The sequence below is a fragment of the Taudactylus pleione genome, unplaced genomic scaffold (genome assembly GCF_031769625.1).
Source record: "Taudactylus pleione unplaced genomic scaffold, aTauple2 ptg000259l, whole genome shotgun sequence".
In the NCBI taxonomy this organism is placed as follows: Eukaryota; Metazoa; Chordata; class Amphibia; order Anura; family Myobatrachidae; genus Taudactylus; species Taudactylus pleione.
In genome coordinates this window covers 1,342,432-1,414,520 of record NW_028284661.1, presented here as the reverse complement: position 1 = coordinate 1,414,520, position 72,089 = coordinate 1,342,432, and the positions used below count along the sequence as shown (strand labels likewise).

Here is a 72,089-nt window from a genome sequence, read left to right as displayed (position 1 = left end):
GGTCCCGATCAAGGACCGCTGCAAAAATACTCAGCATAGCATCTAATACAATTATTAAAAGGAGCAATGGGGTAGTGGTAGAATTCTCCAGCTTAGGGAAGTCTGCCTGGACCATCATGAACAGAGTCGGCGCGAGCCGAAATTTATAAACAAAATCCCTAGAATACAAAGATAATATACCTGTGTCATAATAATAGAAGGGAAATAAGGGGAAGGCGGAAAAAGGGGGGGTGTGGAAGGAAAAGAGGATGAGGGGGGAGGAAGGGCAGAGGAAGGAGGGATAAATAGAAAAGCGGGGAGGGTAGAGAAGAGAAGAACAACATGTCAAAGCATAACTATTATGCAGAAACATATAATTGCTGAACCTTACAGCATTTGCTATTGGTAATATCAATTGTCATAAAAAAACAAAAACAAAGAGGACTGATCCTCCTGATATATATAAAAAAATACTAAGTGGGGAGTAGAACCCCAATATAAGGAACATGAAGATACAGCAAGTTAACTTATAGTTCAATAAGGGGTCACAGTCCTCAGCGTGATGTCGGGACACCCTGGTCCAGTCTGGTGAAGGGGGCTTAGAATGTTGTGGTTTGGGAGAAAGTGTAGAAGTCACCGGAGCGGGAAGTGGTGTCGGGAGAAGGCTAAGCTTGTTTAGTAACTCCTGACCTTAGATGAGGGTTTTAACATTGTGTACAGAGTCATTCGCTGAAATTTGAAGCATAAAGGGGATCCCCGTCTGGGAGGCAATCGGGAAGCCGACTGCCTAAATACTGGCAGCCGGATTCCCGACTGTCTTATCCCGGCAAGGGTGAAATGCCGGGTGTCTAGATGTAGATGCATGCATTTCCCTGACGCCGGGAGATCGGCGCCCGGCATCACGATCGTAGTGATGCCAGGCGCCGTGAGCGGACAGCCGTGGGGGGGAGGGTTAGGTTTAAGGCTCCTGGGGGGACTTAGGGTTAGGCACCCCCCCGGGAGGGTTAGGGTTAGGCTAGGGGGAGGGAGGGTTAGGTCTAGGCACCCCCGGGGGGGACTTAGGGTTAGGCAGTGGGGAAGGGGGTGGTTAGGGTTAGGCACTTAGAGGGGGGATTAGGGTTAGGCACTTGGGTGGGAAGTTAGGGTTAGGCACCCCTAAGGAGGGTTAGGGTTAGGGGAGTTAGGTTAGTGGATACTTACCTATCCACGATCGGGATTTCCAGTGCTGTCGGGCTTCCGCTGCGTCGCACTCTGCTTTTGTCGGGCTGCTGCTGACGGGAATCGAACCGCCGGCCATGCGGCCAACGGTATTTCATACCAATTCCCCCCATCTGTACCGAATATGATGCTGACGCAGAGTCGTAGTGACTGGCTGAAGGTCCCACCATTTTTGGATGGTTGAAGGAGCCAAGTCTTGAAAACCTTGTAACTGCATGTCTTGGATATTAATCACTGGAAAATCAGGAATGGCTGACAGAATCCGTTCTTTTGATCGAAAATAGTACAGACTATGACATCCCTAGGTGGTTGAGAAGAGAGTGGATTTGAATGAAGCGCCCAGTGGGGTCTGTCACATAAATAGTCCTCATCCATAAGAGCTGGTACCAAATGTTGGAAAAAATCTTTTAGGAATGATGGTAGAGAGGGACCAAGAATCGACTCTGCTATATTATGAATACATTGGTTATTGCGATGGGAATGGTTTACCTGGTCTTCCTGTCTTTCCTTAAGAGTCTCCATCTCATCATGAAGTCTAGAGAGTTCTTTATCTAAACATTGTTGGGAGTGACATAAATTGTCAGATTTGAATTCCAATGCATCCGTTCTGTTGCCGAGAGATGTTAGTTCTGATTTAAAATCCATTATAACTTTAGATAAGTCTTGTTTAAATGCCAACTACAAGGGGGGGATTCTGAGGGTACTGCCTGATTCTGAGAGCCCTTGGATTTAGGCCCAAAAAAATGTGCAGAAGTCTGGGTAGGTTTTTTATTTATTTGTGACATGTTGAGATAGTAAACAGAGAAAAAAAAACAGCGATGAAGCCAAATAATTTGGTTAAGACACAATGATCCAGACAGGCTGAATGGCGGTGTTATATGGACATCCCTAGCTCCAAGGATGTGGAAAACAAAACCCTGTGCATCTCCAGAAAGTTTTCAGATTCAGAAAGATGTCAAATAGTATATGCATGTCACTTACAGAAGCTGGAGACAATGGTATATATGAAACATTGTCGTGCATAGAGCACTAGTAGAAAGCAGGTGGACACTGTAAAACAACGTGAGGGTCTAGATGAGAAGCCCTTTACTGCTATAGCTTTGTAGTAACACACTGTGATCATAGCCAGATAATTACAATATAGGAAGCTAACAAAAAAAAAACACAAGAGGGAGCCACAATCAATCAAAAATAGCAGATATCTTCCAGGGCTATAGAAAAAGTTTCAGTAGAAAAAAAATAAAAACAATTAGCCATATGAATTAGGGTATATAATGAGAAATATAAAAGTCTGCTACAGCCTTAGTTGGGGAAAAGCAGGTCTCAGTGCTACAATTCTTGACTCAGGCCTTGAAGGGCATGAGAAATGCAGGTTGTGTTGGGTAAAGATGTATGGACACTGGCTGCAGGGACCCACTAACCACCCTCTTGATCCATCTGGCACTCCAACTTGTCATATAGGTGGGGGTGGGTGCCGACCACGGTCCTGCTAGTGACCAAGATGCCACCACTGACCACCTGGCTGTATAATGAGTAGTCGCAGCAGCAGAGGACTGGAGGAAGGAGGAGCAAGATGGCAGCCACCAGCATTGAGGATGGCCAGAGTGTCTCCCACAGGATATCAGTCACAGCTCCCAGCAGTTAAGGTGTGTAGGGGAGTCCAGCAGGGTCCAGCCATCTGGGTCTCGGAGGGAGCAGTAGAGAGGGCTCCATGAATCTCCACAGGACCATCTTGCCGAGCAGGCACCCCCAGCAGTCAGCGCCGGCAGCCCGCTGAAATCGAGGCCCCAACTTAAGAACGGGCGGACAGGCTGCAACATGCAGAATTGCTGGGAGCGCTTCCTGGCTCCGTGAACCATGCCCGCCAGTATTACACCAGGTGCAGGGGTAAGGGAAATGTCCAAAATGCATTTGCAACCCAGGGAGAGCACACAGCGTGCTAATTAACACCGGGCAGAGTAAGATCTTAGAGAATGCATAACTGCCTCCATAGCTAGCTAGACCACGCCCCCGGAAAAGTTATTTTTTTTAAGGGGACCAAAAGCTACTTTGAAGCCAATGTCTCAATTGCAAGTACTTATAAATGTCCATTTTGGGAATATTATAGTGTTGTTGAAGACATGTAAAGGAGGCTAACCCATTCTCAAATAAAATATCGCCAACTGTACGGAGACTGCTTCCAGCCCATGAATCATGATGAAGGGGCAGGAAGTGACCACTCTTCCATCAGAGCAACCATTTTATGCCTGGCTGCAACTGTCGTATGAATAGCCTCAGAAGCACCAGACCCTAAAAGCTTCAATTTGCTAGATACTGTATTATTAATACATGTACTGTAATGGTGGAGCTTGCGAAACTCTGTTGTGCAGTATAATGTATGTTATACAGTATGGATAAAGAATATATAAATCTGGTGGTGTCAGAAGAAATGCTGGGATCGGTAGTGCACATGTAACTAATTTAACATTGCCTACATTTTTTTTCCACCATGCACTGCATTTGTGGAACAACTGAACTGAGTATTGTACTGTACATACTGTACTGCTTGTTGGGCCAGAGGAGGACAAACTATAGGTGTTTATTGCTATATTCAATAACGTACAGTAACTTTGTGATTCAGTACTTACAATACTGATGGGTATAAATATTATTGTAAAATTAATACATTTGTGCTTTTGCACTGTATGTTCATATCATAGTAAAATAATTTCATAATTAAAAAAATACTGAATCTAAAAACCTTCAATACCTTCAATACTGTACTTGTAACAAACACTGTAATCCTTTGTCTTTGTCTTTGTAATTTATACCCCACCATGCACTGAAAAACTTTGAAACATGTGGATGGAGTACATACTGTACTGCTGTCGCTGCTTAGTACTAAATTACAAAAATATTAAGTTTGTTATAGTAACTACAGTAGCAATCCTGTAGGTGGTGGGTACTGTACAGTATAAGATACTGTAAAGCGGTAACGCTGAATATTTTACCATACAACAATTATAATTTTAATTGCCATACAGTATCGATAGAAAACAACAGTAATTATAATTTGTGTTGTACTGACAGTGTGGAAGCCAGCCATCCCTCTACAACTGACATGCACTAAAGATACTGTAACATGTAAGTGGTAGAGTGAATGATTGATTGAGTACTGAACATGTAGAATAAATTGTGTTGTCTGACCTAGGGGTATATTTACTAAAGTTAGAGTTTTTAGAAGTGGAGATGTTGCCCATAGCAACAAATCTTTCCCACGTGAAAATAGTTACTTTTAATTGATACCTAATTTCAATGATGTACAGTACTAGGGCTATTTTGTTAGTATCAGTAATAGACATTCTTAAAAGGAAGAGAAGTACAGTATAGTAGTAGAACGCTCTGTGCTGTACAGTACAGTACTTACATGGTTGTGGAGGGGGACTTTGCTCTGCCTCCTCCTGTGGTGGCAGAGCATTCTGTGAAAAAAAAATCCAACTACAGTATATTTATAATTAATACTTTTAAAAGGTATAGAAAAATAATTGCTCATTTTGAAGTAAACAAATTATTCAACAGAAGGGAAACATAGAAATCTCAAACACATTTGTCACCAACAGGATAAAAATAAACACATAAAAGCCCCTGCATAAAAGAAAAAAACACATTGTCCCTGACAGGGTAAAAACAAGCCACACAATGGCCCTGCTCGCAGGGTCTGATGGGTGTCTTTTTTTTTGTTCTCAGGCAGCTCGCTAAGCTGTGGGAGACCACCCAAAGCTTGTGTGAGCGACCAGGAGGCCGTCGCAATTATCGCGACCATCGGCCTTGCGATGAGACCCTGTGGTAGGGTCTCGGCTATCGCAAAGGCTGAGTGGACTTCCTGCTCTAGTAGAGCAGGAAGTCCACTACTGACATCAGTAATGATGTCAGTAGGGTCTCTCACAAACGCCAGGCATTCCTAAGGGAACACCTGCATTTGTGCAGCCACCCCCCCTCCCCGCCTACAAAACGGGACGAGCTGTCACTCACCATCGACAGCCGCCCTGTCTTGTAGCGAGCCCCGCAGCGACTGAAGTTCAGTCGCTCGGCGGAGCTCGTGCATGCGCACGCCGGATGCAGCACATGAGCAGGGGGGAAACATCGAGCCCATTATGGAAAAAACACACAATTTGCCACCAACAAGACAACAGGAGCGTCTGCTTCCGTGGCTTCTGCTGGCTGCTCTGCTGTTCCTCCCACTCCCCCCTCAGCAATTAGCAGTGCTGTGGGGTTCCCGGGCTGCACACTCACTGGCCCCATCAATGCAGGTGGTCCTGGTGGCCCTGCTTTTGTGGCGGGCCCAGTGGTCATTTCCTCCTCGGTAGGCCATTTTGGGCAGTGCTGCACCAGTGCTGTCTAGTCAGGGTAGTCATGCTCCCATCCCCATCTTTCCTCAAACTCCCTCTGTGCTTGGGTGCATGCCCCAGTATTATTGTGCCCAGTAGTGTAATGCCCCCTGCTGCTCCGCAGGTTCCCTGGTGTCCTGCTGCCAGCACGACAACCCCCTTATATAATCCTGCCCAGGTGGTTTCGGTTGCAGGCCCTTCCTGGGGTCAGGCATCCTGGAGCTCTGGGTTTTCCCCCCCAGTTTACCCTTCCGCTTCTGTGGCCATTTCCTCTCCCATCTATCCTCCTTTTACCCCATTTCCTTTTGTTCCTTACCCCTCCCCCTTTTTCTCAACCCTGCTCCATTATCCTTATATTCTACCTTGGCAGTGTGCCCCCCCTTCATTCGCCACAATCTAACAGTGCCGTACTGAATTTTGCCCGGTGTTCCCTCCACCTCCTGCGGCACCTGTCAACCCTGGTTTCACGAGTGGTTCACCCACGCTGTCCGGGTCTGGTCTTCCACCATTGCAACCCGTCTATCACCCTCCCACCCCTCCTGCCCACGCAGCAATGTCCTCTATGCTTGGCCTTCCACCACCGCCACCCATTCCCCACCCACCCCTCCGGCCCCGAAGCAGTGTCTCCTATTCTTTTTTCCTCACACGTCTCCTGTAGATACAAGTTCTGTGGACGCGGGCTGACTTTCCAGCAAAGACTTAGTGGCTTGTACGACTGTTGATCCTGTGTGCATCAAGGTGGCCCCAGCGATTGAGCGGCAGCTCCTCTGCATGAAAGCATTGAAGAGGCAGGTCCGGGGCCCTCTGGTTCTGGTGAGTATGTATTGTCTCATTCTTCTTGCTCTGACTCTAGTTCTTCCTCTCATTCTTCCAGTTCCCCTGGGAGCCCACATAAGATATCCAGGATGGTTGCATGACGTTTAGCCAAGAAGTCAGGTGATAGTGGTAGGAAGGCTGATGACACAGGTCATAGGGATCAGGAGACAGGTTCTGATACTGGGCATTATGCAAATACTGCGGTACTCAGAAATTTGCGCAAAAGTGTTCGGGTAAAAATCCGCAGTGGTAAATTTGTGGATTTTTTCTCACTCACTGATGAGATGAAGAAAGGTTTGAGTCAGGCTAAAAAGGCAGGTGGTATGGGTGAAAAAGCCTTTTGTAACTATAACACTTGGCTGTAGGGCATGCTCATCTTCTGACACGATTGCAGGTTGTTGTCATTTGCCACAGGACAAGGTATGTAAGTTGATGGATCAAATTGCATATTGCTTAGTGGTCGACACTGTTAGATTGTGCTTGGTCTTTGCTAGGTTCTTTTAACTTCGCTTGCCGTATCTTTCCTATGGGGCAGGTTTTCTGCAGGAAGTTGGAGCAGGCCACCGATGGTGCAAACCAGCCTCATCATCATGTTCATTTGTCGGTGGAGATTAAGGATCCTTAATCTCCGAATTTGGGCCAGATTTTTGGTTCAATTTAATGGTGAATGCATTTGGCCTTCACCTCCAGTGGCTAATGAGTCGCAGCAGCTTTTCAAATTTTTGGGGCAGAATGACGTGATCTGGCTAAGCATGCTGGTTTGTTACTTGGTGGGTGACAGGTGTGTTGGATTGGTGTGCGAGGTTTGCGTGTCGAGTCTGTGCTTGCTTTGCTTGTGTTCTCTGCAGCTAAATGGGGTGTGCCTGATTGGTTTTTGTTACATGTCGGTGGGAACGACATTGGGCATTTGAAAGGTGTGGAGTTAATTGTTCATTTGCGAGAGGTTTTTAATGAGGTTAGGTTATCATGGCCGAATGTGAAGATTGTTTGGTCCCTCGTTTGACTTGGCATGGGGAGCATAAACATACTGCTTTAGACAGGGTGAGGAAGAAGGTGAATGTGGCAGTGCCCATACATGTTGTGTTGCTGGGTGGCTTGTTGATTAGTCATGGTTTTTTGGTTGCAGATTTATCTAGGTTTTTCTGACCTGATGGGGTGCATCTTAATGCCCTTGGTCTTGGTTCGTTCATTAAGGATTTGTTGTCATTTTTAGGCTAGTTTGTCATGGGTGGTGGGCCAGTTTCCTTTGGAGTCTGGCTGCGGCGGGAGCTCTGCAGCTCAGTGGCTTTATGTGGAACAAGAAAACATTGTGGGGGCAGTTGCCCTTGATTTCCATGGGGGATTTGTCTTTCTCTGTGCGGGGAGACCTGGTAGCTTTTGTATGGAAGCATTTTGGATTGGCCCAGGAGGGGAGTGAGGCCTTTGCACCGTAAGTGTTTCTAGAGGGGGGACATTTGAGTCATCCCCCGAGTTATTGGGTTATTTGAAAGCCAGAACTGAGCATGCAGCATCTCTTAGCCACCCTGGTTAGGTTAATTAATTCATTTATTAGTTACAAATAAAAAGCTGTGACCTTTTTAGCCAAGCTAAATGTGAAACCAGGCTAGTTTAGCATTTATTTTTAATGATATTTTAAAAGTTGGGCAAAGCTACCAATGACTGGCGGCTTTGAAAAGCCGCTCTTTAGTAAAACCCCTAGCAGGTACTGTTTGTAAACAATGTGGCGTCTTAATAATTATTTTCTGTTTTTTTTCTGGTGATTATTGAAAACTATATCTTACAGTACATTATAGAACTTAAGAAGTCCAGAGATGGGGAGTTCTAAAGCCCAGAGTCACCCCATCTTGGCATCAATAAATGTAGGAGTCCAGTCATTTGATGTGGTAGTAATTTTTTCAAAATGTTTTGTAGCATATTATTCTTTTTCTTTCAAACATATAAGAAAAAAATACATTACCATTTTCAATACAGCATTTACTATTAAAATCTACATGTAGCATAGACATTATTGCTGCTTTAGATAGTTGGATTGAAGCTGACGAAATAACACAAAGAGTCAAATGTAATGGGGTCCGAGTTTTCACTGCTGGATAAACTCAGACCCTCTCGCATATTTAAAGGTCTGAGTTTGTCCCTCAACTCGCCGAATGTAATAGCCTGTGTACTTGTGAGTTTGACACTATGTGAATCTGTGCGAGTATTTCCCTCCATAAACTCAGACCTTTTAATGCACCTAGCATTAAAATGTCTGAGTTATACAGAAGCCTTCACAGATCAGTTATATCCGTGAAGGCTTCTGTGTGTAATAAAAAATAGTTATAGTAAAAATTGACGTGTCCCCCACCTCCACAATTAAATCCAGCCCCGGGCTCTGTTGAGCCTGTCCCAGTTCTTACAATACTGGGTAAAACATGCGTAGGGGTCCCCTGTATTTTAAAACCAGCACCGGGCTTTGTTGAGCTGGTGTTGGTACTTAAAATTCTTTGGAAAGAATGTGTAGGGCTCCCCTGCATTTTATGAGCCAGCAAAAGACACTGCTGAGCCAGTCCTCATTGGTGGAAATACAAGGGACAAAATGAGTAGGAGTCCCCTGTATTTTCTATAACCATCACTGGACTTTCTAATGAGGGTGTAATGTTGATAGCTTGGGGCTATCTTCGGCACCCCTGGCCAGTGGGTGCCGGGTTGATTGTGTTAAAGTGTATGTAGAAAATAGATTTATAATATTGTTTTTGCTGGAGAATTACAGGTCCCAGCAAGCTTCCCCCACATGCTGGTACTTGGAGATCCACAAGTACCAGCATTTTGAACATTAAGGAGCTTCTGGTACCTATAGTTTACCTGCAAATTAAATATTACAGCAACCATAAAACACAAACACCGTAAAAGTAAAATTCAATTAAAGCATACATGCACACACACATTCACACTCACATTCAAAAATACTGAACTATAATTCCTTTATCCATTCACATCCCCTTGTCCAGTAGAATCCATGAAATCTGTAAAAACAAATTCTATATTCCTAGCGTAGATCACATCCTTTTTGTTCCATGTAGGCATCCACAGGGTTTAAAAGAAAAATGCCACTCAAAAACCAGCTTGGACAGGATGACGGGTATGTGTTTAAACATACCCTTCCTCCGCACAAATGACCAGGACTCACATGAGTCCTGTCATTGCAGGAGGGCAGGAGCCGCCAGCCAATCAGCTGGCACATCCATGGAAAAGCTCCATTGAAGTCTATGTTGGGAACCACTACATTGTAGCCTAAGATGGTATCTGCAAGGTTAATTGAGGTACACCTTGCAGGTACCATCAAAGGCCTTTTTTAAGACCAACCTGTACAATTTAAGATTATGTCATCTATATATCTTTGCTATATAATGAATCATTTGGCAAGATATAAGATAAAATGTATCACTGAAAAGGTTGTTATTCAAATATTATTGCTTTCCCAGTAACTCATAAAGATGTTATCATAATTAAGTGTACCACTTATACCCATTGATGTCTCTTGGATTTGTATAAAGGATTATCAAACCACTAAACAATTTTAAGGTTCAAAAAGTATTTTATTTTCTTGCTGATCAAATATACTCCAGAGATAATCATTAGGGTCTATCAGGGGAATTCAATATGGAGCGATAAGTCAGTTTCTGCGAGGTTAACGCTGGAATGACGTCATTTTCGGCGATTTGACTTTTACACCATATTAAATTTGGAGCTTATGCAAACAAAATATGCGTAAACTTTTCGGCGCTATGGCTTTTCGTCGGGCGATACGTATCCTATTGAAATTAATTGGTTAACGCTGTTTCCGTATTCAATATGAAAAATGCGAAAAAGTATCGGAGTTTTGAAGTGACTTTTTGCCGTTTTTTTAACGCCAATCGGAGGGTGGTGAAAAGTCCGAAAAAAAATTGGGGGGGTATTTTCACCTGTGGTATTGAGGTGGTAGAGGAATTTCAGTAATGGCTGTACTTTTTTTTCACCAAAACGAGTTTTTGGGACTCTTAAATCAGCGTTTTTAATATTACCTCACCACACTTCCTGGTTTTACCTCAGGAGTATTTCCTGTCACTGACAGGAAGTCAATCACTCCTGGGTAGGGACATTCAGGGAGAAGCAGCATCTTTGCAGTCAGCTGTATAAACTTTGCGTTTTCCAACACTTTTGAGGTATTTTACTTACGTAAAGTAAATTTTTTTACACTAGCTACAAAGATGGAGCAGCATACTGACACCATTTGGATGTTCATGGTCCGTGCATCAGTGGGGTCTCGTCTGGCCATGGACGAAGGTGGTGATCAGGAGGCAGCTCCATCAGGTGAGTTGGTCCGTGAGTCAATTCCACACCCGCGTCAGTTTCGCACTAGACGTGAGCTGGATGGTCTCCCCGAGGTAGAAGTGATAAGGATTTATAGCTTATCTAGCTCGTTAATCTATGCACTATATGATCAAATGGAGCCGGACCTGCAACCATGGAAGCGCTCAAACAAGGCAGTCAGTGGCATGTCAAAGCTCCTGGCTGCCTTGCATTTTTTGCGTCAGGCACTTTCCAGCCGACCCTGTCCCAAGTCGCCGGTGTTTCCCAACCAACATTTTCGCGTATTTTAACGCAGGTCCTCAAGGCATTCCTAAAATTGACGACCCAGTACATAAAATTTCCTGATCACGATAGTGAATGGAGGGAGACCAAATTTGTTTTTTTTTCAAATTGCTCAGTTCCCGAACATTCTGGGCACGATAGACTGCACCCATGTAGCTGTCCAACCATGCAGACATTCGGAGGAATGTTTTCGAAACCAAAAACATTTCCATTCCCTGAATGTCCAAATGGTTTGTGATGCCGACTTAAGAATAACCGATCTTTTGGTGGGCTTTCCTTGGTCGGCCCACGACTCCTTCGTCCTAAGCCAGTCGACATTAGCTCGGGACTTTGAGAGCAGCAAATTCCAGAACGGCTGGCTGTTGGGTGAGTAGCATTTATTTGATTTTTATTGAAAAATGTGTTAAACATTGTGAGGAAAATAATAAAAAACTGATGTTTGTGATTTGTATTTGGCACCAAATAATTGATGTTGGTACTTGTTTTTTTTTATTTTTCAAATCATGTTATGTCATTGATTACTCTAACTTCATTTATTTTATTTTTTTTGTCTTTTAGGTGATGCGGGTTACCCCAATAAAAGCTGGTTGTTGACCCCATTATCCAATCCCCAAAGTGATGCTGAGAAAAGGTATGAGGCAGCACACATAGCATCGAGGGGTGTAATAGAAAGGACCTTCGGTGTACTTAAAAGCCGCTTTCGGTGCTTAGACCGCAGTGGCGGTGTGTTGCTTTATTCACTGGAAAAGGTTTGCAGCATTGTTAATGCATGTTGCATTTTACACAACATTTGTGTTGCAAACCGTTTTCCGGTGCATATTGGTGCACATTGATCCTGAGGTTTGCCAGGATGCTGGCCTTTCCTCAGCCAAGCACTGATCGAGGATTTTTATAATTGTAAGTATGAAATTTTTTTTAAATAAGTAAATGCTATGTATTTTCCAAAATGGGTTAATTTCAAATACTAATATTGTTGTTCACATTTTGTTTTGGTTGGTGATTAGCTTGATGGCCCTTTCGGATTATTTGTTTTTGAATTCTTGCCGCTCATTTTTTTTTCATGTTGAAGATTTGTTTTTTTTTCCGCCAGTTGTGGAAGTTGTGTTATGTTAAGGTACGTTTTGATTTTGAAAAGAAACAAAAAATGAAATGTCAAGTACAATGTGTCATTTTAAAATTTGTCAAATTTTTCTATTTTGTAGTTCTGTTCCTGTTTCAAATTATTATTTTGGGATGGTTGGTTGATGTCTTTGTGCTATTGGAGAAAGTATCCTGAAGCCTCTACAGTCCCCCAAGCAACCTTATCCACTCGGCTTCCATGACTATTTGTCAATGCCTCCAAAATGAGGGTCTTCAGCCTGCACAGTTGTTTCCAAGGCTCGTTGCTAAGAAGAAAAAAGATGCAGCACTTTGAACATGGTGAGTTGCAGTGTTGTTTTTTGTCTTTTTTTACTTGGTGCAAATGTAAATGCTTTTTTTAAAAAGTTTACCAGCCTTTTTATTTTGTATTTTGTTTTTCCCTGCTACTCCTATGTTCATCTATTTCAGTTAATCGTGCTGTCGTTCGAGGACCTACCCATGGAGAGTGCTTGGCACCTGAGTCCAACAATGCCCTGCCTGGCATTAGTGCGATTGGAGAAAGTATCCTGAGGCCTCTGCAGTCCCCCAAGCTAACCTTATCCACTTGGCTTCCGTGACATCCTCTTGTCTGACCATCCCAAATGAAGGTCTTCAGTCTGCACGGTTGTTTCCAAGGCTCGGTGCTAAGAAGAACAAAGACGCAGCACTTTGAACATGGTGAGTTGCAGTGTTTTTAATTTTTTTTTTATTTTACTTGGTGCAAATGTAAATATTTTTTTCAAAAAAAGTTTACCAGCCTTTTTATTGTGCGTTTTGCTTTTCCCTGCTACTCCTATGTTCATCTATTTCAGTAAATCATGCTGTCGTTCGAGGACCTACCCATGGAGAGTGCATGGCACCTGAGTCCAACAATGCCCTGCCTGGCTTGAGTGCGATTTGAGAAAGTATCCTGAGGCAAGAGGTAAGAGCAGATTTAAAAATAATTAAAGTCTTTATTTAACATTTCTGCAAATATGCATCCTGCCACTAATAGCCTATTTGCAAAAACACCAGCCGCATACTTGCAGAATAGGTCTGAACCTATTTCCCTATTTGTAAACACTTTTTTCAGCCAAAATTGTTTGAACATTTTTTTGGTGGTGTCCCTATGTTTTAACAAACTTTAATTCACACTGTTTATTTAAAAATGACATTCTGAGTAATGCAGCCTATTTGTTTAAAGTTTACAGGCCAAAGTGGTATTCAATATGGGAGGGGAAAGTCCGTGCTGGACTTTTCGCTCTACTTAATATTGCACCTATGACGTCATTATCGCAGATTTTAGTTTTACACTGTATTCAATTTCAAAGACTTTTCGCAGGTTAAAAAAAGTCTTAAAAAACGGAAATCACTTTTCAACACTGAATAGGTGGGGAAAAAAAGTGCAGAATTGGGGTTTAGGGGTACAGGCTTTAAAAAATTAGCCTGCACCCCTGGGAATGACATTTAAAAAAAACTCTATTAAAAAAAAAATATATAGGGACAACCCAAAAAATTCATTTAAAATTTGGGGCGAATAAAAAAAAAAAAAGGAAATAAGTCTTTCAAAACAGGCAAATAGGTACAGGGCTATTCTGCAAGTATGTGGCAAGTGTATTCTAGAATAGGCTATTAGCGACAGGTGCATAGTTGCAGAATTTTTTAAAACTTACTTTAGTGATATAAAATTATGCTAGTAGCCATTTTCATGTACCCCAAATTTGATGGGACCACTTAAAAAAACAAAAACAATTACCTAAGTGCTCTTCTGCAACACTTCTTCAATGCGGGGAAAAAACACCTGCTGCAGCTATTTAAATCCCCGATTTTCATTTGCAGGCCAAAACCGGGCTACCCATAGTGATTCCCCATGTGATTACAACTTTACTAAATTATCTCTTATAGCTTCCACTTATTTAATCTTCTGCATCTCCTGGCCACCCATATCTCTTCCCTGACCCTTCCCCATGAGGCCATGCTCCTTTGTACTTTGTGTATTATGTCCCTTTCAAAATTGAGGGGTGCCATACCTCTACATTTTGGTAGCCTGTGCCAGATAAAAACATAGACGCACCCCACAATTTTCAAATGGACTTAATGCACAAAGAAAAAAGAAGAATGGCCTCATGGGGAAGGGTCAGGGAAGACATATGGGAGGCCAAGAGATGCAGAACCTCAAATAAGTGGAAGCTATAAGAGAGAATGATAATAAACTGAAATTGCACAGGCCCAAACAGCACCCCCTTACCTCTGGTGCCCTGTGTGATGGCCACAAAAAAATTTGGCTAACTTAACTCTACATTATAACATTTAATACCATTAAAAAAAAAAACAACATCAGTGCATTATAAACATTTTACATACTGAAAGTGTACATAATGTTTGGAGGAAATAGGGCATTATAGATGTACTTCACTGCAAGAGTGCATGAGTGCATGAGTGAATGGGCCAGGTGACAGATTGGTATTGCAGTGCATGTGCTTACAGGGGACAAGGCTCTATAGGCTTAATAATATGGCTTGAGTACATGGATCAAAGTTGATGTTAGTGTACATGTGTTTACAAGTGACAAGGGCACTGCTGTTCAATATAAAATATTACAGTTAATGGGTCGGGATGGACTTACAGGCAAGATGTTAGTATTTATTAACGTTTATTATAACAGTGCCAGGGTCAGGGTGCTGATAGTGTGCATGACTTTAGAATACAAAACACTTATGGCCCTCCAGCTACTGTAAAACTACACATCACAGCATGCCCTGCAAACATTTTTAACATAACACTATGCTAAAATTATGGCAGGACATCCTGGGATCTGTAGTCCTACAACAACTGGAGGGCCATAGGTTAAAGATCCCTGCCATACATGGTGGGGTCTAGCTCGTGGGGGGGAGGGGGGGTGCTGGCTAGGGGTGGGTGGGAGAGGAGAGGGGTGATTTTCTAAAACTGGAAAAATAATAAAAAAAGGGTCAAGGAGTGGCTAAGGTATGCACTATAGGTTATAGGGACAGATTGCACTTACCTAAAACAAATAGAAATAGGACAGATCTCTTCCTTCACGGGCTGGCTCCTCTGCTCCCAGTCACTGTCTTCTCTCCTCTGGATCCTGGATTGCTGGTCACTGCTGCTGCTGTCTCTCTTGCAAACTTTGTTCACCAACATACTGCAGGCTGATTAAAATGGTGGCTCACCAACAGCCAATCAGAGCCTTATATACCCTGGGGAAAAGGGCGCCAGGCCACCGTTAAGTTACCCGCCCCCTTGCAAATCCCGCCTGACATAGAAGTCCCCGTCGAAAAGTCTCCACCTCCCGATTCGCGGCATTGGCTAGTTTCCGCATCTTTGGGCGTTTCAACTTTTTCAAATTAAATACAGGGATAAGCGACGGCGCGCACGTAACTTTTTCGCAATTTAAAACTGCGATGTGCGGCGATAACTTCACCCGTAAAAACAGCGAAGTTTACGATTTTATATTGAATACGGCTGTAAATGTTTTATTCATAGTGAGATGTAAACAAGATTTGCGGTAAGTTTGGCAATATTTTTTTCATGTGTATGTATGACCTAAAAATGTGTATGACAAAGGGTACCATGAACTGGGATGGGAAGAGTGTGCAAATAAAGGGAAAAGCTGTGTGTTCACGGGCACATATAACTCAGAGGGGTCTGCGTTATGTGTGCTATCACCCTGGTGTATTTGTATCACTGATGATGATAATGATGGCTGCATGTATTTGGTCACACACAGTAAAACACATCCATTTTTGCAACAAAAAGACTAAAACTATTGCAACTGTATTTAAACAGTGATGTTACACTACAGTACACACTTATTTACGCAATTATATAATGATTTAGACACAGTTGGTTAAGTGGAAGCCTGCACAAATGCATCTCTTTCATTTTACATTTTACATGATCCAAGTCACTTAGGTACTTCTCATAGCCAGCCATATATATTGTAAACTGTGATTTTTAAGAATTTCAGACCTCACAGTGAAACTTTGCCTCCTGGCATCTTCCAACAGCATCAGACCTAGGAACATCAGAGAAAGGGAGCTTCAGTCATGCAGAGGAGACTGCAGCAATAGATTTGCTCATACAACCAACTCTGAACAGGTCACAAGGATAAAAATATTTTTGTGGATGCGTTTTGCAATTACATTTTCTTGCAACTCTGAATAAAGCCCTGTGTGTCTGGAGCTAATTGGGAAGGTCTTCTCTTTCCATTGGCTGCCATTTTGGATCACCATTACCTGATGCTGTAACTGACTATTTTTTGTCTATCTTCTGTCTTTTCTTAAAGCTTCTGGTTCTGTTTCCACAACTTTTGAGGAATCCTCAGCACCTCCTGTTCTAGATTCACAGTTCATTGTACCTGTATTTACAATATGTTACAGAGCTGATTCGTCTTCCTGTGACCAAGCCGCAGCATGGCAAAACACATGTCTTACTTTATGGAGTGATAAGTGTATGCACTGTTGACACCCACACCTCCACTGTCTGACCCAAAATCCTTGTATTCTAGAAAGTATTGTATCTGCTCATTTGTTTATGAAAACAGAGTAAGTGATCAGTCACTTTTAGCCATTTGAGACTGCTTTTACAGTAATTTAGGGAGACAGTGTGAAAATGTTCTGCAGACACATCAACCTTGATTTGTATTGTATTGTTTACAAACAGAACCCCCAATAATTTACATTATATGTGTCAAACATAAGAGATCTCATGTATACCTATATGATTAATGATAGAAAACAGTTATGATATGTATATTTTTATAAGAAAGCAATTATCTTTCATGTTCAATATGGCAATGTAAAAAATTGAATATTGTTTCACAGAAATGTGAGAATACTACTGATACACAAAAAATGATTTTCTGATTTAATGAACAATTTCATCTGTTGAAATCAGTGATTCAATTATTTTTCCACAGACTTAATCATTAGGATAAAAGTTGTGACACTAACAGCAAATGTATTTTCTTCCTTCAGGTCTGTGTACACTGGTGAATATTTCTCTCTCATCTGCCATTCACTGCCTTATTTGGCACACAGTGGACAGCAGAAAAGACATTACTCTGCACTTTTAGCAACATTTAATCTCCTCAATTGTTTATACAATTAATTAAATTGGACATCTGTTGCACAATCATCACTAATATCAGGATATTCCATATAAAGCATCTGTATTTAACAGCAAGAAAGGATTTATATCGCAAATTAATAATATATAAGAGCAATTTTAAGTGTGTTTAATTTCGTTTTTGATTACCATCTGAAATGTATGCTGACCTTTATAACTAATAATCTGTAACACAAATTAGAGGTGTTACTTAAAACATAACCATTGGCCTTCATATTTTATGCATAAGGATAGTATTTAAGAGAATATGTGGTGATTAAATAATTATTCTCAATAATGCTTTGATCTGTATACCCATACAAGTGACAAGAAGCATTAAATGTACATTATGCTGTTGACAAGCTCAATTTTAACTTGTTTGTTTTATACTTTTTCTAATCTTATTTTGTTTATATTTCATCTTTTCTTTCACAGAGGGCCCTTGCAGCCCACACAGCATGTACTACTTGTATCATTATTATTATAAGCCTGCCACTATTCTTCCCAAAATATTCTGAATTAAAAAAATAACCATTATGTTTTAAATACAAAAATATACCCCACTCTTTTGTCTATTCTACTGAACAATCCTATTCCAGGCAGCACTGCCAGCCCACCATTTCTGAATAGGGAACAACATCCTCTACATTTTTGGAGAATTCTGACTTTATAACACAAATTCAAAAACAAAACCGATTGCTGGGATCTCTTCCCCTTCCCACTTTAATGCTACAATAAGATATAACAAGATGTTACATAGACACAATCTATGTCCAGTGTCAATCTAACCAATTATGAAGTTCTTTTAGTCACTTCTGAAAACATCACTCTCACCATATTCCAGTGATAACCGATGCTTTTATTTTACCTTTAAGAGAGAGCTGATAATGTATGCATGGTAATAACAGTACAACTTTTTACACCATTGCATTAACCCAGTGGTTCTCAACTCGGTCCTCAGGACCCCACACAGGTCACATTTACGAGGTCACCCAGCAGGAGCACAGGTGTAATTCATTACTCACTGACACATTTTAAAAGATCCACAGGTGGAGCTAATTATTTCACATGTGTATCTGTGAGGAGAGCTGGAAAACATGCACTGTTTGGGGTCCTGAAGACCGAGTTTGAGAACCTGTGCATTGACCTGATCTTATACTTTATGTACATGGGTCTTGCATTAGTTATGACAAAGGAACCCTAGTGAAAGTGACCATTTCCCCTTTGAATACTCAGGTTAAGCTGCTGAGATAGTGTCCCTTGTAAGACCATCACCTGCTAAGGAAAAATCTGCAAACATTTACACTAATTATCGATATTCATTTGGTGTAGTATATGATCACGGACAATTATGAAAACAACGTGGTCTCTTCACTTCAGTTGGGCTACAAATCAAAAATGACCATGTCCAATGGCAATCTAACCATCTTGTAGATTCATTATCTTCTGCTGTTGCTAATATTAAATGCTCTGCACACCTGGGCACAGAACAATTGTCTTTCATTGCTCCTCTGCTTATAATGTGTAATATAAAACCAGATAATCAATAAATGATTTTAGCAACAACCATTCTTTTGACACTCTAGAAGATTTTGTTGGGTTGAAAATGGAGCCTCTGATTTTAAAATTTTAAATAGTTTATTTGGGCTGTATACTACAGTCTCAGCACACTCCTATGTGTTTCTTTTTTTAAGTAATGGAAACTTTTGCAATATTAGATTGTTGTTAACTTGGTATTTGTCATTTAAGAAGTAACGCAGGAAAAATAGTAATTTTGTTTACATTTTTAAATGTTTCATTAATAGACAGATCATAAGTATTGTAGCAAATTGTCTTCAAATACACAGTCATGAATAAACTACAGCTTAATGAGCTATCATGATATAGAGTAGTAAGATACATTTTGCATCAGATATTTGTAATGGATTATTCAATTTTCTTCAGCAATATCCCAGGTAAAATTTATGGATAAATCTCTGATTTTCTCCTGAAATATTTTGTCAACTGCTTCACTCTGTGCCACAGTAAATATATTTTTCCAGTCTCCGATTGTACCTGCAGAGACATTCATACACTTAAATAAATTGATTATAACCATATATCATTAAACAGCCATATACAACAAAAATATGTGATGTACAGGGCCTGTGCTACCATTAGGAAGCTTTAGGCAGCCGCCTAAGGCCGCCAGCCACTGGAGGGTGCCACTGAGTCCACAAAAAAATCAAAATAAATGACGCATCCTTTTTTTTCTGTCTTGCCATCTGCAGGTAACGGACTACAAGTCTCAGACTTTTGCTATACTGAATATATATTAGCCAGCCTGAGAACTTAGGTAACGGACTACAATTCTCAGACTTTTGCTATACTGAATATATATTGGCCAGCCTGAGAACTTAGGTAATGGACTACAAGTCTCAGACTTTGCTATACTGAATATATATTGGCCAGCCTGAGAACTTAGATAATGGACTACAAGTCTCAGACTTTTGCTACACTGGATATATATTGGCCAGCCTGAGAACTTAGGTAACGGACTACAAGTCTCAGACTTTTGATATACTGAATATATATTGGCCAGCCTGAGAACTTAGGTAACTGACTACAAGTCTCAGACTTTTGCTATACTGAATATATATTTACCAGCCTGAGAACTTAGGTAACGAACTACAAGTCTCAGACTTTTGCTGATAAGCAATGTTATTTAGCATATCACTGCCTAGTATATTAGTTTGATGTTTTAGTTTCTTTGTTAGTTAGCTCATTGAGCCTGTTATTAGCCTAGTGATATGTGCTGTGTGTTTGTTTTACTCAATTTATTGCTAGCCATATTAGTGGAGGGTGCTGGGCTTGTAAACAAACAGTAATTTAACATGCCAGGTCTCCTACATATTGGTCATTAGTAGGCTGGAATAGCCTGGCTGGAAGTGCCCCATTCAGAAGTGCACTATTCAAAAGTGCATTTTAAGATTAATACTGGCGTTAGACCAGCGTTGAACTGAAGTGGAACAGAAGGGAAATAACTGCTCTACACTTCTAAAAACCTAATCTAGATTTGGAGAAAAACTGTCAAAAAGGTGATTTAAAAATTTCACTGCTACAAATTCCTGCTGACTGCATAACCGGGACTTTCAACGCTGAACTCTGGTTGCTACAAAAACTCTGGCCATCACTTGCTACTATTTGTGCTGCCACTGTGCTTAACAGACAATCTTACTGAATACTGTTAATATCAACTTAACTCTCTAATGTCTTTTTAACTTAGCTCTTTGGCCTAGTCTTACATGATCTAGCTACTATAGCTACTACTACTCTCTACTCTAATATTCAATTTCTGTTCCCATCTTATCTCCACTTTTTCAAAACTCTATAATATATTTTTGTTGTGCTGACACTTTACCTCATCCTTACCATGACCATCTTGTCTTCAACTCCTCCCTTCACTCAGTTTCTAACTAATCTTTTGTTCTGCCCTCTGACTCCACCTCTATCCGTTTCCCCTGGTTTCCTCCACCTCCTCCTATCTCCCCTTCTCTATCTGCCTTCCTCCCCCTCTTATCCCATTACTCCATTTTCTTTCTCTTATACCCCCCAAGGATCCTACTACGCCACTGGTAATCTTACCTCCCTTACATATCTCCCTGTCACTTCGCCCCACTTTCTTTCACGTCTCCTTAACTTCCCTCCCTGCCCACTTCCTACAGGGTCCCCTCCTAGCACAGGAGCATGCATGATCCCTACACTCTATTCATCTCTGTCTTCCAAAGTATTTTCATCTCCATGCTATTGCAACCCTGATAATCACATTCACATCTCTCCTATCAACTCTGTCACTCTATCCTGTGCCCTCTGGAACGCCAGATCAGTCTGTAACAAACTGGTCCCCACCCATAACCTTTTCATCTCCAACTCCCTAAATCTCCTTGCCATTACTGAAACCTGGATTTTACCCTCTGACACCACTTCTCCTGCAGCTCTCTGTTATGGGGGCCTCACCTTCTCCCACACTCCCAGCCCTGGGGGTCACCATGGCGGTGGTGTTGGGGTCCTTCTATACCCTGGTTACTCATACCAACATATACCATCAGAACCATCCCTTACATTCGCCACATTTGAAGTTCAGCTATATGCCTCTTCCAACCAGTACAGCTCAGAGTAGCTGTCATCTACCATCACCCTAGCCCGCCCACCAAGTTCCTTGACAACTTTGCTTCCTGGCTCACTCACTTTCTCTCCTCAGACCTTCCCTCTATTATCCTTGGTGACTTCAATATTCCTATTGATATCCCCACAGAATCTGCTGCCTCCAAACTACTCACCCTCACTTCCTCACTTGGACTCTCCCAATGGACCTCCTCACCCTCCCATGCGAGTGAGAATTTGCTTGATCTGGTATTCACTCACCGTTGTGATATTTCTGCCTACTCCAATTCCCCATTCCCCCTCTCTGACCATCACCTCCTCTCTTTTAACCTATCCCTCTCTCCTTCCTCTCCACTACCTCCAAAAGCCACCATCACTAAGCGTAACATTAAAGCTATCGACACTGCTTTCTTTTCTTCCCTACTTGACTCACTTCTCTCCCCTATCCTCTCTTTCTCCTGCGTTGAACAAACTCTTTCCCTATACAATGCCTCCCTTACTTCTGCTCTTGACTCTGTTGCTCCGACGATCGCTACTCACCCTCGCAAATCCACAACTCAACCCTGGCATTTCAAATGCACCAGATACCTGCAAAAATGTTCACGAACCGCCGAGCGACAGTGGAGAAGATCACGCTCTCAGGCAGATTTTCTCCATTTCAAATTCATGCTGTCATCCTACAGTGCTGCCCTTTCCCTCTCTAAACAGTCATATTTCAAGAATCTCATCTCCTTCCTGTCCTCAAATCCCCAGTGTCTCTTTTCCACCTTCAACTCCCTCCTCTGCCCACCCCCTCCTCGTCTCCCCTCCTTGCTCTCTGCCACTGACTTTGCTACCTATTTCACATCTAAAATTGATTCCATACATCAGGACATCATATCCAACCAGTCCCCCAGCTCTCCACCTCCTCCTTTCCTGAATCACCCCTCCCCATCCATTTTACCAACTCTGACATCCTTCTCCCCTGTGACTGGAGAGGAAGTTATATCCAGTCCTCCCCCCTTCCACCTCTCCCCTCGACCCTATCCCCTCCCACCTCCTCCACTACCTCTCTCCTTCTGCCTGCTCCCATCTTGCCCACCTCCTTAAACTCCCCATCTTGCCCACCTCCTTAAACTCTCCCTCTCTTCTGGCACTGTTCCTTCTGCATTCAAGCATGCCCATGTACCCTCCATTCTTAAAAAACCTAACCTTGATCCTAACATTCTCTCTAACTACCGACCAATCTCTCTCCTCCTTTTTGCACCAAACTCATTGAGCGTGTTGTTTACAACTGCCTCACCACATTTCTTTCCTCCCACTCCCTCCTTGACCCTTTTCTGTCTGGCTTCCATTCTCTCCACTCCACTGAAAGTGCCCTCACAAAAGTCTGCAATGACCTCCTTGCTGCCAAATCCAAGGGCCACTACTCCCTGCTCATTCTCCTTGACCTCTCTGCTGCTTTTGACACTGTGGACCACCCTCTACTGCTGCATATCCTTCACTCCCTTGGTCTACGTGACACTGCTCTCTCCTGGCTGTCCTCCTACCTCTCTGACCTTTCCTTCTCTGTTTACTCTCATGGCGTCTCCTCCCCCCCACAACCTCTTACAGTAGGTGTTCCTCAAGGTTCTGTTCTTGGACCTTTCCTATTCTCTGTCTATACATCTTCTCTAGGTAAACTCATCAGCTCTTTTAACCTCCATTATCATCTCTATGCTGATGATACTCAGATCTACCTTTCCTCACCTGATCTTTCCCCCTCTCTACTGACTCGTATCTCTAACTGTCTCTCTGCTATCTCTTCCTGGATGTCCCAGCGATTTCTCAAACTTAATATGTCTAAGACTGAGCTGATAGTCTTCCCACCCTCCCATCATGTCCCACTATTTCTTTATTAAAAGATGGCATTACTATCTCATCTAGTCCCAAAGTACGTTGTCTTGGAGTCATCCTGGACTCTTCCCTCTCCTTCAAACCACACATTCAGAACCTCTCGCAGTCCTGTCATTTCCATCTCAAGAATATTTCCAAGATCAAACCCTTTCTCACCGAGGATGCTACCAAAACCCTTGTACATTGACTGGTCATGTCCAGATTGGACTACTGTAACCTTCTCCTAGCTGGCCTCACCAAATCCCATCTCTCTCCTCTCCAGCCTGTGCTCTACATCTGCCTCCCCTCTTTTGCAACCCCTCCACTGGCTCCCATTCCATTTCAGAACCCAATTCAAGGCTCTCACACTCACTTAAAAAGCCCTCACCCATTCCTCTCCCATTTACATCTCTGATCTCATCTCCCTTCACTCTTCTGTCCACCCTCTTCATTCACTTAATACACGCCGCCTTTCATGCCAATTGATTACTTCCTCCCACTCCCGCCTCCAAGATTTTGCCCATTGTGCTCCACACCTTTGGAACTCCCTCCCTCTCCCTATCAGACTCTGCACCTCTCTACAATCTTTCAAACAAGCTCTTAATACCCACTACTTCATTAAAGCCTTCCAGCACTCATCCTAACTTGCTGCTACATCTTCCTTTCTCCCCGCCCACCCCATTCTATGTCACTCCTGTTTGTCTTCCCCTCCCTTAAAGAATGTAAGTTCTTTCGAGCAGGGCCCTCGACCCTCTTGTGCTTCTCCCTACTGTAATTTAATTTATCTCTTACTCCCCACAAGGGCAACTAACACTTGGCTGCTTATGCGGGCGTTAAGGTCGCTAATATAGCAATGTTTATCCATGTCCTGTATTGTATTGTATTGTATTGTACTGTATTGTAATCAATGGTTACTTTTTAGTCTATGTACTTTGTAAGGTGCTGCGAGACACTTGTGGCGCCATATAAATAAATGATAATAATAATAATAATAATAATTTATTGCTGAGGGCATATAATGAATTTATGGCACAGCTGTGTGGCATATTATGAATTTGCACCAGTGTTATGCGGTACATTATGATTTTGGTGCTCTGCTGTGTACAATATTCTATATAGTATATTATGTATTTGGTACACTGCTATGTGGCATATTTTTTAGCTGTGCAGCCTAATCGTGGAATATTATGAATTGGAGGGAGCAGGGGCGGTTGGGGAAATGTTGCCTAGGGCGCCCGGAAACCTTGCACTGGTCCTGGTGATGTGACCATTTGTTCTTTGACATACAGCTTCCTAATTAATAATATATCTCACAATATTCCCAAGCAGAAATTTGTGACAATAAAGGCTACACCCACAAATATAAAAAGTTGACCTTAGCAAAAGTGAGTAAAGTATCTTAAGACAGCAACAGACCTTTTTGAACCTACCAGATGCTGTGAATTAGAGAAATAAAGGAGAAATGAGGCTCTCTATACAATCTTAAAATAATAAACTTTATTATTGTTTGATTAAAACTTTGGGAGTCTTTATTGTCCTAAGTTGTGAAATATTAAACACAGTGTTTCCTGACTCTAGTCATCAGTGGCCCCTGATAGTACACATTTTTAATATTTCCTAATGGTGCACAGGTGCATGTATTATTGGCTGACACATTTTAAAATATCCTTAGGTGGGAATAATTATTTCACTTGTGATACTGAGGAATTATGTAAAACATGCACTGTAAGTTAGGAAACACTGTATTAGAGGATAGTTTGGTAGATGTACTAAGCCTTGGAGAGAGATTAAGTAGATAGATAAAGTACCAACCAATCAGCTTCTGACTGTCATTTTTCAATGACAGTTAGGAGATGAGTGGTTGGTACTTTATCTCTCTCCAAGGCTTAGTACATCTCCGCCAGTATGAGATATATCTCAACTTAATAAAGTTGAGTATCTTATACATGGTATTTATGAGATATGATCTTTGGTCACTAATGTTGTGTTTTATCATGCAAATACTATATATAACACACACAACTGATTAAGTATTGAGGTAGTGGGTTTGAGTCCCACCAGGGTCTTAACACCATATTCTACCTATGCTTGCATGTGTTTCCTCCATGTACTCCAGTATTCTCCCACAATCCAATAATTTGCTGCTAGATTAATTGGCATCCACCAGAAAATAATTAACCAAAGTGTTTATGTGAGAATATGTATGCAACCAAACATAATTCATCCTGGTCGAATGTAATAAATACATATTTTATATGCTATATAGGGATTGCTAAAAAATATTCTGGTGTATACAAATTAACCAATAGAGTTCAATAGTTCAATAGATTTATACTTTAAGCCATATTATGTACATCTATCATTGTCATCAATATTGTTTTACCTTTACGCATAAATTTCCCAAGTTTCAGATTAAAAAATTCTTCTGGTTCATTTTCTTTATTTGCAAGGTGATCCATTTGCATGTTATTGAATGTTGCTCTCTTTACCACAATATCCAAAGACTCATCATCTAACTCTTTCCCTAAAAATGTACAGATTTGTTTGACAACAGACCTTAGATCCTGGAAAATATAAAATATATACACAAATTAAATTAGACATTAGTTGCAACACAATATTTAATAGTAAACAGTTATGGGCGCTTTGAATAGTAATCTGCAAATACATATTCCAGGCTATTTATCAGCCTTGTTTTAAAGGGATGTCATCTGGAACAACTGATCCTGGCTTTACAAATGGTTTTATAATTTGTTGAGGAGTTTATGGTGTTGCCATACAAATCTTAACCTTGTCTTAAACCTATGGACTTAAATAATTGTTTGTAGTTTTATGTAAATAATTTTTTTGTCTACATATGCTATATGTAAGTTTATTTAACAAAGTCTTTAAGTCTGTACTTATTAAAGCAAAACAATTGTGAAGTCCGATAAGCTTACTTGGAGTTCCAAAGTCCAAAAGATTTATTCGCACATAGTAATACAAACAGTACAGCCCATACAATGTGCGTGCGTGGTAGGCACCAACAAAATGCTTCAATTCTGAACGTACTGACTTCCAAAGGTCACTGCAGTACAATTTATAGGTTAACATTCAAATAGTCCTTACGAAATAAAATCATTAGGTACAGGCAGAGATCTGTGTATACTCGACGTTAGATAGGTCAGGATCTTCTCCTTTGTGTGAGTTGCCGGATATTCATAAAGCCTGAGGGCCCCGCTGGTGAGTATCCCATGCTGGATTTCCTTTGTTTTACAATATCATGGGTGGATTGAGTTTCAGGGGCAGCACATTATATTGCTTAACTGCTCATAAATGGATCTGGAAACATTACATCTATAATATTACATTTTTATGTACAGCGGAATGCAGTATTTATCTATGAAATAATACATATCAAATGCTGATAAATAAGTCTAAACATCAATATACAGTTATCCAAATTCAATAGAAATTGAAAATTATGCCTATAATCAAAATAATATTTATAATAACGTAAAGAAAGTGTTGTATTTTATTGTACTTCATTCAGTTTTGATATTTGACTTGACATACATGCAAATATAGTACAAGTCAAATAAAGACAGTATTTGTGAAGGTTTCATAATGAGCCTCTATAAATTACAGTACAAGGTGGCATCCCCTCTGACTGTAAGAAGGACAGTTCTCACCAGTACAATAGAAAAGTAATGATATGAAATTCTCTACTTAAGAAGGTCTTTGTGGCACATTTACTAAAAGCAAGAAAGACATTTGTCATTATTTGTCATATAATTAATGTGATTAATATGTAAAAATTATATTTAAAAAAATAATTTGCAATCAAATACGAGTATAAATTAAATCAATTATGACCCTTAATTATGTATAATGTGCAATTTTTCCTCATTAAATAAACCATTTAAGTTTAAAATCTGTGTTTAAGTTGTATTATTTAAATGCTTTCTAATTGTGTACCCATCTCATTTTTAGCTGTAATGAAGACTTCTGCTACATTGTTACTTCTCAAATGACCTTTCACTTTTTTCAGTGGCTCTCAATAATTCACTTCCTGGGTAGACATTGGCATACCATTTACACTATTTGTTCCCCCTGCATTTGCAAAGCAAAACATTTGTAATTCTCTCTCCAAAGCTTAGTACATCTCCTCCATTCTTTTCCGCACATCCCTGATTAATACACACCAAATTTTTAGCACTCTATACTGCTGCACCTTTGTATAAGCCCACATGAACCCTTGGGTTCATATATATATCTGTACATCTGGCTTTGATACTAGCCGGTGCTCCCCAGCCATTTACCTCACCACATATCACTGATTATATGTTATAAACTGTTTAATACTGTAATGGAGCGTACACACGGTCAGATTTGTCAGACTTGTCAGATTTGTCAGATGAACGATTTGAACGATTGAACGATTTGAACGATTTTACCAAAGTTTTGAACGATTTGAACGATTGAACGATTTTTGACTGCATTAAAATGAATGGAATCGTCCAAGTCTGACTGCAAACCCATCAGATGTCAGATATCGTTACCTGACAAACGGGAACGCGCATCGTTGATCGTCCATCGTTCAGGCATATCAGATATGTCAGATTTTCCTTCAGATATGAACGACTGAACGATTTTTAAATCGTTATCATTCATATCTGAAGGAAGAATCTGACCGTGTGTATTCACCATAAGTTTGATTTTTAGAAGTCAATAAAAATTATTTTTCTTTTCTTTTTTTTCTCTCCCCCTTCATAAAATACACTTTTATTTGCAAATTTGTTCTAAAATTATCCATACTTCAGGATATTTTGGGGCTCTCATTATCCCTGACAACCTCCATAGACAATACAGCTTTTTTTTTAAAGCATTCTAACAATTATTATCAATCATCAACCCTATTCTGGTATAATTGTTAATAGCACTGATCTTAATACTGTATTTGTACTTTACCACAATAGAAAATATATAGGATTTCATTTATAGTAATAAGTGATAAAACTCATTGTGTATGATAAATAGTGCTCAGCCAATCAGCTCCCAACTGATATTTTTCAAACAGATGACCATTAAGAGCTGATTGGCTGAAGCAGCATTTATCATATGCAATAAGTTTTATTACTCATTGTGAGTGATAAAACTTGTTGATAAATGAGGCCCATAGAAGTCAAAATCCCTAACAAATATAAAAATATATTTAAGTTTACCTTTATCATATCTTCATATTTTAGGGAAAGGATATTGAAATCATCCTTATGAGTGTACCATCCACAAACGTGATCAAACCAACTTCCACCAAAAACTGTGGAATGCAAATTACAGATTGTAGTTTGATTTTCATTTGGACTATATGATGTGATTTTACTCAGTGTTAAAAAATAGACCACAATAGGGTAAACACACACACATACAATCACACTCACAAACAAACACCTTTAGAAGACTTAAGCTGGCCACACATCTAAAGATTATCTGTCCAACCAGCCAACTAGTTGATTGGTTGGAATGAAAATCTGGTAAGGTATGAAAGCAAATGACAATCAGCAATTTGCTCCCAAATGCCAGAAAATGTAAAAAAAACTGTTGTTTGAACAAATTGTTTAGATCAAACATTTAACAAACTCGTCTGAACGTCCATTTTCATCTGTTTTCTGGCATTTAGGAGCAAATTGCTGATTGTCAGTTACTCGAATACGTTACCAGATTTTCATCCCAACCAAACAACTAGTTGGCTGGTTGGACAGATAATCTTTAGATGTGGCCAGCTTTACCTTCAGGATCTCTTATGCTTTTATACAGCTATCACTCAGGTACAATATTTTTGCTATGCACTTCACACCAATACCAAATAGCAGCCTCTGGAACAGGGATACATATTCCTATCCCTAGCATTGATGTTTTTGTTCTTATATTAAAATAGATAAAAGCTGGTGAAGTCAAAGTGGCTATAAGGTTGTAGACATGTCAACAATTGTTCTTGCAATATCCATGTCCGAAGTGTAAATACAGAGGAAATACAGTATTTACCATCGCCAGCTAAAAACTTCTCAAAGAAGTGGGCAAAATCTGGTGACTTCTCAGCATAAAGTGCAATGGCTTCAAAATGGTATAAGGATTTCATGACATCCTTTGGATTTCTCATCACATAGATGACCTTAATGTAAAAAAAAAAACAACTTAATTTATTAGTACCACCTTCCATTCTTAATGGCTGGTTTGATTACATGTTCAATATTAGTATTATGTTAAAGAGCAATTATTTGTGTGATCTCACTCTTGCATTTTAATGAAAACATAAAAGAAAGAATTACTATAGTGCTTTGAGCAACTTCTAACATTAAATACAGCCATTATAGTTGCAATAGAAGTACTTTTAGGAGTAAATCCTCTCACATGGTCACGTTTGTTATTCTTACTTTTGCTTTCTTACTTCTTAGTCCTTGTGGAACAAATAAATATGGTAAGTGGGATGCAAATAAACGTGGTGATGGCCGACTCTCATGTTCATGCATAATGTGAACTTTGTCTATAGGAAATTCAATCCATGGTACTCTCAGAGAAGTTTCAATTTGTTCTGTGCCATTTCGGTGTCCTTCACTACAGATTAAGCTTAAAATTTGTTGCATCCAAATGGTTCCTTTAATATTAAAGGAAATAAAGTAAAAGGTTAAACAGTACTTTTTAATTTTGAATCAAGTGTATTTTATTGGTTTTTCAATAAAGAAACAACTTTTTTTTTTAATTACTTTTTAATTTAATAAAAATTAGATATGTGTGGGTTTCCTCATTCCTGATATCTGAACACACCAGAATTTAAGGGTTCCGAGTCAAGGTTCGGATTCACATTGTGACCCGGTTTGAACCGAGTCCCGGTTTGGATCTGTTGCCAGTTCGGAACTCAGATTTAAAAACCAAACTCTGATTTTGGATTTAGACATTTTAGTTGTTTTTATCGATATTTTTTAAATTTTATCCGAATCCAAAACCAAGACCAAAACCTTAACCAAAACACTTGAGGACAGTTTTGCAAAACCAAAACACGATGATGAATACAGATTCAAAACCAAAACACGAGGTTCCGCACACATCGCTAATAAAAATGGGCAATGCACTATTATAAAATATACATTTTTAACAAAAGAAATCATTTACTCAGATGACTTGCCTATATATATTTATTCAGATATATTAGCATAATATAATGCTTAGGTAAACTTTAAATGGACAACCCATTATACAGTATATCATTGAAAAGAAGGAACATGATTAGAAAAATGTCAGTTATTGCTACAGCTGTATGCTGTATGCTATATCATATACTAAGTCCTGGGCTACTTTACAGTAATCTATGGAATGCTATTGTGCCATTGGATGGTTCTTGTTACAGTTAAGTCAATATTGTGAAAACTGTTGTACAGTTCAAAATTCTAGGAATGCCCTGTATCACCTTAATAAAGCCGATGTTTTTATACATTTACAATAGTAATCACTTTTTAATTGACTTGCTGAATTTTGACTTCTGTAAACTAAAATTAGGCATTAGGACTTGCATCTTTCACATACTAAACTTAGAAAGGCGCAATGGTAAAGGGAAGACGACTGCAGGGAAAGTACAGTAAGGGTGTGTACACACCAGAGCTAGCCTGTAACTAGGGCTCTGGGAGCGCTGCCTTATGACATGTACATTTGGCTTGCAGGGTGTATAGAACGACACAGCCAGTCCTTGCATGCATCTTGCAGAGTCACCGAGAGCATCCTTAGGATGCTCCAGGCAGTGATATTCTTCCTGATACCAGTGGCCAGGCCCCTCTCTGTGACATCATGACATCACATGTTTGGGGGGCGGGGTTGGCTCAGGGAGATACAAGGCCCTGTTACAGTGCAGGTACACACAACTCAGTATATGCAGAGGGAAAAGATGATGCAGATAAGGCTGTCAGGAGGGTTATATGTTCTGTATAATTAACACATGAAGCAAGGTCAATGCCTGCAGAAAAACTAAAAAGTAAAGAATTCGATATCTTCTCTACACCATATGCCTGATGGGTGTCACTACCGGCTCCAATAAAACGCAGTAGCCATAAATAGCTTGTATATATTATTGCTTATGTATTTAAGGTGTAAGCATATAACTACAAGCAGCTGCATGCCTTGGTATCCAGTGTCTGCTAGGACCTATAGTACTGAATGGCAAGAGACTCTAAAAAAATCACCAACACTGTTAAGTAAATAACTTTTATTAACTTTAATTTTTATTTTTTTTACCCCACCCAATCGCTTTTTCATGGATTTTGTTACTCAGCTAAATCAATGAGGGTCCACTTTTTTTGAGGTTTATATACCATAAATATTAAACATTAAAACATACATGTATGCATGACAAACATCAGCGAATGACAAGCTGGGAGGCCTACACTGTATCTATCAGGTACTAGCCACTATTGTCCAGTCAGACAGGCTTTCTCACATTCTGACCAATGACAGCTGACCATTCTGACCAATCACATCACAAAATCACAGCTTAATGGTCGCATGATTTTAGTTGATTTGAAGTTGTCAAATTAATCAAAAGCAAAACAACTGTAAAATTGCCACAACTGCAATATTTAAACCCAACTCACCACAACTTGACTTCCCAATATTTTGTGTTAACAAATACATAGAACTTAAAAAAAAGAGTCCCAATCTTCTAGGATGTTCGAAAGCCTGCAACTGAAGATTTCCGGGTCAGTGCATTGGCCTCCTCCTGATACCCCTGTCTGGTAGGTACAAGGGTGAAAGAAAAGAAATGTTGTCTCCAATAGTTTATTAAAACTGATATGTACTGTACACTTAAAAAAAAAAAAACGTGCTTGCCCTTTTATTTATTCAAAAATAAAGTATATGTATTTGTTCCCTGATTGAATATAGGCGTCCACTTATTTTTATAAATAGTATATAATCTTCCAAGACGGGAAATCTGTATGCAATATAATATGTATTTTAATATACTTATTTAATATTTATATTTAACAAAGCAATTTAAACTTTCATCACTAAAGTACCACTATGAAAAGTATATTTAATATACTGTAATTATTTATGCTCCCCAGCTCTGAGCACTGAAGGTCATCTGTAAGATAACAGTTAACTATCTCTGTTTCTAATTTTGACTATCCTTTCCTTCTTAAAATGAACTATTCTCCATGACACTATTGGATTTCCTTTTATTTTATTAACTATTCCTTCTCTGTCTCTACTTCCAATCTCGTTACTCCTCTTTCCCTATCTCTTGCTGGTGGTTTTCCCCAAGCCTATGTCCTTGGTCCCCTTCTCTTCTCTCTCTACACCTTGTCCCTTGGTGAACTCATCAGCTTATTTGGTCTGCTATAATACCTGTATACTGATGATGCTCAAATATACCTCTCTTCTACCCTGTCATCCTCTCTCTCATCTCTTCATGTGTCGCTATTTTTAGAGGTTCCAGCACTTTCTTAAGTTTAACATGTCTAAGAATGAGTTTATTGTCTTCCGCCCCCCAGGATGGATTTTTCTTCTCTCTTCTCTCTTACTGTTGCTAACACTATCCTCACTCCTGCCATTAACAACCTATCCTTCACCTCCCTTTCATCTACCATTCTTGCCTCGTTCATCTCCGCAACATATCTAGAATATCTACCTTCCTCATCTGTAGGTCTTCCAAATCTTTTATTTATCCTTCTGTCATTTCCCGATTGGCCTATTATAAACACTTACTCTCTGGTCTTCCTCTCCCATCTGTCCCCTCTTACATCTATCCTCAATACTGCAGCTCATCTTAATTTCCTATACTGTCACTTTGATTCAACCTCTCAAGTCATTCAAATCCTTCACTGTCTCATCTTTCCTTTTATAATGCAGTTTAAGATCAACATGTAAAGCACTTCATCACTCCTCTACATTTCTATACCTCTGACCTCTCATCCCACTCTCCCCTTCACTCTCTATTTTCTTCCTGTGACTGTTGCCTTGCCTCTGCATTGATTACCTCCTCCCATTCCTGCATTCCAAGACTTCTCCTGTGCTGCTTTCCTCTTATGGAACTCAATCCCTCCCACCCTATCCCACTACCTGAATTGCTTCAAATGTTTTTTGAGTATGCCCCTATTCTTCAAAGCTTATAAGTGCTCCTCACCGTCTGCTCTTATCTCCCTACCCAGATGCCTCATTTGTTTCTAGTTCTCCTCACAGTTATACTGTGATTTAAGTGACCATGAGCAGTGTACTCTCACTCCTGGTCTATGTCTATCACCTGAGGGCACAGAGTAATTCAGTAATACTGTTTTAATACACATACTGTATATATTATAGGAAACAACCCTTTTTTACAACATGCATGTAAAAGTGACATATAAAGTTTTTCCTGGAAAACCGCATATCTTCTCTGTTATTATAAAGATAAATAGATATGTATGATTCAAGTGTTGAATTCATCTTGTACAGTAATGAATTGGATGAGTATAAGCAAAATTACACTCACCTGATTTTGGAAAAGTAATCATGAATACATCATCATCTCTTATTTTAAAATCTTGCAATGAGTCTATGAACTCTTTTGGCATCAGTTCCTTAAAAAAGCAACATCCTTTATATCTATAAAGATTTGAGTCATGCAGCACTGGAGTAATTGTGGCCATGGTTAGTCAGTGCTCCCTGTGATTAAAGACAAAAGTAAAAGGGGGGGTGCTTTATGTATATATAAAACAAAAAACATGCCACGTAATCTCCAATAAACTGTATGATGAAAGTCAAAGAAGAAAGTAGACATTAGCATTAATCAAGTACAGTCAGGTTCATAAATATTGGGACATTGACAGAATTTTCATATTTTGGCCTCTATTCACCACCACAATGGCTTTGAAATGAAACAAACAAGATGTGCTCTAACTGCAGACTTTCAGATTTAATTTGAGGGTAATTACATCCAAATCAGGTGAACGGTAGGAATTACAACGGTTTCTATATGTGCTTCCCACTTTTTAAGGGGCCAAAAGTAATGGGACAAACTAAACAATCCTAAATCTAACTTTCACTTTTTAATACTTTGTTGCAAATCCGTTGCAGGCAATTACAGCATGAAGTCTGGAACGCATAGACATCACCAGACGCTGGGTTTCATCCCTGGTGATGCTCTGCCAGGCCTCTACTGCAAATGTCTTCAGTTCCTGCTTGTTCTTGGGGCATTTTCCCTTCAGTTTTGTCTTCATCAAGTGAAATGAATGCTCAATCGGATTCAGGTCAGGGGATTGACTTGGCCATTGCATAACATTCCACTTTTTAGCCTTAAAAAACTCTTTGGTTGCTTTTGCGGTATGCTTCGGGTCATTGTTTCTTCTGCACTGTGAAGCGCCATCCAATGAGTTCTGAAGCATTTCACTAAATATAAGCATATATTATTGCCCGAAACACTTCAGAATTCATTCTGCTGCTTTTGTCAGCAGGCACATCATCAATAAATACAAAGGAACCAGTTCCATTGGCAGCCATACATGTCCACGCCATAACACTACCACCACCATGCTTCACTGATGAGGTGGTATGTTTTGGATCATGAGCAGTTCCTTTCCTTCTCCCTACTCTTCTCTTCCCATCACTCTGGTACAAGTTGATCTTTGTCTCATCTGTCCATAGGATGTTGTTACTGGACTGTAATGGCTTTTTTAGATGTTGTTTGGCAAACTCTAATCTGGTCTTCCTGTTTTTGTGGCTCACCAATGGTTTACATCTTGTTGTGAACCCTCTATATTTACTCTTGTGAAGTCTTCTCTTGATTGTTGACTTTGACACATATACACCTACCTCCTGGAGAGTGTTCTTGATTTGGCCAACTGTTGTGAAGGGGTTTTTCTTCACCAGGGAAATAATTCTTCTGTCATCCACCACAGTTGTTTTCCATGGTCTTCCAGGTCTTTTGGTGTTGCTGAGCTCTCTGATGCGTTCTTTCTTTTTAAGAATGTTCCAAACAGTTGATTTGGCCAAACCTAATGTTTTTGCTATCTCTCTGATGGGTTTGTTTTGATTTTTCAGCCTAATGATGGCTTGCTTCACTGATAGTGACAGCTCTTTGGATCTCATATTGAGAGTCGACAGCAACTGATTCCAAATGCAAATGTCACACCTAGAATCAACTCCAGACCTTTTACCTGCTTAATTGATAATGAAATAGCAAGGGAATAGCCCACACCTGTCCATGAAATAGCTTTTGAGTTGATAGTCCCATTACTTTTGGCCCCTTAAAAAGTGGGAGGCACATATAGAAACTGTTGTAATTCCTACACCGTTCACCTGATTTGGATGTAATTACCCTCAAATTAAATCTGAAAGTCTGCAGTTAAAGCACATCTTGTTTGTTTCATTTCAAAGCCATTGTGGTGGTGAATAGAGGCCTAAATATGAAAATTCTGTCAATGTCCCTATATTTATGCACCTGACTGTATATTGGATATGATACGATATGATAACATAATATATAACTCAATAATGCCCGAATTATAGGAGGGATTCTTCTTCTGTACTGCTGCTAGAAACATCCCCTTTTTCTCTCTGTGACATTTTTGAATTCACAAGTCTCAGTTTTTAAATTTTACAGTGATTACCTGCCCATGTGTCCATGGAGTTATTAGGAGTTGACCATTTTTCTTATACATGGTAAAGTTATTATGAATAAAAATCTCTAAACACATACCTCAAATACTATACAACAACTAATTTAGACCAAGGGGTAAGTTTACTAAACGAGAGTCTTTAGAAGTGAGTTTTAAAAGTGATGTTGCCCATAGCAACCAATCAGATTCTACTTAGCATTTAATTAGCACCTTCTAGAAGCTAATAGCTAGAATCTGATTGGTTGCTATGGGCAACATCACTTTTAAATCTCACTTCTAAAAACTCTCACTTTAGTAAATTTACCCCCTATAGTTAACACTAATAATGAAAAGAATTAAAAAAACTGCACTCTTTTTTATAAAGCATAACAATTGGATCACTGAATCTCAAGAAAAGTAATATTAAACAATTATCAATCATCACTAATATAACATTATCCCTACACCACCAACATTATCATCATCATCATCATCATTGCTATAGAGCAATTTTTTCTTTTTTAAATACTCAAAGCAATATCACTTAGTTCTAAGAAGGTATATCCAGGGAATCCTTTAAATATTCTAATAAAGATTCAATATGGTGAATCATTTATTATTTTATTATTTTTCCTATGCTGATCTCAATAACATTGATATTGGTTGGGGGGCGTGGCCTGGCTGTCAATGGAGGCAGTCGTGTCTTATCAGAGCTCCAGCCCTGTATAAAGACTCCTAGCCTCTTTAGCTCCTATCTTGCCCCCTACACGCCTTCCCTCACCCCCGTGCTTAATACTGACCAAGCAGGTACGGTCTGCAGAATCAGAGAGTGCGCTAGGCACTCTCGAGGGTTTTGGTCTACCTGCTACCTCCTGAGCCAGGGTGTGGAGTTTAGAGACCAGCCGTGGTGGACATCCAGCAGTGTCTGGTCGGGGACGCCTGATTTGCGGGCGCTCAATGGAGCCCTCCCCGCCGCTCCTCACAAGAAGCCACTTTGGCCCTTCAACCCCTACATCCTTGCAACTGCATAGGAGCCTGTGTTCCTGCTCCTGGGGACTCCCAGGAAACAACTTCGAGCAGACGTCTCAGCTTCTGGTGGCCATCTTGAAAGCTGTTGCTGCTCGTATTTCAGCCTGACTGTCAGCTGTGGAACCTTGATCACTGACAGGAGTGCCCATTGCCTAGGTGCTGAAATTGTGGTCTTGAGACCTGTTGGCCCTCTCCCTGTAACTAGAAACCTGTACAGGTAACAGTACATACCCCTTTACACATGCCTAATAGGGTTAATATTTCTTATATATTTTGTTCTCTTTTTCCCTAATATTTCCACCTTGGTACTAGTGGTTATTTGTGATTTATTTTTAACTGGCCCCCTCTTGTGGTCCTTTGTGATAACTACATCAAGCACTGACTGTAGCCTCAATAAGTGACTTTCCATTTGCTATTATATTTTTCCCTATTTCCACCGATCCCTCCGTACATCTATGGAGTTAAAGATGTCCACTAAACATTATCACTCAGCCTGCCTGGATCAATATTGTAGAACCCTGTGTCTCATTTCTCATCTCGTAGTCTTTTTTATTTTTTATTTATCTATATTTTCTACTTCACTATGTCTCAAAGAGGTAAAAAACCTCCACCATCCTCTGCAAATTTCTTTGGATCTAATTCCAAGGGCTCTCGGAATTCATAGTTACATCCAGAATCCCCCTCCTCCCCATGCTGGTCTGACGCAGGCATTGATCCCCAAATTCAAGTGGTTATGACGGGTTTGTTGGAGGGAGTCCAATCTGCATTTAAGCAGGAATTGTCAAAAGCTATAACCAATGTTAAATTGGAATTGACGCCTCTCAGCAACAGAACTCTGGAATCCAAATCGGATGACTAATGCCGTTCCCAACAACGTCTTGATAAAGAACTCTTTAAACTACATGATGAAGTGGAGGTGCTCAAAGAACGACAGGAAGACCAAGAGAATCGTTCTCATCGCAACAACTTACATATCAATAACAAAGCAGAATCAGTCCTTGGTTCTTCCCTATCATTGTTTCTGAAAGACTTTTTTCTACACATAGTGCCAGCCCTCACAGATCTAGATTGCCTATGTTCGAAGCCCTCTCCTACTCAACCATCTAGGGACGTCATAGTCCATTTGCACTATTTTCGTTCAAATGAATGGATCTTATCAGCTATTCGAGACTCTTCAGTGTTTCCCTACCAAGACATGCAGTTGCAAGTTTTTCAGAACCTGGCCCCCTCCACTATTCAAAAATTGCGAGACCTTCAAACAGTTACTAAGATTCTGCGACAACATCAAGTCCGATATCACTGGGGATTACCCTTTATGCTTCAGGTTTCAGCAAATAATTCTGTGCATAGTGTCAAGACCCTCACACAAGGTCAAGAACTATTAGCCAAGTTTAATCTTCTTCCGATGCCTACTTCTGCCATCGGTGACTACTACACTTCTTCCCAAACCACATCGCTCCCAACCTCCTTCACCGGACTGGACAAGAAAGTCTCTTCACTGAACTAAGGACTGTAACCCCACTTGAACTGTGTGGTTACTCTCTGGTTGTTCACTTTCTTTATAATAGAGTTTAATCTCCCTACACTGTACTTTTTTATGTTAGCTGGGAGGAACAGTCCTAATTTTTTTTTTGTTTTTTGCGACATGTATTTTATGCATATTGTGAGGTTTAAATGCTGTGTTTTCTTTTTCCCCACCTTCCTGTCCTCAACTATCCCTCCCTACTTCCTTTTCCCCCACTTCTCCTCCCTATTCCCCCCCATTTATTTTGACACAGGTTTATGATCCCTGTTTTATAGGGATTTTTGTTTGATTTGGTTATTGCCAATTTTATATGCAAGGGTCCAGGCAGCCCTGACTATATCACACAGTCCTTCCACTAGCCCCATGCTCCCTTCAATATTTCTAATAAATGCTATGTTGATTAATTTTGTTGCGGTCCTTGATTGGGACCCAATTTGCCTGGGTTTTTACCCATATGGGTTATCTGTTTCTTGTTGTTCTTTTTTGTTTTTGTTTTTTCTGTGGCTCTCCCATGTCTTTTCCCCTTATTATTTTCCTTTCTGTCCCCAAGGGTGGCTCAATTTAGACCCAATTACCAACTCATCATATTTTTATGCTATGTATGTAGCATATTTTTACATATTTTTCTATGACTCTTAAATTGCTATCTATTAATGTGATTGGACTTAACTCTCCTAGGAAGCATACTGTCTTCTTGAGGGCTTGTAGGAGGGAAAAAGCCGATATTGCATTCATACAGGAGACACACCTTACAGGCCTGCACTCCCAGCTCCGAGCTAGGTGGCTTTCCCAGACCTTTTTTGCTTCTGTGACCTGCAAAAAACGTGGGGTGGCCATTTTAATTTGTCATAATGTCCCTTTTGTTCACATTAAAACTGTAATAGATGCAGAAGGTCGATCCCTCATGGTGATTGTTACCCTCCGCACTGAGATTCTCACCTTGGAGTCAGTCTACACTCCTAATCAAGCAAGACCAACCCCAATTTTTTGATTCTTTGTTTCGGCATATTAGCAGAGAGGCAGAGGGCTATATTATCATGGGTGGGGACTTTGATACCATTATCGATCCCCTGTTAGATATGACTAATTCCCCTTCCAACGTCTCTGAGGTGTCTCTTCACAGAGCTTCTCGTACTCTCCTCGCTTCCCTAAAACATTATGGCCTTCGCGATTCCTGGCGTCTTAAACATCCCCATGCCAAGGATTACATTAATTTTTCGGCTCCACATCAACATTATTCTAGGATCGATATGATCCATATTTCTTCCTCTATCACCTCTTTGGATGCAGAGGCCAGCATTACCCCCTTTACTTAGACAGACCACACAGGCATTTATATTCTTTTAGATGTATATTGCTCTCCTCATGGGAAGCATAATTGGTGCCTAGATAACTCCCTTATACAACACCCCCATGCTTTGCAAGAAATAAAATTGGTGGTGACACGCTATTTTGAGGAGAATGCCTCTCCTGATATTACCTGCACAGGAGATTCATCTCTTTGAGTCACAAATCTTCACACTACCAGCCCAAGATAAGATATCAAAAGTATACAGAAAAACTAAGCGCCACGAGGGGGTGTAGATCAGTAATGAAGAGAAATAACAAATGTGTAAAAAGCTGCCCTCCACCTGGGAGTAAGCCACCACTCCCAATTGGCACAATACAATGCCAAAAAACTGTAAGAAGAGGATGTAGGTGGAATGGCGCTAAATACACATATCAGAATGAAAACAATTTAATAATGATGAAATAGTTTTATAGAATGCAAAATTTTTTGTTGAACAGTGCTGTTAGGCAAACAATGTATTGTAACAATAAAAACTGATACAAGTAAAACAATGTCTCTACGACAGTGAGTAAATCAAGGAAAAAATATCCTAAAACAACTGCAACAATATGGACACAATATTATAACTGTATGAATGTCCATGCGAATAGAGAATGTCTCCGAAAATTATTTTTGTTTATGGATATTGATACCGGTAGACAGTCATGAATGGACCAAAAGGAATTGGGAGCACCCTAAAATGACAACTGTCAACGACCTGAATGGTGAATAAGCTGCTCAAAAAAATATATAATGTCTCACGTAGAGTGTGCTCACCTCTCGGTCACAGTATGTAGTTTTTCCAGGAGTGGATGCGGCACCAGTCTGGAGGGAGAAACAGACTGGCTCGCGGCTGGAGGTGCCGAGGGCTTGATGGAAGTGCTGATGCACATGCGAGAGCACTGGAATGTGCTGTGACGATCCCAAGATGCGGCAGTGAGTGTTCGCCGGTGGTGAACAACTGGAATCGGCATTGAGGAGACTCTCTCCAGCGAGGTACAGCCGGGCTCCCCGCAATCTGTAGCTCTCTCCAGAGAGATGTGAGCGGCGTGTATGATGAGCTCACAATCCTGAGCCACAGTGAGTGGTCCAATCCAGTGTAGGCTCAATCAGAACTGGAGGTGTGGAGAAATCCGGGCGGCGTGTATGATCACTGGCTGGATGTGTCGAGTATTAATAAAATATTGAAGCAGTTGGATAAAAAAGAAGTGGTCTCTGTATCCTTAACGCGTTTCACTGCATTAAGCAGCTTTTTCAAAAAGGCAGAATAAATGATTGTACCATGGGCGGCTATATATAGCCATTTTCATTAATGAACCACCTGTAATTAACACCTGTCAGGCATCAGTAACTAGTAGATGTATATAGGAATTGATCTAATTACTCACAATACAGATACTATATAGAAAAGCCATACATATCTAATAAAGATGCAAATATATACGTAACAATATATAGAAATAACACAACAGCACTGTATACAATCGCACTGTACACAATCAATAATAAAAATTAATATATAATAGTAAATATAAATATAAATAACATAAAATGTTTTGAAAACATAAGATCTTTATGGCGTATTACAATAGATAGACATATTGAATTAGTTAATATTAGACACATCAACTTATACCCATGAAAAATCATCGTCATGAGAACCAGAGAACAGCGGCAAACTCATAACTATAACATGACATAAACAACTGACATACAACATATACATACAAACACAAAACGAGCTATTCTTACGGGGCACATATAGATAAACAAATAATAATTCAACATTAAAAGAAAGTACAATAATGGAATCGGTTAAATCATATTATATGTCATTTCAAAGGAAAAGCTGTTAGCTGCTACAGCGAAACGCGTTAGGTGACCACCAAGGAGACCACTGAATTATCTCCTTATTTGCCAAGTGTCTACACACATACAACGATTGGATTGCACGACTTGGATCCATCTTCCTGGAACATTTTGCATGCCTGGGGACATTTTCTGCACCTTTGTCCAGCTTCAAAGATCAGGATTTCTCAACAGACCCTACCGTACATTTTGGAGAAATCCAAGTGCAGCATACCATTGTATGTCAATAGGAGCATCCTCCTATCGGTTATAGGATCTGGTAACTATACCCTGGACACCCGAATACACACTAATTTGGTGTGGCACGATTTCACCCAGTGTCCTTGCTTTTGGACTTTATACATTCCCTAATCATCCAAGTGACATTATTGTGCATTTTCCCCTAATATTTGGCATTATTAACAGGAAGTGTGTTGATGTGGTCTGTATCTCATGTATACATTGGCTTTTTCCATAGTCTACATTGATTTTAGTGTATAACTTTTTTATTAAAGTGACCTATATGGTCTCTATAATTTTATATCAATTGTGACAGTGTTTGTGTCAAGTTCATCAAAAAGCGCCACTTCATTTTGTTTATTACTATGATTCGAGATGGTCCCGATTTTCAAGGAGATTAATCTCGCTGGAACTCGCCAAAATTCGGGTGATTTAATCCTTTTTTTTTTTACCAAATTTACCAACAGGCGATTTGAGGCTAAACGAGTTGGCCGATGGTGAAGCAGAATGAGATATCTCTCACGAGTATCTCGTTTTGCAGGAGATTACTCACCCGAGATTGCAGTGTTTTCTCTCTGCAAATCTCTCCCGAGCTAGCAGCCTGCACATATCAGTGAGATATATGCTGGCTGCTTGTGTGTTAAGACTTGTAAAAAAGGGTTAAATATTATTTAAAAAAATGACGTGAGGTTCCACGTATATTTAAAACCAGCCCTGGACCCTTTCTAGCGGGGGGCTAATGTAAGCTGCCGCTGATTGGCTGACATCCCGGCAATAATGAGAGCTCAAGCCCAGAGTTCTCATTATTGTTACTGTATCAACATGCTGATGTGTGTTGATACAGAGTAGCCGGGCCCCTCTTAGTCGTAACAAGGGTTCCGTAGGTGAACCTGATCCTTCCGCAGGTTCACCTACGGAACCCTTGTTACGACTTTTACTTCCTCTAGATAGTCAAGTTTGATCGTCTTCTCGGCGAACATCGAGGGACAAAAGGGTATTGGCTTTTTTTCAGGTATTTCGAACGAATACTTTACGTTGAGAAGGGGACATGAACATCTGCAAGCAGGTAAGTATGTGTGTGTACTGTATGTATGTATGTATGTAATAAAACTTTTTTCTCATGGTGTGTGTTGTGTTTTTTTACACATTTCTTTACAGGTGAACTACAGGTCCCAGTGGGCCCTTAATGCCCCACATGCTGGTATACTTGTGGTTCTCCAAGTACCACCATGCAGGGGAGGCTTGCTGGGACCTGTAGTTCGACTGTAAAGATGGTATGCAGTCACGAAGCTAGCGAACGTAATCCCGACGGCCGGCTTCCAGACTGCTTTATCCCAGCCAGGGTTAAATGACAGGCGTCTAAACCTAGATGCCTGTCATTTTACTGACGTCGGGAGACGGCGCCCAGCATCCCGATCGAAGTAATGCTGGGTACACACTGAACAGATATATCTGCAGATGATGGTTGTTCATATACACTGAACGACCATCATTAGTCTCTGGCCGCGAGTCCCGCTGGCCAGGGGGCATTTTCTGCCACCGCCCATACACACTGCCAGATGGACAGATATATCTGCCATTGGCTGTGCAACACAGCCGAAGTGATATGTCTGTGAACGATGTCATTCACAGACAAATATGCCGGTACACACTGGCCGACAGGTACCAGATATATTGGCCGATCAATTGATCGGCCAATATATCTGTCAGTGTATACTCAGCTTAAGAAAGAGCAAGTTACTGTGCCTCTTGGTAAAACCATGCTGCACTGCAGGTGGGGCAGATGTCAAATGTGCAGAGAGAGTTAGATTTGGGAGGGGTGACTCCAAATGGAATTGGTATGAAATACCATCGGCCGCATGGCCGGCTGTTCGATTCCTGTCTGCGGCAGCCCGACAGAAGCAGAGTGCGATGCAGCGGAAACCCGCAGCGCTAGAAATCCCGATCGTGGATAGGTAAGTATCCACTAACTTAACCTAACCCCCCTAACCCTAACCCTCCTTAGGGGTGCCTAACCCTAACTTCCCCCCCAAGTGCCTAACCCTAATCCCCCCTCTAAGTGCCTAACCCTAACCACCCCCTTCCCTGCTGCCTAAACCTAAGTCCCCCGGGGGGTGCCTAACCCTAAGTCCCCCCGGGGGTGCCTAACCCTAACCCTCCCACCCCCTAGCCTAATCCTAACCCTCCTGGGGGGGTGCCTAACCCTAAGTCCCCCCCGGGAGCACTAAACCTAACCCTCCCCCCCCGCGGCTGTCCGCTCGCGGCGCCCGGCATCACTGCGATCGTGATGCCGGGCGCCGGTCTTCCGGCGTCGGGGAAATGCGGGCATCTACATCTAGACGCCCGGCATTTCACCCTTGCCGGGATAAGACAGTCGGGAAGCCGGCTGCCGGTATTTAGGCTGTCGGCTTCGCGATTGCCTCCCCTCCAAACTGATATCTAAGTTGCAGTGTAACTATTAAGTTGTCCAGCATTTGTGAGCGGAATGGGTATGAAATACTGGTGGCTGTTTAGCCTAATACGGACAGGAGAAGCCCGACAGGACAAGATGCTGACTAGCGCTGGTAAGTACCTTATCCCTCCCCTCTCCCCCCTAACCCAAACTCTCCTTTTGTGGTGCCTAACCTTAAAACTCCCAGGGTGGTGCCCCCCAGTGGCACCTATCCCTAACCCCCCCTTCCCCTAGCCTAACCCTAACCCTCCCCGGGGCAGTGCCTAACCCTGAGTTCCCCCAGGAGTCCCTAAACCTAACCCCCCCCACGGCTATGTGCTAAGACACCCAGACTTACCTCATTCGGTCCAGCTTCTGTCTGTATGTCTTCCGACGTCAAGAATAAGATAGGCGTCGGTATTTCGACGCCTATCTTAAGTCCCCCGTCGGGCTTTAGCAGTTGGTATTTAGACCGGCGGGATTTAGTCCACTGGTCTATTAACTAAATCCCTTGTGAGCTAAATGCAAAAGCAGCCAGTATTTATCACACATGCAAAACAAATGTATGTATTTACCCCCCTCACAGTGCAACATGGTTTGTCCAGGTACAGAGTTACTTGCTATTTCTTACTCTGGCCCTGATTCAGAGCCGGATGCTCTGACAGAGCGCTCGCTCTGAATCAGGGCCGGGCTATTTTTTTTTTTTTTAACGGCCTCCTTCCCGCTCGCATAGCTGTGGGTGACCACCCACAGCTATAGCAAACGGGCAGGAAGATGGTCGCGATGGTCAAGACCATCGTGACCATCGGGCTTGCGATGAGACCCTTGTGGTAGGGTCTCGTTGCCGCAAGCCCTGGAGTGCTTTCGGCTCAAACAGAGCTGAAAGCACTCCCACTGACATCACTTGTGATGTCAGTGGGGCCGGCCCCAGACGGTAGGCGTTCTCATGGGAACGCCTCCGTTTGGGCAGCCACACCCCCGGCACACCCACCAAAGTGGGAGTGCTGTCACTCACCATCAACAGGATGCCCCCTTTGGTACGAGACCCGGAGCGATGGCTTGCCCGTCGCTATCCGGGTCTCGCGCATGCGCACGACGGAGCCGGCTCCGTCGTGCGCATGCGCACTGGGCCACCATCGACCCGCTTGCGAGCGATCAGCGCTCGTGAGCGGGTCTGAATCGGGCCCTCTGTTCCCAACTGTGAATCAGGCCCATAACAAGTGTTGACTTTCCATTCCCAACCTTTCGTTTGTTATTGAATAAGTAGCTAGCCTATTAGAGTATCTTGTAATTAGTTAACTCAGCATTAGCTACATAAGTTCAAATATGCTTACTGGCCCACATGTAATATCTTTGTTATTACCAATATTCACACACTAGCAATATTATATAAATGAAAATCTTATGTGCACTAGAATTAGATTGAAATTAATTTATTATATTGTAAACTCCTCAGTGTTGAAGACAGAATTTTGTGAAGTTACTGATAGCTTTGAGTATGAGTTGAGCATTTACAAAACATTTATTAAAGGACATTTATGTTTACAGGAAAGCATACAGTATGTGACTTGATTAACTAGTAAAATAATAGATTACATAGGCTGCTGTTAATAACACAACTAAAACAACAGTGACAATACACATTATTTTCCCAAACTCTCAATGTGTGTTTTGCAGGACAAAAATCTTCAAATAAACAACCAAAAATAAACATCAACACATATATGTAGCTATGATTAAACAGTCATTTCACATGGACACTAATTATAAGACTTACCTTTTATTTTTGCAGCTGCCTTTTCTGCTCACAATCTGTAGTCTGAGTTGGCTGTACACTATTGTACAAAGTCCTTTCTATACAGAAAATGATCAGGAACTTTGCCAAAGTCAGAGTCCAACCCCTTTCCCACGGTTTCTGATTTGTAACTAGTGAGCTCCATGTACATTGTAGCCTGCATCGGTTATTGTATTGCTCTTGTACATATTTGTATTTTTATTATTTGAAAGGAATATCATATTGAAGGAAGACTTTTTGTTTTGCAGCTAGCAATCATGAAATGCATCATTAAATTATTGTAGCCATTTTCCTACAAGGGGTTCATGTTCAAATTCTATAATAGTTTTAGGCAATAGTACCCTGCATTCACTTGTCATAAATTTATGTTTTACTTTTTGGTATACCCTGTTTAATTATTTTATATAGCACATAGATATCTACGTTTATGATAGAGCATGTTAAAATATTGTCTAACAATAAGAGAGCTGCAGCAATGATGATCTGGGACACTTTATAATCAGAGGCGGATCAAGGGCGGGGGTGCAATTGGAGTGATCGCTCCCCCTAGCACAGTCTGTCCTTGATCATCTCTCCTCCGCATCCTGCACTGAACAGGCTAAGGTCTGCTCTCCCCCCACCCCTTTGTACACCCTCATCATTCAGCCCTTGTGCATGATGAGGCTGTGTGTAATTGGAGAAGGGGAGTTCGGTGCCTCAGAGAGCTGCAGTAACAGGAAAGTTATTCCTGTGTGCAGCTAACTCCCAGGACAACAGGCACACAGCTCCTGCAAAAGCCAGACACAGAGTACAGGGGGCTTTTTCTTGGGGTGGGAGTGGGTGACAGGCTGCTGAAAGTTTAGCTCATGGTGTGGCTCAGCTGCAGTTAGCAAGGTTTGACATGTAGTTGCAGCCTGCAGCAGAAGGCATTATCTTGTCGTCTCTCTACCCGGCCACACTACACCTTCTTTCTGCACACCTGGCAGCAAGTACTCCCAATCTGCCTTACCCAGGTAAGTGGCTGCAGATCTGGGCATCCAGCCAGGACTGGAACATGGCTAATGGCGTCTTCCTGTGCCTACTTTCAACAGGGTTTGGTGCTGTGTGTTCCTGGCATTGTGCAGGAGGAACTGCCTGCATGTGTCTGGAAGGGAGATGCCAAGGGCTGGGTGCCCTGCAGTGCACCAGCGTCAGGCAGCTCTGCTCTCATTATTGCTCCCCACTATAGACTGTGACTTTGTATACATGCATGTAGCACACTTTGCATTATACATGTACACACATAGTGAATACATAAACACATATACATTGGAATAATCCATGTAACCATAAAAAAACCCTGGTAACTGGAGGAATTGGGACCAGAAAGGGGAGGTGCCAGTATAGGAAAGAGGAGGTCAGGATTAATCATTAAGTTGCACCCCTAAAAGAACTGTCTAGATCCGCCCCCTGTTTAGAATCAAGTACTTTTTGTTCATGCTACTTTCAACAGCATTAGGATTTCTTGCCTGTCAGCACAGCATCATTATGATGAATTGTGATAGGGATCTCTAGAAAGACAGGAGCAAATCCAGCAAAGTATTCAGATTTAGGGGCATATTCATCATCACTTAATTTTCACAAAAGCATGTGAAAATGCACATTTTCACCTGTAATTGTGAAAATTAAGTTATCGGGCCATTCATCAAGAAGGTAAAGAAGGAGATATTACAGATATCTCCTACTTACCTTCCTTATGCGGAATGGCCTGCTGTCCCCATACACTAGTATGGGGACAGAATTCATCAAGCTCCAAAAATATTATATTTTCGGAGTTTGATTGCAGGAGCATTCACCATCTCCAGCATCGCAACCTTCTCCTTCCCTATGGGAAGAAGGTCTGGGTTGTGAAGAGGGATCCTTTTGGATTCCTACCCCCTATCTGGTTCCTTCCACCGGATGTCGGGGCTCTTGTGCGCATGTGTGACCTGTAGGTCACGCAAGCACACAGGGGCGCCGAGGGGGGGGGAGCGGGTACAGATTACCTGGGCCCTGGCTTCCTGAGGAGCCCGGCGGGGGCCCAGGTCTGACGCTGCCCCCACCTCCCTTACAGCAGCCCAGCACACAGCGTGTACTGAGCTGCAGTGGGAGACTGCTCGTGGCTGCTGAGCAGCAGCCACAGCAGTCTCCTATGCCTGTGGGGGCAGGGCTGAGGGAGCTCAGAGCGCCATCTGCCTATCCCCAGCTTCTCTCTGCAGTGTGGCTGCTCGGTGACACCATCCAAGGGGGTGAAACCAAAGTAGCAAAGCAGCTCTGATATTTTGGTGTCACCCCCTCAGATGGTGTCACCCGGTGCGGCCTGCACCCCTAGTGACTCCAGTGAAGCACCTTACTTTATCTGCCATGTACTCCTGTGTATCTTTGTTATCTGGTTTGCAGCTGATTTCAATCTCTTGTTTAATGACTGTTTTGCTGGTGTCTTTGGAGGTAGTGTTCTACTCTTTATCCAGATCTGCTGGGATCATCACTTAATTTGTCAGTTCCTCAACAAATGTCACACTGTTGCTTATAGTTACTTTTTCTGTTTTTGGATTTAGGATTCTGTATCCTTTGGAACGTTTGCTATACCCAACAAGAATCCCTTCCACTGCTCAGTTCTGCAGTTTACTACGTCTTTCTGCAGGAATGTAGACAAATGCTTTACATCCAAAAACTCTAATATGTTTCATAATGGATTTCTTGCCATGCCATAATTCATATGAATTTTTCTCCACTGTTCTGGATAATAGTTTGTTCTGTAAATAAGTGACTATTATTACAGCTTCACCCTAATATATTTGTAGATAGTCCTAAATCTGTCAACAGCCAAAGCCAAAGTTCTGTTTTTTTTTTTCAGCTACCCCATTCTGTTCTGGTGTGTAAGGTATTGTTTTGTGGTGCTCTATGCTGTGTTGTCTTAGGAAGTGTTCTACTTTGTGTCCTATGAATTCACCTCCATTGTCACTGCAAACTGCAAGTGGATTTCTTTGAGATTTATTTCTAGCTATTATTACATACTGTAATCCTGTAACTAGTCCAGTACTTCATCTTTGCTTTGAATCAGGTAAGTGACAGTGAATCTGGAGTAGTCATCATTGAAATTCACTATATATTTGTTACCTCCTGGTGTGCACATTCATTGGGTCACACACATCACTGTGTATGAGTTCAAGTGGTCTCAATTCTCTGCTATCACTTTGTTTTGGGATTGTTATTCTTGTGACTTTTATTTTTAAAATACATTTTATTGACTTTTTACAAAAATATCAAGTGAATGTACATGGTACAAACAAAAATAGTTCCAATTGAAGACATACCAGAGGCAGCAGAATAAGTAATACATATAACAGCAATACAGATGAATAATAGTATTGCCCTATAATCTGACCTTGTTTATGAATTGGCTTGGTTGAGATCTGTGGTCTATTAAACAGCAAAACTGAATAAAGTAAATCTTATATTTAAGAGTATTTGCAAAAATAAGATATGAACAAAGGGAGGATAACACACAAGGTAAAACAGGAGGGGGGGGGAGAGGTGAAATAGAAGAGCATGCATAATAGGTAATATAAACCAGGTAGGCATTTGAATCTGACTATATCTAGTGGAAAAAGTAGGACAATAGAAAAAAAGACTATGGGGCACATGTGTCAAAGCTTGATGTGAGATAAAATTGTGAAATCTATATCACCAACCAATCAGCTTCTACTTACATTTTGCAGGCTGTGTTTAAGAAATGATAGTTTGGCGCTGATTGGTTGGTGATATATATTTCACAATTTTACCTCACATCACCAACCAATCAGCACCAAACTATCATTTCTTAAACACATGCTGCAAAATGTAAGTAGAAGCTGATTGGTTGGTGATATATATCTCACAATTTTATCTCACATCAAGCTTTGATACATATGCCCCTATATCTTGATGAGAATATACATGTAAGTAAAGTACCAATCAGTGTTCTCTGTGACTTTTGCTTTCATACAGCATTGACACTTCATTGTTGCTAAACAGTCTGATACTTTGAGATCCTTTGTTAGGATTCTGTTTTGCAATTCTTTAATGCTGTCTGGGACTAGGTGTCTGTGTCTAAGTCATTTGTGCCACACATGAATACAGTGAGTGGGCCAAATGTAATAGGGTGAGAGTTTAGAAAATATGAGAGAAAACTCACATTTTTGAACTTCACCAATGTATTAAAGTCACAGAACATGCAAACTTGCATGTTTTTCAGACTCAAAAAACTCTCAAGATTTAACTCTCATCGAGGTGTTTCCTGTATTGAAAATACAACTCGATCAATGTAGTGTGAGAGTTTTACTGCTAAACTGTCACATTTCTAAACTCTCACTCTATTACATTTGGGCCAGTGTGTCTTTGTATGCTTAATCTCAGCTGTTGTGTTGCAGTGTCAATTTGATACAGGTGTTATGCTGCTTTGGCTGAGTGAGTGACAGCTTGTGAACGTTTGGGGATGGTGAAAGGGGAGTGGTTGCAGAAATGTAGGCGTGCCTGTCCATTTGAACACCGTTGCACGGGCATGCATAAATCAGCCATTGCGATTGCCTACGCAGCTTGAGTTCTCACTGCGTGCAACGAGACTTGTAATTTCTCTGATGGATCAGAGCTGCTGTATTTGTGCATGATGGGCTGATGTGATTCATGTTACTGATATAAACGCAGGACTGCGAGGTATTACGGATGTGAGAAAGCAGTAGTGGGCATCTCTGTGCTGGCTGAGCGGTGGCAGACATTAGCATGTTTTCGCAGCTTTATTGCATGCGATTATGCAGCCGAGATTGCAATTAAGATCCATTTTGAATCCAGCACCTATATACTGTACCAACTATTCGGTCAGATGAGATGCGTTGCTTTTAAAGTTCCACTCCACTTGCTTGTGCAGGTCTGTCAGTGTAGTTTTAACTCTCTGCTTGGACCCTTCCAAAGATAGATTCGGCAGTTCCACAGTCTATATTGAGCAGTTTTTACTTAAATGTCCAATTATTTTACAACTAAAACATGCTCTAGTTTACTTATTATGCAACTGGATATCTGCAACTTTAAGGGCTTTCTCTCTGTCACTGTCCATGTTATCCCGTGTGAAAAAATTTCTGCTCTGATATTCAAACCTGTTTTTTTTTTTTTTTTACAAAATCCAGTGTGAGCTCTGCCTCAGGCCTTGTTTCCAGAGCATTTATCAGTGCACTGAGCAGGAGTATGGCTACTACATGGCTACATGTTATCTCTTCTCCTATAGATCTGAGCTGTACAATTTCCAGCAGTTCATTTATATGCACTTGCGTAATCTTTCCTTTGCTAAGTCTCTTCTGAGACAATTTTCTTAGGAATAATATGCAACTTTTAACTGGTTCGTTCATATAGTCTATGCAGTGCATCCTACATACCCTTAGCAGTATTATTATGTCTTATATGAATTAGCTGGCCATCTTCAACTAATACGCATATTGTCACACGTGTCTGTCTGTTTTTCTTTTTACATTCCTGATTTTTAATCCCTGGTCTGTCTGTAATTATAACTTCCTACAAATCATCTATAGACAACAGCATTTCAATGTTACATTTCCACAGTTGATAGTTATCATCAGACAGCTTGGTTACTGCTAGCCTAAAGCCGCGTACACACTAGATGATTTTTTTAAATGATTTGACAAATTCCGACAGACCGGAATGACAAATCGTTCAAATTGCCCACTATGGACCGGATTCAGACCCACTCGCTACGATGCGTTCACTTGTAGCTGGCTGATTGTCGCCTTCTGCGCATGCGCACGCATTGCACGTGCTCGAACCACTGCAAGAGATCGGGAAGCGTTCGCTTGCTGCGCATAGACAGCCCAGCAGAGTGAGTGGCAGGAGAAGCCGTTTGTTGGTGGTGGCAGGGGCTGGCCACTTGAAATGGGGGAGTGGAGGTGCGAACGCTGGCATGCCTGAGCATCTTAAAGCCATATCAGAGGCATGCATAATTAAGAGGCAGCATCATTGTACATGTCACCTAGTTGTATTTCACACTGAAGTGATCGCATTGCTTGCGGCAGGGTTGCACTCGCATCTGATGGTGCTTGATGTACCAATGGTTACATGCACCTCCTGGAGATGACGTGCACAAGTGAGCGTCTTAAAATAGGCTGGTGGGCGTCTGCATACACAAATCGCACGCCAAGACATAGTGGGTGTGCTTATACATGTCTGAACTGGTATGGGAACTCAGTTTTTTTTTTTTACAAGACCCGTGGAGGCTACGGGAGAAGTGCCCGAGCTGTGCCAGGAGCTGGTTGAGTATTGGATTTTTTTTCCCCACCCCCACTGAGATCCCCAGCTTTGGTTGACTAGCTTGTGGTGTTAATGCTTTGGCCAGGGTGACCCGGTGAAAGGGTCCCCTGGCTGTGGCATTACACCCCAGCTAGAATTGAGTCCGGTGCTGGTTTTAAAAATAGGGGGTATCCCATGCATTTTCCCCCTACATTTAAAACTAGGACTGACTCTGGGAGCCCAGTGCTGGTTCCGAAAATATGGGGGAAACCTACTAGTATTTTTCGCTGTATTTTTAGAACCAGGACTGTCTTAGGAGCCTGGGCGTGGTTTAGATTTTAGGGGGAAACCCTACATTTTTTTTTACATTAACTATTTAGATACTTATTACAGACAGAAACATAAAAAACTGCAAAACTCACAGCTAAGGGGGTAGTCTATTTGAAACTTCTATTTAGGTCGGAGTTTGCTGAAATTACACCCGTGTTTCTAATCACGATTCTTGGATAATTCCAGAGATGTAGTTTTCCTATGAAAAGTACTTGCGAGTTTGGCTGATGGTGTATTGATTCATGTTTGCATTCTCACATGTGATTTCCCATATCAAAAAGATAAATCTCTCATTCCTTTAGTAAATTTGCGAGTTGGTGGAAAAAATGGCAAAACACACTCGAGAATGCAATCTCGACCAAACACGAATCTTACTGAATTTACCCCTTAGTATGATGCCATATCTCAACACCATATGTTGAACAAATAAAAAAATAGCTGCTTGCAAAAATATTTTCACACTTATGGAGAGCCATACCACATTTATAGTAGGAATGTGCCCCAACCCCCTTGTTTTGGCTTTGGTTCTGTATCTCCTTCGTGTTTTGGATCTGGATTTGTTTTTACCAAAACCGCCCTTGCGTGTTATGGTTTTGTATTTTTTTTTTATATTTATAAAAACTGCTAAAATCTGGATTTCTCCTGGTTTTGGATATGGATTGGTTTTGCCAAAACCTCACCTCCGTGTTTTGTTTTTCAGTTTTGGTTTTGGATCTGGATTTTTTTCTAGATTTTTTTTAAATCATAAAAACAGCTAAAATCACATAACATGGGACTGTTTTTGTTCCTACAGTATTATTAACATCAATAACATTAATTTCCACTAATATCCAGTCCATTTTGACCACCTCACAGCTCACAATATTGTATTCATCCTGTTTAGGCCCAAAATTTGCACCAAGCTAGCTGGCTGACTAAGCTAAGCGGCAGCAGTGGGCGGCACAAACACGTGGCAGATCAACTTCGAACATGGCACATAATGAAACATGTTTTCATTAATCAAGAGGCCAGAGGAAGATGGAGTATGTATGTAGTTGAAGGCATAGACAGGAAGGGTAGATTGGTAGTAAATTTAATAAAACATTTTTATTCCAAAGCCAATATATTCGGGAGCAGGGGAGAGCATGGGTGAACAATATGTCCCATGTTTTGCCCACAAAATCAACTTGGTGGTTCAGAATATTTTATAAAATTAAATGGGCATGAGATGCTGTCTGTGGCCATAAACAGTTCTGGACATTTTTGGCATTCAGCAACCACATGTCAAAGATTGCAGCAGCTGTGGCATTTCAGCTTCCAACACGGCACATCAGGAAACAAATGTTTTTATTATTCAAGAGGCCTGAGAGAGTTGGAGTATGTATGTAGTTGAAGGCAGGGAAAGAAAGATGTGATTAGTACGTTTAATCAAATTTTTTGAGTATAAAGCTGATTTATGAGGGAGGAGGGTAAGGGATGAGGGGGGCATTTAAAAAAAAAAATATTTAAATTATTCACAAAAGTCCTTGCCCCAGAAGAATCCTTGAGTGCTATGCCCTTGCACAAACTGTATTTGCTTTACTTGAGCTACCCACCCTCCAGTGTGCACTCAGAAAGAGTTTTCAGCACAGCTGGGAACCTTGTCAGTACTCGACGTAGGAGGCTAGTTCCTCAAAAAGTGGAAAAGATGATGTTAATCAAAATGAACTACAAATTCCACAAGAAAGACCTCTACCAACAATTCCATAAAAAAATTACAGAGGCACCTGTAATGGTGGATTCCAGTGGGGACAAATTAATATTGTGTGAAGATGATGTACACACTGATGAGAATGAGGAATTGGATGATGATGGTGACAACATCTTGCCTATGTAAGACAAGTTTGTGCACATAGAGATCATTGGCATCAATGTCAGCTGCCCATTTGTAGCTTGTTTTGTGGGGGTCCAAACAAACCAATTGCTTCATGATTGAAGCACTAGCTCACTTCTTCGACCCCTAACTAACCTTGGGCAGCTAGTCTGCAAACATAGGCCCTCATTCAGAGCCGGACGCTCTGAGCAGAGCGCTCGCTCTGAATGAGGGCCGTCCTCCATAAAAATGGAGCGTCCTCCTGAGCGCTCGTATAGCTGTGGGTCACCACCCACAGCACATACGAGCGTGCAGGATGATGGTCGCGATGGTCTTGACCATCGCGACCATCGCCAGTGCGACCAGAAGCCTGTGGTCAGGTTTTTCGACCACAAGCCCTGGAGTGATTTTGGCTCTATCAGAGCCAAAATCACTCCCACTGACATCACTAGTGATGTCAGTGGGGCCGGCTTCAGATGGTAGGCGTTCCCATGGGAACGCCTCCGTCTGGCAGGCACGCCCCCGGCACGCCCACCAAAGGGGGCGTGCTGTCAATCAACATCGACAGCACGCCCCCTTTGATCAGACACTACGAGCGAAGGAAAGTCCTTCGCTCGTCGCGTCTGGCGCATGCGCACGACGGAGCTCCCTCCATCGTGCGCATGCGCAGTGCACACCATCGACCCACTTGCGAGTGGACAGCCGCTTGCGAGTGGGTCTGAATGAGGCCCATAGTTCAAAGTCTCTCTCTGCCTCCTGCAGAGCAACACTGGGATAATTAGCCTGGCCTGACTTGGCCTCTGGCTTTTCAATTGTCTGCTGTCCTGACACAGGCTTCGGTCTGGTCTTTAGCTGCCACAGCCTCACAGTCTGGCCTGCTTCCTTGCAGTTAACATAGGCTCAGTAACAGAGTTTGATGGCCTTCCCTGTATCTCACAGGTCTAGGCTCAGGCCTCCTGGCCCCCAATGGCTTCCTGGCACAATGAGCTCTGTCTGACTGTTCTGGCTCAGTCCTCCCTGGATTGAATCCACTAGGCAGCCCTTACACAATCTCCCAGAATACTTTTGTATTCTGTGTGGACTGATCTTTACTACCACACACAGAATCTGCTGCTCACCAGCGCCATCTCTGGTGATACTGCCACATTATATATATATATATATATATATATGTCAAACCAATAGACCGGCACTCTGCTTCAGTTGAATTGCATGCTCCGGTCCCTTCTGACCATATGAACTAATGTAGCACATAACAGCGGTACTTGGAGGCTTTGAAAACAAATTATGTTTTACTATGAGCACTTCTTACCTTTCCCTTTTCTCCCCTTGACAAAAGGGCTTGTGCGCCCCGAAACATTGGTCACCTTGAAATATATATATATATGTATTTGCAGTCACTAGTTGTTGTGTAGGTGTTTATTTTCCTTTTTTTCCCCACCTTCTTTCGTCTCCCTCTGTATGTCCCCCTTTTCTCCCGTCTCCCTCTGTTCCTCCCCTTTTTCTACTGTCCACCTCTGTTCATTTGTCCCCCTTTCCTCCTGTCTCACCTATCATATATATATATATATATATACACACACGCACATCTTATATATACACATACATACACACTTTGTTCATACAGTACATATGTGTATACACACATATATATATTTATGTATCTATTACAGAATAATATATGTATATATATACAGTATATATATATATATATATATATGATCTAGTAACACTATAATAACTGTACATATACTGCAGTAGGTGTCCATGGAGCAAGATACACACATCATAATATATATATATATATATATATATATATATATGAGTATATCAATCCAGCGACAGGCATCTCACAAGCTTTAAAGTAAACGTGCATTATTAAATAACCATAAGTGAGATATAAATGCAATATAAAAAATGTATTCAAGGACAAAGATAGTAAAAGCAATTAATATATAAATAAATAACACATACAGAATGTAATAGAATACATGAAAATAAAGGGGATGAACGAATAACAGCTTTTGACTGTAGCTCTGGATAATATGGTTACTAAAAATAAAGTGCAGATAGTGCTTAGTTAATTTATAAAAACAAACACATTTGCTTAAACGTTAATGCACATAGCAGCAAGAGGTACCATCAATTAATTCATATCTTATTGTACAACCAATTTCAACATATAAAAGAGGATGAACATAAAATATAATAAAAAATGAATACTAGGCACAAAAAGGTTTTTAGCTAAAAATTACCAAAAGTTTAGAAATTGCTTATTTTAATGTCTCATTCAAGGCAAGAGTGCAGCTTTCCAAACGCGTTTCATCCAATGGGACTTTTCCCATCCTGATGTGTTGCAGTGGGACCCAGATGTGAGCCTACCTTCTCAAAGCTGTTTACCATAGAGTAGCAAAAGTAAAAAGCCACTACTACAACTGCGACTTCCTCTGCATCCCCTCCTGTGTCTAGAGGCTTACTTACAAAAAGTGAAATGAATATTAGTCATAGTTGCCTACCTTTTCATTGTCCTTTAAATAGGGGGCAGGGCTAAAGTACACGTTTCATGGAGAATCGCGTAATTAAGCCCCGCCCCTTACTCGGGGACCTGTGAACACCGTGAACACCACAGAAATTCTCCCCATTCTGCCCACTTCACTAGGAAGTGGGCAGACTGCTGGAGAAATGCCTACCCTTCCGAGGGTGCGGGGCATAACCCGAAAAATCGGGAGCCTCATGCGAAAACCGGGAGGGTAGGCATGTATGATATAAGTACTTTATGTATCGCAATGTGACATACTCTACAGAAATGTATCCTATACGAGATTCACTAAAAATTTCCAAGGTATATTTTATTCCACAAAAATGTTACTCTCATCAGGGAGATTTCACAAATCAAATAACATAGAAAATATTGTATAACATATAAGGAAACAACTCACAATAACACAAATAGGGCTCAATCCTATTAGGTTCGAGTTGAGTTCTGCAAACCATTCTCATGACGAACTCACATTGCAAATTACATTTGCAATCCAAATGCAAACTCGCATTTATTTTTCTGAGGGAAACTGTGTTTTTTTATGTGCACCCCTCTGAGCAGGTGAAAAGGAATGGAAAAGCTTGATTTTTAAGGTAAAAATGTTGGGACACATTTGAGAACCTCTGGTACACCCCTCCGAATGAATAGTAATGCACTTGAAGGGGTTGAAACAGCATAATATGGCCAATAAAACAACAGTTTTCAGGACAATTTCTCGGAAAAACTCAATAATGGTTTAAATGATGTGGGACAAGTATGTGGAGGGGTAAATGATGTGGTATAGATATGTGGAGGTGTAAATGATGTGGGACATGTATGTGGAGGTGCTAATGATGTGGGACAGGTATGTGGAAGTGTAAATGATATAGGACAGGTATATGGAGGTGAAGATGATATGGGACAGGTATGTGGGGGTGTCAATGATGTGGGACAGGTATATGGAGGTGTAAATAATGTGGGACAGGTATGTGGGAGTGTAAATGATGTGGGACAAGTATGTGGAGGTGTAAATTATGTTGGACAGGCATGTGGAGGTGTAAATTATGTGGAACAGGTATGTGGAGGTGTAAATGATGTGGGACAGGTATGTGGAGGTGTAAATGATGTGGGAAAGGTATGTGGTGGTGTAAATGATGTTGGACAGGTATGTGGAGGTATAAATTATGTGGGAAAGGTATGTGGAGGTGTAAATAATGTGGGACAGGTATATGGAGTAATGATACTGGATCAGAACCTCTATACACACCTTCCTATACTTTCTAATGTCCTTCCTATACCTTCTAATATCCTGCCTATACCTTCTAAGGATGACGCTAATTTGCGTACGCAGTCATACCATAAATAAAGACTTAGACGTGGAATCTGTGGCACAAGTGTTATTCAGGTAAAAGTTCAGACAGTTACACGCAATTGATCTAGACACAATTTAGGCGCAAAAGGAAAATTATACAGACCCAAGTACAGTATACATACGCAGGCATTTACGGACCCGGAGATAGGCATCAGCAAGAGACCCATAGTCATACAGCGTTCAGCATGAAGACTGAGAACCAGCATTTGTGCACCCATATTTATACCCCCCCAGAATAAACAGGACAATAGGGAAGTTAGTTGCTGATGTCATTGGTTCCCAGGGGAGAAGCATCTGTTACAGCACATTTAACAGGCTGGTTCAAATAGACTCTCCCTGCCTCTAACAGCTGCGGGTCTTCCTCTTCACGCCCCCTGCAACATTCTAACAGTTGTTCATGAAATATACATTTTGTTGCTTGTAGGCTCTGCAATCCATAACTTGAGTTTGCATGATGCGACCTCCCCACCGATAACACCGGAATACTGTAAAAAGAGTACGCATCAATACAAGACCAAACACAACTTGTTTAGCATGTATAAAACCTTAGTTATCAAATCTCTTTATTTCTCAGCATTTAAACTAACTGAACCAACTTAAATCATACACTTTAAAGCTTATTGAACCTTATGTGTGAATATGTAATGTGTGGGTATTGAGGGTTTGCTATAAGGACGCTAGTTAACTTGGGGCAGATGCGTGGGCATAAAGCTAATAAAACAGCGGTATCATACAAAGTCCTATGCATTCGCTAATATGCGACTAGTTAACAGTGCAATTGTGCATATTAATGTGTGTATGAGAAATGGTGAAAAATGCAATCGCATGGTGCTAATAGTATTATCGCCACATGTACTAAAATGTGGGTTTATCTAAAATGGCGCTTTGGTGGCGATTCCCAAAATGGCGTCTCGCGATCTCATTTTCAAGATGGCGTCTTGCGGCCAGTCGCAAGATGGCATCGCTGCGATTAAATTTTAAGCTGAACTTGTCTCAGCCAATTATTCAGCTTCGACAGTCCACCCTTTGATAGCAAACAACATGCTATCACAATCTGCTATTAGAATTTAATTTAGGCTTACATTTACATATTATTTGGTGTTATTATGGGATGGCACAAGGTGGTCCATCAATAATGTGTCTCTGGGTGGGGACATAAAACTACTATTATACGCACACCGCGGATCTTGGAAGATCATGTGAAAGGTGTGGGAATGCACCAGTCTTATAAAAGCAGTCTTGAAGGGGAATTGAGACTTTACATTATCTGAGGTGTTCTATGAATAACATTTCAATAATACATTCTATGCATGTCTAAATATAATACATCAAATGATTGTATTTCCTAGTTCAGGGTTGTAAGGCAGTTCTATATTTACCTCGGTATACATATTGTCATTACTGACTACCATCATAGTTTCATTCTTTCGTTTCACTTTGTTTTTACATTTTCCACACTTCAACACAATAGGAACACACCGGACGCATATGCTAATTATTATGATGACAATCAGTATAAGGATTAAGAATCTGCCTACACTGGCGATCACTTCCTGGACCCATTCCCCTGGACCTGAGAACCATGTCACTGGGTTCAGCCATGAAACCCATCCTTCTATCTTCTCCCCTATTTCAGCCACTGAAGCGTTATGGTTTTTGTGAAATTCCCACTTTAGCTGCAGAATTTCATCCAACTTCCGGTCTATCACCTCCTTAGGGTCGCTGGTATCATTGGTGACATAGGTGCAACATTTCACTCCAAATTGGGTGGAAAATGTTACACAATACCCTCCAGTAACAGCAGTTAAATAATTCAACACTAGCCTGTGTTGCACCAGTTCTTTCTTCTACGCTTGCAATTCTCTCCCTGTATACCTGAATGTGTCATCATACATCTCGTTGATATTATCTATTAATTTAGCAAGTTCCTGGATATATCTAAAATTTAATGTACCCCGAGCGATCCTGGTGGGGTCCAATGTGACCAGAACTTGAAAGCCAGTTGTCTCACTGATAAACTGAGTGGCTTTATGTATATCACCATGTACCATATTTATTTTGTCTCTGTGTTCATATTGTGTGTGAAGATATGGTGATGGTGTGTTTTTATGTATACCCAGCATTTCAACATGTGTGAGGGTCATAACTTCTGGGACTACTCTTCCCAGGTAACACAAACCTTCGGAACTTGGGGAGTGCCATTTATACGCTTTTCTTCCACAGATGAAATATACATTATCAGGGAGAACATAAGGAATGGTATGCATCATTATCATTAAGCACATTTCCCTTGCAAACAATCCTATTTCTGGTTCTTCCATCTGGTACATGAAAATTTCTGGATGTATTTTTTTAGCACAATAACCATTTGGCACCTTACCAATAATTTCTTTGGTGGAACTCAATGTATACTGATACCTAAAATGTTTCCTACCAGACTTAATGGAGCACAGCAGATCATGGTTTATGGACTCATTATCAGCTCTTTGTGAGAAGGTCATCATCTGATTATTCCCCGTCACTTTCCAACTCCTGGGTTTATTGGGGTTGGTTATGTTTAGACACAAAAGTGTTCTATCTACTTGGAATTGATGGAGTTTGAAATGAGGTGGTTTGGATGAGAGGAATTTTCCATTTACTGTTTTCCCTTTTTGCAATTCTAAAATTTCCGTGATATTCAGCAGAAATGGCACCAACCCTACGTTATGCTGTCCCTGTGGCACATGTGAACACACCCAGCAATCAGTTTGATTTAACACTTTGCCTACCATGCTATGGTAATCCTCTAGAGGATACCCACCCCAGTACGGATTATATTTAGGTTGGCACCGTTGGATACAGTTCTCATCAACTAGGGACCCACAAAGCTCACAAATACAGGAATCTTCAGAAGATAAACCTTCACACCTTCCCCGAGTATCCGGAATGACAGCTCTCTTAACAATAACAGTACTAAGATTGGTCAGACACTCCCCTGATTGGCATTGCACTCCTCCTGATTCCACTCCATCAGCACTGCCATCAGCTCCCGCTTCCTTAATCGGTCCCCCATCACAGACACTGGATATCCCCGGACTGACCAGGATGGTGAACACTCTAAAAGAGAATATGAAAATGAACACAGCAGGCCCGTCCATTGTCACAACAAGACCTGCAAATTTCTCTCAGTTCAGGTATCTTACTACGACCTTTTCAATCCTCCCGGAACAAGCTCGCGAGCGACAGGTCCATGCTATCAGCTTTGTATCCGACTTGTTTTTCCACTGGTTGATTGACCTTTTTGCAGTGAGTGGAATGGACCCAGGTATCTCTTTCGGCCACCTTCAAAGATGTAGTACTTGTCAGTAGCACCTGGTACAGACCTTCCCACCGATCAGTCAAACAACCTGAACGCAAGAAATTTCTGATCATTACATATTCTCCTGGTTCAACATCATGACAGTTCGTTTCAGGCATATCATTAGACAACAATTTCAGTTTCTGCTGCTGTTGCTTTAACTGCTTACTCATTGATATAAGATACATCACAGTTACCTCATTGTTACCCTTTAGATCTTCCTGTGGACTTATAATCAAATGAGGTTGTCTACGGAACAGTATTTCAAATGGGGACAGATTCAGAGGAGGTCTAGGAGTGGTCCTTATGCTATGTAGGACCAAAGGTAACGCTTCTGGCCATCCTAGTCCAGTCTCAGTCATGATTTTACTTAGCTTATTTTTAATAGTCCTGTTCATCCTCTCTACCTTTGCACTGGCTTGCGGTCGGTAGGGGGTGTGAAGTCAGCTATTAATACCCATCAGCTTACACATATTTTGATAAACATCACCTGTGAAATGGGTACCCCTATCACTCTCAATGATTTTAGGGATACCGTACCTGCATACAAATTCCTGAACTATTTTCTTGGCAGTAAACGCAGCAGTATTAGTGGCCGCTGGGTAGGCCTCAACCCAATTAGAAAATACGTCTGTGCACACTAATACATACTTAAGGTTCCTGCAGGGTGGTAATTGGATGAAATCAATTTGTATCACCTGGAAAGGTCCATCAGTCGGTGGAATGTGGGATGGTTCGGTAGGGATCGCTTTCCCTATGTTCTTTCTCAAGCAGGTCAGACAGGACATTGCTATCTTCTCTGCTTGTGAAGAAAAACCTGGTGCACACCAGTATGCCCTCACCAGCTTGCACATACCCTGTTTACCCAGATGAGTCAGACCGTGTGCTGCCTCAGCCAGGCTGGGGTAATATGCCTTGGGGGCTACTGGCTTACCATGTCCATCCCTCCAGAGCCCAGAGGACTCTTGCCCACATCCCTTGGACTTCCAAATGGATTTTTCCTGAATTGAACACAAATTTTGCATCTCAATTAATTTCAGCATATCAATAGTTTGAAATGACATAATTGTTTCAGTTGGAGAAAACATTTTTAACCCTGCTGCCCATTTTGCAGCTTCATCAGCTCTGTTGTTGCCCAGTGACACCGGGTCATCCTCACATGTGTGGGCTTTGCATTTAATTACGACCACTGCTTTGGGCAGTTGGATTGCTTCTAAAAGATGTTTTATGTGTCGGGAATGTGCAACTGGTGTGCCTGCTGCTGTCATAAAATTTCTCAGGCGCCATAGAACCCCAAAATCGTGCACCACCCCGAACTCATACCTCGAGTCAGTGTAAATGTTAGCAGATTTGCCTGCTGCCAGTTCACATGCTCTAGTCAGTGCTACTAACTCTGCCACCTGGGCTGAGTGAGGAGGACCGAGAGGTTTAGCTTCTATGATGTCTGTGTCATTTACAACAGCATAACCTGTACATAATTCACCTGTGTCTGTTTGTCTATGGCAACTCCCATCCATATAAAAAGTTACATCCACATTCTCTAAAGGTGTGTCATGTATGTCAGGTCTAGCAGTAAAGGTCTGATTCAGATATGACATACAATCGTGCGTATCATTATGTCTGCTGAACTCACCTCCCGCCAGCAACTCCTCTCCTTCCACCCTTTGTACATCATGTTGTACATATGGTAGGTATGTTGCTGGATTCAGCATACTGCAACGTTTAACAGTAATATTTGCAGGTGCGATTAGAGCTAGTTTCCATTTGGTGAACCTAGCCAAGGTGACGTGTCTGGTTTGAGCTGAGTTCAACAGAGCAGATACAGCATGGGGAGTTTAGACAATCATATCATGTCCCAATACTATGTCCTCACTTTTACTCACCAACATAGCGGTAGCTGCTACACATCTCAAACAGGTGGGGAGTGATCTTGCTACCGTGTCCAATTGGGCACTGCAGTATGCTACGGGCCTACTGGCATCACCATGTTTTTCTGTAAGGACACCTGCAGCACAACCATCGGCTTCCGTACAATACAAATCAAAAGGTTTTTCATAATCAGGTATTCCCAATGTAGGAGCTCTTGTCAGACTATCCTTAAGATTAAGGAAAGCCTGTTCTGATTCCTCTGTGTGCATGACACGAGCGGGCTTTGAGGAAGAGACTAATTCCTGTAAAGGTAAGGCCAAAATAGAAAAACCTGGTATCCACATTCTACAATATCCACACATTCCCAAGAAGGTACGAATTTGCTGTTGATTCTGCGGCAGTGTATGTTTTGTATGGCCTGGATTCTCTCTGTTGTGAGGTGTCATAACCACTGGGTTAGGCATTGTCCCAAATATTTTACTCTGGATTGGCACGGCTGTAGTTTGTCCTTAGCCACCTTGTGTCCTGTTTGTGAGAGATGAAGTAACAACAGTTTAGTATCATTCAAACATGACATGAACGAGTCAGAACATAGCAATAAATCATCCACATATTGAATTAGAACAGATCCATTGGCAGGTTGAAAAGATTATAAACAGTCGTGCAATGTCTGGGAAAAGATACTGGGGCTGTCTATGAAACCTTGGGGTAATCGTGTCCATGTGTATTGTAAACCTCTGTATGTAAATGCGAATAGAAACTGACAGTCAGGATGGAGAGGTACAGAGAAGAAAGCAGAACAGAGGTCAATGACAGTGAAATGGGTTGCATTTGGTGGGATTTGCATCAAAATGACAGCTGGATTCGGCACTACAGGGAATTGGCTCTGTATTACCTTATTAACACCTTTAAGGTCTTGTACCAGCCTATAACCCCTCCCACCACTCTTCTTCACTGGAAAGATGGGACTGTTGGCTACACTAGCTGTATGAACTAAAATTCCCTGTTGCAATAATCACTCAATTATTGGAAAAACCCCTAATTCTACCTCCTACTTTAGTGGGTACTGGGGAATTTTTGGAGCTTGCCTTCCGCTTTTTAAATTTACCATTACTGGGCTTACGTTTGCCATTAATCCAGTGTCCTGTCCATCTTTATTCCAAAGGGAATCTGGAATTCGGGACAACATTTCATCTACCTGTGATGGAGTTTCATTTAAAACTGTAGAGTGATACATTATCCTTTGTGGAGTGTCTAACATCTCCCGTACCTCGTATACCATTCTCTCTGGGATATCTAAAAATACACCATCAGGGGTGCAATATATAACACATCCCATCTTACATAACAAGTCTCTGCCCTGTAGGTTAGTAGGAGCCGCAGCAGCCAGGAGAAAAGAATGCCTGGTATGCAATGGCCCAATAGTAACCTCTGTGGACTTTGTTAAAGGATAATGTTCCACTTTACCTGTTACACCCATTGTTGGTACTGTCTCGTTGGTCACCTGCAAAATAACGGGAGATTTTATCACCGACCTGGTCGCCCCTGTGTCTACAAGAAAAGGATATTCAGTACCAGCTACATCAACCATCATGACCGGCTCTTCCCTAGTACTTCCCGTTAACCTGACCATCTGTAGACTACAGCTATGACCTGAAACCTAGCGTTGGCTACCATTCTCCAATAAAGCATTTACGGCTACAATTGGAGCTGGTGCCTGCTGAACATTTGCTGGCCTCTGTGCATATCCCTTATGGGGATATCTAGGTCTTCCCTGATTTGGGATCCCTACTCCTTTTACTGTACAGTTTCTACTTTAGTGTGCTGTTTGTTTACAGTTAAAACATGTTCGTGTCTCGGGTGAAGACATGTGGTGTTGTGAGGTATGCACAGAGGGTAAAGGTGGTGGATATGGGTAATGATAAGGAGGGTAAGGGTATTGTGGGGGATAAGAAGTTGGTGGATAGCCTGGGACCTGTGGTTGCATCGGGTTAGTGGGATAGATTTGTGTTTGTTGTTGAGTGGAGTTAGTGAGAGCACATACTTGTTCAGACTTGAGTGTGTGTGCAAGTGTGTCTGTTGGCTGTGATGTTACCGTCATTCCCTCCAGAGCTTGTATACTGACATCCATTGGTTTTTTCACTCGGTGCTTCTCTCTTTTTGGAGATGTTTTTATCATGTTCAATGGCGGTTTCTATGAGGGTATCTATTGTGAGTCCCCGCCAGCCAGGCTGTGAGGTCTGAACCCGAGTTTTTAAACTCTCTTTCAGACCGTCCACAAGTACTGTGACTATCATCCCCGGGTGGTGAGTGCTATATTTAATATCCTCTATCCCAGTGTACTGGATTATAGCCTGCAGAGCCCGATCGCAATAATTTTCTGCAGTCTCACTCTCTTTCTGCTTAATGGTGAAATTTTTTTTCCAGTTAACTACTACTGGAAAATATATACCCAATTGAGTTACAATGCGGGAAATGTTACCTTGGTTTACTTGGTCTGTTAAGGGAATGTCACCATCCAAAACACAATCCGTGATAAATTTTGTCATGTCAGTATTACGTGGCAGACAGGCCCTTAACACCACAAGCCAATCTTTATTAGTGGGTTCATGTGAACTACCCAAATTTCTCAAAAATCTTTGACATTTGGCTAATTCCTTTTTGGGATCGGGGAAATCATTTATGATGGAATTTAGTTCTGCTCTTGTCCAAGGACAATGCAATACTACTTCCCTCGTGGGCACTATACCGTTTGCATCAGCAGTTCCATTTGGAACAGTTATTGTCCGAATGGGATGCAGACCGGTAGCGCTGCTACCTTTGACCTGATTACCTGGCTGGGGGTTTAGTCTGCTGCTGCTACGTATGGTATGAACAACTTCCTCTATGGGTGCAGAGGGCATTAACACTTCCCTTGCTGTTACCGATGGAGATGGCGGCACCACTCGTGATTGTGGTGATGCAGCATCTATCATCTGCACAGCATGGGAAATGGCAGACATTTCAATAGGCTCATCATCCGCATCATGAACATTTTCTTTATAGTTGCTTAAGAGAGGGTACAAGTTGCTTGTTACATTTTTATGGGTATTTTTGGTAACTTTACTTGCGCCTCCATCCACATAAGGTGGGGGAGGTGAGCGTGAACTGCTGGCAATACTCTCCACGATGCTACCTTGCCGCACGTGCGCGCCATTTTGCGGCTCGCCCGTATTGCAATTCAGCGTCGCGGATGTATTTTCTGGCAATGTGCTCACGACGCTAGTTTGCGTCGTTTGCACATTGTTAAGCCACGCATCCCCTTCATGCTGCCACAGTTTTAAACATTCAAAATAGTTAACCTTTTTCTCTCAGGAGCGCATCAAACTGATGTGATCCCGGACATTGTCTAACATGTTTTTATGAAAACTACCAATTCTGGGAATCGGTCTAACACTCTTCCTCGTCATATTAAACCATAAATCACAATACCTTATTGCATAAGTACCGTACTTGGTATGCATGATACGACGGGCCGATCCGATCGGTGCCTCCATTAGCAGCACATCATTGCCTAACATCTCTACTGTTTGCGTGGCTCCCATTCTGAGTCAACTCCTATGCTTTTCAATAAAGATTTAAACCGGTGAAAGACAATCAAGACATTTTCACTTTCACCTGTGGACGATTTAAGTCGGCGGCGCCCACACACCTGGATAAGATTTAGTAAGGCAACTTCCACACCTGGATAAGATTTGAAAAAGGCAAATTCCACACCCAGATAAGATTTAGTAAGGCAACTTCCACACCTATGAGAGTTTATATGTCGGCTACTCTCACGCACCTCTCTACAACAAGACAACATGTACACCTGCTACTGTGTATAGAATGGTAAAGCTGTTTACCAAGCGGCTAGACTAACCCTTGCACCTAGCCTTTAAGGACCATACGATACCCTTAACTTTGTTCAACAAATATTCACTGTTACACACTTTTTTTCCTGTGCAGAAAAATACACGTTAACCCAGATATTGGTAATAGAAAAACATGTAAACCTCAAATGGCTTTGTTCAATCACGTGGCAGCACAACCGGAAGTATGTATACGCTATTGTGCGACCAGTCGCATACACAATAATGCAACTACCACACAACCGTATAATGGCTTTTTAACTGCGTAAACAAAAGTGCATCTTTGCTATGCGCAAACCTGCGACTTAGTCACGTACTCAGTACTGCGACACCTCTTTAAACGTAAGGTTCTATCAACAGAGGAAAACTAACTTTTTCCTCTCTTGTCCCTGGTTTCTAGTCAGCTTCCTTGATTCACACGGAGACGGATAGCGATCTTTCAGCACAAAGCGGTTGCAGGAAAACCCTGCATGTGGCCACTCCACCCTTTGCTGAAATATCGATGGCCGTATGTACCATGTGAGCAGGTAAGTGACTTCAATACGAGCCCCCAACTAATGACACTAGTTCAGAACCTCTATACACACCTTCCTATACCTTCTAATGTCCTGCCTATACCTTCTAATATCCTGCCTATACCTTCTAAGGATGACGCTAATTTGCGTACGCAGTCATACCATAAATAAAGACTTAGACGTGGAATCTGTGGTTCCAAAGCACAAGTGTTATTCAGGTAAAAGTTCAGACAGTTACACGCAATTGATCTAGACACAATTTAGGCGCAAAAGGAAAATTATACAGACCCAAGTACAGTATACATACGCAGGCGCTTCCGGACCCGGAGATAGGCATCAGCAAGAGACCCCTAGTCATACAGTGTTCAGCATGAAGACTGAGAACCAGCATTCGTGCACATATATTTATACCCCCCAGAATAAACAGGACAATAGGGAAGTTAGTTGCTGATGTCATTGGTTCCCAGGGGAGAAGCATCTGTTACAACACATTTAACAGGCTGGTTCAAATAGACTCTCCCTGCCTCTAACAGCTGGGGGTCTTCCTCTTCACGCCCCCTGCAATATTCTAACAGTTGTTCATGAAATATACATTTTGTTGCTTGTAGGCTCTGCGATCCATAACTTGAGTTTGCATGATGCGACCTCCCCACCGATAACACCGGAATACTGTAAAAAGAGTACACATCAATACAAGACCAAACACAACTTGTTTAGCATGTATAATACCTTAGTTATCAAATCTCTTTATTTCTCAGCATTTAAACTAACTGAACCAACTTAAATCATACACTTTAAAGCTTATTGAACCTTATGTGTGAATATGTAATGTGTGGGTATTGAGGGTTTGATATAAGGACGCTAGTTAACTTGGGACAGATGCGTGCGCATAAAGCTAATAAAACAGCGGTCTCATACAAAGTCCTATGCATTCGCTAATATGCGACTAGTTAACAGCGCAATTGTACGTATTAATGTGCGTATGAGAAATGGTGAAAAATGCAATCGCATGGTGCTAATAGTATTATCGCCACATGTACTAAAATGTGAGTTTATCTAAAATGGCACTTAGGCGGCCATTCGCAAAATGGCATCTCGCGATCTCATTTTCAAGATGGCGTCTTGCGGCCAGTCGCAAGATGGCGTCGCTGCGATTACATTTTAAACTGAACTTGTCTCAGCCAATTATTCAGCTTTGACAGGAGGTATAAATTACGTGGGACAGGCATGTGGAGGTGTAAATTATGTGGGACAGGTATGTGGAGGTGTAAATGATGTGGGACAGGTATATGGAGGTGTAAATGATGTGGGAAAGGTATGTGGTGGTGTAAATTATGTGGGACAGGTATGTGGAGGTGTAAATGATGTGGGACAGGTATGCAGTGTGTAAATGATGTGGGTCAGATATGTGGAGGTGTAAATGATGTAGGACAGATATGTGGAGGTGAAAATTATGTGGGACAGGTATATGGGGGTGTAAATGGTGTGGGACAGGTATGTGGAGGTGTAAATGATGTGGGACAGGTATGTGGAGGTGTAAATGATGTGGATCAGGTATGTGGAGGTGTAAATGATGTAGGACAGATATGTGGAGGTGAAAATGATGTGGGACAGGTATGTGGGAGTGTAAATTATGTGGGACAGGTATGTGGAGGTGTAAATGATGTGGGTCAGGTATGTGGAGGTGTAAATGATGTGGGACAGGTATGTGGAGGTGTAAATGATGTGGGACAGGTATGTGGAGGTGTAAATGATGTGGGTCAGGTATGTGGAGGTGTAAATGATGTGGGACAGGTATGTGGAGGTGTAAATGATGTGGGACAGGTATGTGGAGGTGTAAATGATGTAGGACAGATATGTGGAGGTGAAAATGATGTGGGACAGGTATGTGGGGGTGTAAATGGTGTGGGACAGGTATGTGGAGGTGTAAATGATGTGGGACAGGTATGTGGAGGTGTAAATAATGCGCGACAGGTATGTGGAGGTGTAAATGATGTAAGCCAGGTATGTGGAGGTGTTCTATTGATGGGAGAGGAGTTTTACAAACTTGTATTAAAACGCTGAAAAACTATTATACAGACATTTCTCTGTACCCCAAAATATCAGAAACTTTAATTTGCTGAAAAGCACTTGCTTGCTGCAATTTTTTTCAATCATTAATAAAAAAGTGCAAAAATCAGTCTTTTGACACCTTTTAAAAACCTTATGGCCACTAACAGCATTCTATATTGACTGCTGTCTTAGATGTCCCTTTTTTTGGGTCCACTCTTTCATTCACTTCTCCCATGTCACATTTTATGAACCACACTTGCAAACTTAAACTTGCACCTAATAGGATTGAACCTGTAAAATACCAAACATTAGGGGCCTTCTGCAGCCTCAGTCTGAAATTTAAATAACACAATGGGGTAAATGTAATAGAGTTTGAGTTTTAGATAAATACGATTTTGGAGACAATCTCATATTTTTTCCTGAATCACAAATGTAATAGGTTTCTCTCGCATGTTTTTGGAAGTTTCACAAATTGTAAAAAACAAACTTGCATCCAGATGTTTTCCAATGTTAAAGAGAGAACTTCGTCAATCTAATAGGGTGCGAGGTTACAACTCAAACTCCTATCAAATATATATGGGTGCTAACCTATAGAGGTACCAACAGATCAATTGGTGTAATTATATTTCTAAGCAATTGACAGAAGCCTTTATATAGGTGGGAAGATTGCTGGATTCCCATCAACTGAAAAGCACACAACCAAAAAATATATATAACAGGCGCTATTCAATATAAAAATTAATTAAAATACATCAAAATAAACAGGAAAAAAGGAAAAAAAGAGAAAATAAAATAAAATAAAAATATTTTATATATTAATATGTATATAAATAAATAAACAGGAAAAACAATATAAACAGTAAAAAAATTACCATACGTATGGCTAACACAATACACACTGGGCCTGATTCAGAGCCGGACGCTCTGACCAGAGCGCTCACTCTGAATCAGGGCCCTCCTACCTAAACTTGGAGCGGCCTCTTAGACGCTCGCATAGCTGTGGGTTACCATCGCGACCATCGGGCTTGTGACGAGACCCTGCGGTAGGGTCTAGGTGACCACAAGCCATGGAGTGATTTTGGCTCTATCAGAGCCAAAATCACTCCGACTGACTAGTGATGTCAGTGGGGCCAGACCCAGACGGTAGGTGTTCCCATGTCTGGCGTTCCCACATCTGGCAGCCACGCCCCTGGCACTCCCACCAAAGACGGAGCTCCCTCGGTCGTGCGCATGCGCACTAGGGCACCATCGACCCGCTTGCGAGCGCTCAGCGCTTGCGAGCGGGTCTGAATCAGGCCCACTATCCAATAGAATATATATATATATATATATATATATATATAGCTAAAAATACACATCTGCCTAAGACTAAACAGTCATCCTGCTTATACTCTTGATTCTTAATGGCGTTTATTAACTATACAGATGGCAGCCTAGATTTTGAGAGTGTTGTCATATATGTACTGTCCAGAAAAAATAAAAAATGCATATATGTGGAAAAACACAGAATAAAGAAAAATGAATAACTGAAGATGTTCTTTGTTAGGACATCTAACTTGCATATGCCATAATTAGGAATCCAGATCATACAAATAAATTCAACCCCGTTAGTGTTGAGGATAACAGTTCATGGAGAGTAATTTCAGCAGGTGTGCCAAAAAGATTTATATGTTGTTACTTTCCGGAATAAGAAAATTAAAAAAGCATGCAAGTAGAAATATATGCATAGCAAATGGCGTCCAAAGGTACATGTCTTACGTGATCCCAGAAACATTCGCTATATCAGCGTGCATAGAATATGCTGATCATCTAACCAGCCTGCTGTCCTTGTCTAGCAGATTCTGAATCACGATGATGCCGTGTGCAATATATATGTAAGGAGCTCTCACTCAGTCTGCAGACAGCAGAGGAACTGGCTATATATCAGCCAACTCGGTGTATCCGTCACATCCAGAGCCTTAGTAATGGATAGTTGGATGTACAATAATCCTGGACACACAGGCAGGGGCGGATTGGGATGGAAAACCAGCCCGGGAAATATCTGAAACCAGCCCAAATGGAGGTGGGGTCTTTTGAGGGGGTGTGGTTTGTTAAG

At 41.3% G+C, this 72,089-nt stretch overlaps 1 protein-coding gene across 1 annotated transcript; it reads right to left on the bottom strand.

Moving 5' to 3' along the window:
- Positions 1–19,145: 19,145 nt before the first annotated feature.
- On the bottom strand, positions 19,146–33,877 carry LOC148514747 (amine sulfotransferase-like). Its single transcript, XM_088480999.1, has 6 exons — positions 33,709–33,877; positions 29,627–29,847; positions 29,238–29,364; positions 28,418–28,512; positions 25,597–25,777; positions 19,146–19,271 (listed from the first exon to the last, which is right to left on the bottom strand). The coding sequence occupies exons 1-6, from the start codon at positions 33,863–33,865 to the stop codon at positions 19,147–19,149; spliced, it is 906 nt and encodes a 301-aa protein (XP_088337125.1). The 5' UTR covers positions 33,866–33,877; the 3' UTR covers position 19,146.
- Between the last annotated feature and the right edge of the window lie 38,212 nt (positions 33,878–72,089).

What these genes read in the sequence shown, in the direction of transcription:
- LOC148514747 (XM_088480999.1), bottom strand. Translation starts at nt 33,865, where the DNA reads ATGGCCACAATTACTCCAGTGCTGCATGACTCAAATCTTTATAGATAT. An exon ending in GAAGTTTTTAGCTGGCGATG is followed by an intron (nt 28,513 to 29,237) that starts GTAAATACTGTA and finishes TGCATTCCACAG; the next exon opens with TTTTTGGTGGAAGTTGGTTT. An exon ending in AATATGAAGATATGATAAAG is followed by an intron (nt 25,778 to 28,417) that starts GTAAACTTAAAT and finishes TATATTTTCCAG; the next exon opens with GATCTAAGGTCTGTTGTCAA.